This window comes from Benincasa hispida, chromosome 5 (genome assembly GCF_027475165.1).
Source record: "Benincasa hispida cultivar pf3 chromosome 5, pf3_genome.v1.1, whole genome shotgun sequence".
NCBI classification, from domain to species: Eukaryota; Viridiplantae; Streptophyta; class Magnoliopsida; order Cucurbitales; family Cucurbitaceae; genus Benincasa; species Benincasa hispida.
In genome coordinates, this window is record NC_143482.1 from 6843908 (window position 1) to 6915996 (window position 72089).

The 72089-nt window shown below is 34.1% G+C and overlaps 2 protein-coding genes and 1 long non-coding RNA gene across 6 annotated transcripts; 1 reads left to right on the top strand and 2 right to left on the bottom strand.

The window, feature by feature from the left end:
• Positions 1-5433: 5433 nt before the first annotated feature.
• Positions 5434-9641, bottom strand: LOC150035874 (uncharacterized). Its single transcript, XR_016529898.1, has 2 exons — positions 9510-9641; positions 5434-6463 (listed from the first exon to the last, which is right to left on the bottom strand). It is a non-coding gene; the product is annotated as an uncharacterized LOC150035874 (long non-coding RNA).
• A 12855-nt stretch (positions 9642-22496) lies between these two features.
• On the bottom strand, positions 22497-35581 carry LOC120077630 (uncharacterized). Of its 4 annotated transcripts, none has more exons than XM_039031581.2 (9): positions 35028-35581; positions 34738-34887; positions 34042-34194; positions 33556-33714; positions 32734-32847; positions 24698-24796; positions 24385-24603; positions 23566-23896; positions 22497-23403 (listed from the first exon to the last, which is right to left on the bottom strand). In XM_039031581.2, the coding sequence occupies exons 1-9, from the start codon at positions 35524-35526 to the stop codon at positions 23397-23399; spliced, it is 1731 nt and encodes a 576-aa protein (XP_038887509.1). In that variant the 5' UTR covers positions 35527-35581; the 3' UTR covers positions 22497-23396. The 4 variants fall into 4 exon arrangements, with proteins under 4 accessions (XP_038887509.1, XP_038887506.1, XP_038887507.1 ...); XM_039031578.2 differs by having other exon boundaries at positions 23559-23896; XM_039031579.2 differs by having other exon boundaries at positions 22711-23403; positions 23574-23896.
• A 14144-nt stretch (positions 35582-49725) lies between these two features.
• On the top strand, positions 49726-51143 carry LOC150035875 (uncharacterized). The gene is made up of 3 exons (XM_090313492.1): positions 49726-49730; positions 50222-50540; positions 50697-51143. The coding sequence occupies exons 1-3, from the start codon at positions 49726-49728 to the stop codon at positions 51141-51143; spliced, it is 771 nt and encodes a 256-aa protein (XP_090169618.1).
• The last annotated feature ends 20946 nt before the right edge of the window (positions 51144-72089 follow it).

The following is a 72089-nucleotide window of genomic DNA, read 5'->3' on the forward strand; positions in this document are numbered from 1 at the left end:
AGAATCGTGGATGTGTTGATTACCTTTTGCAAAATTAGATCGCCACTAGAGAGTTTCAAAATCAAAGAGAAATTGTTCGAAAGGAGAGAGAGTAAAGAAATTGAGAGTGATTTTTCATTTCTACCCTTTGTTCAAAATCATATTGATTAATTTGAAAAGATGAAGTGTCTTATCAAGTGTCTCCCTCTCAGCCACACTTGGTACCGAATCCTCTCAACATCTTGGATAGAGTTACTTCTTAGGCTTCATATACAATCTGTTAAACAAGTTCAACAAATTGGTATAAGAGCATTTGACTATCAGGAAAGCAGTTCTTGGAGAATCAAGATTCAATTTCCTGTTCATTCATGGCAATAGAAAGGTTTGGTATTGAAAAATTCGATGGAAATGGTGATTTTGGCTTATGAAAAGCCAAAATTAAAACCATACTCAGTCAGCATAAGGCACATAAGGCCCTTTTAAATCCATAAACATTTTTAACAACAATCACATCACAAGAAAGAGAAGACATGGAGCTGGCAGCCTATGGTATGTCAGTTTTATATCTTAGTGACAGTGTATTAAGGTAAATTTTATATCAAGACGTAGCTCACAAAATGCTATTGGAAGATCTATTTGCTACAAAAGACCTTTCAAACAAGATGTACCAAAAGGAGAAGTTCTTCACATTCAAGATGGACTCAACAAAATCACTCATTGACAATCTTGATGAATTCAAGAAGATTGTCCCTGAATTTAAAAATTTAGGAGAGAAACTGGGTGATGACAATGAAGTCTATGTCCTATTAAATTCCCTACTGGAAACCTACAAAGAAGTGAAGAATGCACCTAAATATGGAAGAGAATTCATAACTACTGATACCATCATCGCAACCTTAAGAACTAAGGAAATTAAGCATCAAACAATTAAGAAAGAGTAGTTCACTAGAGAGGGGTTTTTTGTGAGAGGGAATTCTAAACTTAACCACCGGAAAGATGGAAAACAACACCTATGAGAAAAATTAGTCTAAACAAAAGCTAAAATGAAAATATTACAAGAAGAAGGGTCACTTAATCAAGGATTGCTTCATTCTTAAAAGGAAAAATTAAGAAAAAAAGGAAGCTAAGTGGAAACAGCCTGAAGCGTCCATTGTAGAAGGATTCTATGTGTATTCTGATGCTTTAGCCTCAACACAAGATAAAACCAATCATATCAATCCCTTGGAAAACATGACTAGGTCTTGGATTCCGCATGCACCTACCATATGACTCATATTAGACCTTGGTTGAACATCTACAAGGAGATTGATGAAGAAATGGTCTATATGAGAAACAACCAAGCTTGTAAAATTATTGGGATTAGAATAGTGTCATTGAAGCTAAAAGATGGGACTGCGAAATTCCTAAGGAATGTTAGACATATGCCACTTCTCAAGAGAAACTTGATCACTTTGTAAATGCTAGATGCTATTGAGTGTGAATACAAAGAAAATGGAGGAACCTTTGAAGTTATCAAAGACTCTAAGATGGTCTTAGTTGGAGAAAAGATCAATAACCTATTTGTGGTCAAAGGTGTAAAAATGCTAATAGGAGTGTAAACCCTGAACCCTATTTTCCTATTCAAGTATGTTAAGTAAGATTAAATGTAAGTTAATATCATGATGTACGGAAGAAGCTTGAGAATGAGTGAAAAAGGAGGAAAATGTTCTGAGTGTTGAGATTGTAGCTCTCACGTAGTAAGGTATTGATGACACTTAGTAAGGAAAAATTTGGCTAAATGTGCAAGCTAGATATGTCCGTGAGTTAGAAGCCATGCGATGAAGGCCATGATGCATTGAAGGGTGTTTCCTTGTATGCAGCAGCCATGTTTCATAGAGGTTAGACGAGCGCATGATGAGCGTAAGGCAAGGAATAGGCGGCTAAGTGTTGGTCGAAGTATGATATGCATTGAGCAAGGGTTTGCAATGGTTAAGCTCATCTCGAGGTTAGTTGGACATTTGATGAGCGTGAGTCTAAGTGTTGGCGTTAGGCGTTGGCTACGCGATGATGGTAGAGGCAAGGGCGCGCATGATGGAAGGAAGTTGGCCATAAATGACAAGGTGAGTCTATGTGCTAGCCAAGTTTTGCATTGAGGTTAGTTAGGCATGGACGTGCACACATGGATATGGATGTCATAGGCGATGCAGCTTGCGCGTGCGATAGTGTGTGATGGCCAAGCGAAGATGTGTGTGAAGTAGGGCCATGCAATGATCTTGAGACTAGGCGACAGATGCAAGATGCGCTAAGGCAGGCGCTACTTAGTTGGAACATGTGTCCAAGTGAAGCTATGCGCTCGTAAGGGATGAGGGGTCATACGTTTGTAATTAGGTGAAGCTTTTAGCTTAATCACCGATTGAAGTGGCTAGCTATTGAGATTATAAGGTTTAAGTTTGAGTCAATGGGATAGGTGGTAGCTTAAGCTTGATTATGGCCATGCAGCTTCAAGTATAAAAGGATAAGCTCACTTCAAGAACTTGATTTGGGCAATTCTCTCATGTTGAAAGAGTGTTTCCATAGCTATTCGAACCACTAATGAGTGTAATTGATGTCATTGGGCTTCCAGGAAGAAATTATTAAGAATTCGAGTTGAAATCAAAGTTTTCCTTAAAAAGGTCAGGCTCTCAAGTGAATATGGGCCAGAGGTCAATATTGGCAATTTTCGGACAGACCAAAGGGAGTTTAAAGCTCAAATTCTAAGGTAAGCAAAAGACATTTCTAAACAAGTTTGTAGAAGGAAACTTTTTGAAATAATGTCTAGAAAAATAAGTAAATTAAATTTGAAATTAAACATGGATTTTGCATTGGACAAGCAAGCAATGTCATGGGATGAGCAAGCAAGTAGCTTGAACAGCCAGGTAGAGGCACTGATGAACGCACATGCGAAGGGCTAAGTTGCGTGCAAGGGATGTGTTGGGCTAGTTGAGCAAGGTATTGCACGAGTAAAGGCGCTCAGTTGTGTACGAGATGAGGCGTGAGTGTGTGTGTAAGTCATTGAGCGCAAGGTGTTAGGCACAAGGGTCGCATAGAGCATGCGTTGGCACGCGGCTAGACGAGTGCATGCGGCATGCGATGGGTGCATGGTTGGTCTTGTAGCCGCATAGACTAACAACATCACTCAAGGTATTTCTCTAAGTGTTGGACGAATGGTGTATGCATTGAGATGGAAAGATGATGTTCTAAGTTGATATTAATCTTGTTAAAGGAAGTAAGGGTCATGAAGGAGCTAGTGATATTAACCAAAGTTGTTTGTCAACTTCACAGGACAAACGCCCATAGGAGAAGCTTACCAACCACAAGGAGAACGTCCAAGGTTGTGAGTAACAAACTAAGTGTTTCTAAATGTTTAGTGAATGCATGATTTATCTAAAAGACTAGTTTTCATGCTAGCTTTTATGTAAAGTATGTTAAAATGATCGTTTCTAAGCAAACCAGTTTTCATGAGCTTTACTAACACATGCATAGTTTAAATATGTTTATGAAAGTATGTTTTAAGTATTTATATACTTTATGTTATGAGGCATGCGTTAGTAGGTGATGATTATGTAATGAAGAAGTTTAAGCATACATTTATGTTACTTATGCTTTCCAAATATATCTATATTTCAATGAGTAAGTTTAATGATGATTATGATGAACTCGATACCGAAGGACTATGAGAAGGTATTCAGGATAGATGTTAGATGTTAAGTCGATACTAAAGGACTATGAGAAGGTATATGGCCTAAGATGAGGAAACCGATGCTGAAAAACTATGAAAAGGAATCTGATCCTGACACTTAAGGTATGATGGTATTCAGAGATGTACCATGTGCACATAGGTAAAGCAGCGTAGGAAAAGTGTTGTAAGTAAGGCAACGTAGATAAAGTTAGCGTAAGTAGAGTTGACTTTGGTAGTGTAGAGAGTACTCCACACTAACTAAGATAGAGATTGAGGGATTGAGCAAAAGGGTTCTCTCTCAACTAAGGATTATGATGATTTATGTATTCAGTTATGCTATGTTTTAAAAGTTTTAAGTATGAGTTTTCATGGCAGTTTACAGTTTTTTAGCTTGATAATTATGTTTTATTAGTCACTCACTGGGCAAGTAGTTCATTCTTTTCAAATGTTTTCCTTTTCCCCATGTAGCGGCCATCTCTCCAAAAGTTAGCTGCCCTGTTGCTGTGCCACTCAAGGACCCAATTAAAGCTCAAAGTTTGTAAAGAAGTCTTAGGTGGTTACTTATTAATGTTTGTACATATGAGTCGTTCATATTAGGGACTAGGAAAGAGTATTGAGACCTACTGAACTCTGTGACTGTTAATGTGATGTAAATGTGTTCAGTGTTTAACCCTAGTTGTGTTATCTGAGCATGAGTATCTTAAATTGTTATTTATTTATTCCAAGGGTTTGTGAGTAGGTTAAGAATGTAAGTTAGACAGTAAGTGCCTCAAAAGGGTTGGTAATTGTTGTTGTCAAATTCTCTTCTAAATTAAGAGGATAATCTGGGAGGGGATGTGACAAAGAGCCTATGTTGTTACTACAAATAAACTAACAGAAGCTGATATTTGGCATAAGGGGTTGTCTTATATTATTGCAAAGAGATTAGAAGCTCTATTTAACAAGGCATTCTATTGACAGGGTCGAAACTTATGTCGTTAATAAGCTTCGAGTCTGGTCAAAAGAAAATTTATAATACCGAACTACTCCTATTACTACAAAGACGTAGTAACAGTGGTAAGTCCGAGTCGATCTGCAGAGAAGTGTGATTTTTTTCGTTAAGTTAATTTTCTAACTAAAGCGATAAATAGGGGGTTTTGAGGTGGAAGGGATAAATGTGTAAAATTGAAATAAAATCCAATGGATGTATGAAACGGTAATGGATTCATTTAGTTCTCGGATCAAGTAACTATTCATTGTAAACTAAATCATTGTTTTCAGCCAACATATCATATATTTAAATTATGCATGCATAGTTACCCAATCGATGCGAATGAACTAATCTCTATAAGCTCGAAAATCAATTCAATATGAACCAAAAGAGCATCCTAATTTATAATTAAGGCTGAAAAATCGTGTCCTAACTAACCTACATGCTCCTAGATGCAATTGGGTCCTCAACAGCCATAAAGAGCTAGAAACGCATGCATTAAGATTCAGGATTCAATTATGTTGATTAAGTGTCAGGACAACCGTGTTCAAATAATCAATTTATTCTTTAAATCTAGATTAAACGTGCGATGCAAAGATTCATGGACAACCTTAAAACCTAAGCCTGCTTATCTAATCTGTGCTACGAGGGTAAATTCAAAGCATGGATGATTACAAGGATGCACGTGAGCTTGAATTTAACTAATGAAGACATGCGATCATGATAGGAGCGTCAATCCAACGTATAAAAGTAGGTCTAAATTAGACACGATTCAAGAAAAACATAATTTTGAATTAAAGCATAGAATTAGATATAAAACTCATCAAAATACAAAGAACGTTCGATCCAAGAACTAACCGAAAGATTACCTCATCGATTCATAGACAAATTGATGAGATAAGTTCCAAATCAAATTCATAATCCGAAAATAAAAGAAAAACTATCTAAAGATACTAAAAATTGAAGGGAATAGAAGAATAAGGATGTCTGACTTCAGCCTCCATGCATTTAGCTCCCAATTTCGGCATTCACCCCCAAAGTTTAGCATACCTCAACCTAGGGTCGAGAAGAGGAATTTATAATGATCAATGCAGTAGTGTTGCAATGTGATGCAGCAAAAAGGAAGCGTCGGACAAGAAGTCCAACGCTCACTTGCGCGTGTGCTCAGCTCCATGTTCGTCATTCTTCGCAGCGTTGTGCAACACTTTAAAGAAGCGTTGCAACGATGATGCTTCTGCCTTCAAGCATTGGAGTTAAATGTTGAGATGCGTTGGGACGCTAGTGATGATGCAACTCGGAGTGTCGTAATGTTTGGAGTAGCGTTGCAACGCTATGTTCACTGCCAGATACTCGCTACTCGATGCTCAACAGCTCGATACTCGATCCTCATTCACTCGGTAGCATTTTCTTGATTATTCAATAGCCTTTTACTCAATGGTACTCGATGATGCTCGACGGCTAGTCATTCTCAGTGGAACTTGATGGGATGTTGGTCTTTTCAACTCCTTTGAAGTCGGATGTTCAAATTAACTCTAAATTGCTTCAAATTAACCCCGTTTTCATCAAATGATTACTTCTACCTCTTGGTTGCTCGATACTTACAAAATAGGGAAATAAACACATAACATTCACTAACAAGCCCAAATTAAACTAGGAATATTAGCTGATTTTGAAAGGTAACATCTACCTAAAGGGATTATTGAACATTTTGTGAGCATTGTGTGATGGGCAGAGCAACAAGACATCGCTTCACTATGGTGATAGTACCGAGAAAGTGCTATCTTGTTCCGTTTCACCAAGGAGATAGCACCGAGCACCTAGAGGGTAGAACAGATCATTAGTGATGGAATGAAGCTAAAATAGGTCAAAGTAGTGCTTAGATGTATCAAACAAGAAAGATAACATGAAATGAAAATTTTGCCCTTACATTAGAGCGAAATGATACTAGCTAAGTGCCATGATCGATGCTGTGCAAGACGCACACTGACACGATGCTCCAAACCCATTCCACGTGTTTCGTGCAGTGCCCCAATGTTGCACCATAGTGCTGCGGCACTACAACATTTATATATATTGTTCTTTAGCGGATTTTAGGTCAGATTTGGACCCCATATTTGATCCCAATCGAATTTCACTACTTTTCTCCCTATTTTCTTCTATATTTTGAGTAATTTGGATGGTAATCATCAACCTTAAACTTCAATTGTGGCTAAGGTGAGTTGAGTTTGCTAACTTAGAAGTAGGAAAATCCATCTGGGAAGATTCTGAGGTTTTGTTCTTCATCAAACCAATTTATACTTCTTGTTATTTGGGTTTTCATCTTAATTAAACTGATTATTGATCATGTTATCTTGGATTGTCTAACAAACTCTTCTTGATTGTTTGATTAGTAGCTTTAAATTGGAATATAATATGTGACATATAATTATATATTAATCTCTACGAAGCAATATATTAGATTATCTTGTTAAATTGTAAATCGATAACAATTTGCATTGTGTAATCAACCTAGAGAAAACCATATTTAATTTCTATTTAGACTTTTCTTAGTAGAAATTTACCCTAAAGTAATCCCTAAAACTTAATGCTATTAAGCCACTTGGATTAGGATGTATTTCATCTAATTTAATTAGCTAATTAAATAATTAGAACCGTTGGTTAGCTTTTCTAATAATTAGGCTAGGCATACGCAAGAAGTTAAAATTAACATTAATGGGAGTTTCTATGATCAATCGAACAAATGGGTGGATCCTATTTCCTAAGCTAGGCCACTACTTTTATTTAATCGCACTTTTATTTTCTGTAATTAATAATTCTATATTTTATTTTTCTTGCCTAAATTCTCTATACCACACTAAACGACCCTCCTTCAGTTACCGCCTTAGCTAGGAATTTGGCTCGTCGAAATTAATCTTCGCAATTCCTTGAGAATTGGTCTTATCTTGCAACTATTTCTACGTCTTTGTAGTAGTATTTGTATAGATTAATAACTGAAAAACATGAAAACCAAGGAAAACTTAAGTCTAGGACTATCAAAATGTGGCTTTCTATTGAAAAGAAATTCATAATTAGTAAGGATGTTACTTTCAAAGAGAAGAAAATGTTTATGCAAAGAGAAGAAGTGACAAGTGAAACCTCTATGAACCCTACCACTGGAATTGAGGTGGAGAATCCTAAAAAAAACACCTATAGAAGGCATCCTCAAAGTGATTCAAAAAAGGAAATGGTAACAAGGGGAGCAAGTTGAAAATGTGAATGCTCAACCTGATTTGAGTCAATACTCATTAGTTAGGGATAGATAAAGAAGAGTGATTGTTCCTCTGGCTAAGTTCATTGAGACCAGCTCTATAAGCCTAGCTTTTAATTCTATTGTGGTCCCCAATGACCAAGAGCCAATTACATTTGAAGAGGCAATAAGCTGCCTAAAGCAAGAATTTGGATAGAAGCTATGAGTGAGGAAATGGAATCACTAAATATGAATATATACACCTAGCTCCTTTATCTAAAAGATGCAAGCCAATAGCATCCAAATGAATCTACAAGCTAGAAAAGGGTGTATCTAATGATTAGAAACCTAGATATAAAGCTAGACTAGTTGCTAAAGGTTTTACACAGAGATGACATTGATTATACATAAATTTTCTCACCACTGGTTAAATAGACCTCTATCATACTCCTATCATCAATGATGGCTCAAAATAATATTGAATTATGTCAGTTAAATGCTAAAACAACCTTCTACATGAACATCTAAATGAAACCATATATATAGTTCAACCAAAGAGCTTTGAGGTGAAAGGGAGGGAAGATTTCAATTGTTTCCTAAACAAGTTTATCTATGGACTTGAGCAGTCTTCTAGATGTTGGTTTAGAAAGTTCAATAACTACATTGAGAGCATAAGACTCCAAAAGAGTTCCTATGATATATGTGTCTATGTTAACACAACTTTCTATAAGGACAAGGTATATCTACTTCTTTATGTTGATGACATGCTGCAAGCAGGGAATTCTAAAACATATTTGACACATGTCAAAGATTTTCTAAAGAGAGAATTTGACATGATGGATTTTGGTCAGTCAAGAAAGATCCTTGGGATTGAAATCATAAGAAAGAGACATCTACCATAAAAATAAATCAAAGAAGCTACCGTGAGAAAAATATCAAGAGATTTCACCTATCTAATGCTAAACTTGTGACTATACCTTTTGCACAACACTTTAAGTTGTTCTCAGCTAACTCACCTATAGAAATTGACATAGAACACATAAATCAGATTTGAACAGTCCCTTATAGTCAAGTTGTTGGCAGCCTAATGTACCTAATGATCTCTACAATACCAGACCTCTCCTACAGTGCAAGCCTCATAAGTAGATACATGTCTAATCCAGATAAAAGATGTTGGGAGGCCACTAAATGGATAATAAATTATCTATTTTGATCTAAAAATGCTAAGCTAACCTATTAAAGAACGCAAGAAATAAAACTAGAGCTATATGGTTATGTTGACTCTGACTTTATAGGGGGTCTAGAAAAAAAAAAAGGTCTTTATTCGGTTACGTTTTTCTTTATGGACCTAATTTATTTAGTTGGAAAGCTACATTACAATCAATAGTGGCATTATCAACAATAGAGGCAGAGCATATAGCACTATTAGAAGCAATCAAAGAGGGATTGTGGCTTAAGGGCTTGATGAAAGACTTTGGTATAAATCAAACAGTAGTAAAAATCTATTCTAACAACACAATTGTTATTCATCTTTCCAAAAATCCACATACCACTAGAACCAAACACATAGATGTCAAACATCATTTTGTTCGAGACAAAATAGAGAAGAGATGAGTGGAAGTGTTGAAGATACATACCTCTGAACATGCAGTTGACATGCTTACGAAGCCTGTTCCAAAAAGTTCAAGTTCCTCAAATGCTTTGAGTTAATCAGCTTCAATTTACCTGAAAAGAGTTGAAGACAAGACAGATCTGTAAAGAGAGAATTCATCTTTAAACAGTCTTCAGAGTGAATTTTTTCCTTTTCAGATGTAGGTATTTATTTGCTGAACACCGTACATCGTTGCATTCTTCTATTAATAAAAGAAATGGATTATCAATTATTCTCTCTTTCACACGTGATTTGGCTTGAGCCCATCAACTTACTCTCTTTTCACACTTTGCAATACACATGTCACACTAGCAATCTCATCATCCTTGTAGCTTTACTAATTCTTTCTTTTACTCAAGGGATTATGGTGGTTCGGTGCATTTCACCTACATCCACTAACTCTCCTTTTTCTCAGTTTTTACGTAGTAAAATTTTTCAGCATTCTTTCATTTTTCATCACCTTTTTTTTTTTTTTTTTTTAATTTTATTTCTTCTATTTATAAACAACGTAGGAGTTGTGGGTTGGAGAAAATAGATTAATAACTCTAATGGAGGTTTTCAGAAATTCTGGTGAGGTAATTCTTTTTCTATTTAAATTCTGTTTACAGAATATTTGTTTCACCATAACATCTTCTCCTTCTTAGAATTGTGCATGTGTTGATTACCTTCTGCAAAATTAGATCGCCATTAGAAAGATTCAAAATCAAAGAGAAATCGTCTGAAAGGAGAGAGAGTAAAGAAATTGAGAGTGATTTTTCATTTCTTTCTTTTGTTCAACGTTTTGAATTCATCTCGCAACATGTCTCCCTCTCAGCCACACTTGGCACCTACTCCTCTCAACTTCGATCGAATTACTTCTCGGGCTTCATCTACAATCTACTAAATAGGCCCAATAAGATTTTTTTTTTTTTTTAAATGTTGTGTGAGACTTACGATTCTATCACCTAAACTCTTAGAATTTAGAGTGAGCAATTTAGATCTATGATTAAGATTATTTAGGAAAATCATCGAGACATCAATTTTTAAATGTATGTAAACTTCTTCAAATATTATATAAAATTAATTGAATCATTAAACAAAGAGGAAAGTAAAGCATATGTTAATTAATTGAGATAATGAAGAGTTTAAAAAATTGTTGGTAGGGTAGTTAGGAAATGCCTAGCATTTTTGGTTTGTGAAATAATTTAAGTCTAATTCCATAATTATTTGGTTCATTTGTTTTAGTTTTTGAAAATTAAATTTATAATCTCCATTTTTAATTATTGATTTTTTTTTTTATTTTGTTGTCTAATTTTTAGAGGTATCTTCAAAATCTATGTAATTTTGAAAAGAAATTTTAGAACTTATATTTATTTTTTAAATTTATCTAAAACTTCAAATGTTAGATGAAAATTATGGTAGAATTATGAAAAAATTTTAAAAAATCAAATTATTATCCAACACATCTTAAAACAAAAAATTGCATGGGTAAGGCTACTTAGATTTGAAGCTATGATCTAACTTTATGAGTATGTGATAGATTCATGGTGTACTCCTATAAAAGCACTACAAGAGATAAGGGGTTATAATAGCTAAGGAAAAAAAAGCTAAATAGACTTTTTATAGCATTTTTCAAAGGTCTTAACCATCCATATTATTAAAAGTCTAGAACTTTTTATAGTCTTTTTGTTGAGCTATAATGGATGCTATATTAAAATATAAAAATATAGCACGTATACATGACTATGAAAACATTCAATAGCATTAGCCAGTAAAGCTATCTTTAACATATAATAGCTTGCTTTCAATGCTATCTTTACTATATAATAGCAATTTCTTAATGCTTTCTTGGACATATATATAACCATTTTTGTTGGGCTATTATATCATATATATATATATATATATAATCTCAATCTAATGCTATAACAAATTTAACATTGAAATTACGCAACCCATTTACATTACAAGCCTATGTTTTTAGCTAAATAGGCACATGAAATACTTTACAATGTATGCTTAAATACAATGACTCTCTTTCATTAAGCGACTTTTTTTCATTATTGAAATTTAGTAATCAATTTATTTTACAAACTAAAGAAGTTCTTCAATAATACAAAGAATACTTTAGATGTAGTTTGCAACGTTACAACATTCACAAAATACAACATCACCAAATGTTGAGGATTATAACATCATGGAATTAAACTTTCATCTTTGATCTTTTCACATATAAATGTGTCATTTCATCCACCTACATAAAGAGCTTGGAGTTTGTCGAGCAAGATCAACTCAAAGCCAAATTGAGTCAACTGATAGGACCAAACTTGGTGTTCAAGTTGCCGCTTGAAGAGAAACTTTGCATGGTGATCCTAAAATGAAAGCACAAAACATACTTAAAAATAAAAAAATAAAAAAAAAATAAAAAAATAGCCCTACTAGAAAAACAAAAACCACGGGTTGGCTAAGATCATGTATATTACCTAGGAAAAAGCCAATCAAATACCTATTCAACAAGTAAATGTTTGAACTCTTATATATGTAAATGTTCCAGGAAAAAGAATATCTTTTCGATAAGGAAAAATCAAATCAAATCAAAAATTAAAAAGTGTAGAGAAAAGAAAACATGGGATAGATAGAACATGAATTTTAAAGTTATTACAATACACAAAAGTCACACCAAGAACAACTAATAATTTAAAATCCAAACTACCTGTTTTCGAATCCCATCTCTAAACTATACATTCACACCCAAAGAAAGAATTATTCTCGAGTACAAAAACCTTATTTTTACTTTAACTGGACTTGAGGATCTTGAAATAGAAATGGTTAAATTCATACCATTACAAATAGAACTTAAGCTTATAGTTTACTCACATTATGGCGGTTACGAAATTGACAATTAAAGAACACAAAAAAGGAACGTAGAGATAAGGAAGATTGACACATAAATATACGTGGTTCACTAACAGTATGTTAGCTACGTCCACGGGCGAAGGGAGAACAATATTATTTGAGAGAATGTTTTTCAGAAAATTATATCAAAACGGTGCCTCTAAGGTTAGAGAGTTTATATAGCGAGACCCCCGTACTTGGTTGTTCGAAGTGCCAACAAACAGATTCAAGGCATTTCAACAAATCTCCAACTTGACTTGAATTCTCTCCCAAATAACAGATGTACCAAATGCAACATAAATCAATATCGCCAGATGTACCCAAACTTCTCCCTCATGCCTCATAGTGTCCCACAAAGGGGACATCTAACAATTCAGAACATTCAGCAAGTCCAAACAATGTTGGAACTTGCCTTGTGGAACCGATTTGGTGAACATATCAGCGGGGTTATCAGCAGTACCAATTTTCATCATTTTAACTCTCTGCTCACCTCTTAAGAAGTGATATCTTACATATATGTGCTTAGTTCTCTTATGATGAACTTGATCCTTTGCTAGGCATATTGCACTCAAACTATCACAATATACAATAGCTTTGTCATGATGCAAACCAAGATCACCAACTAACCCTTTCAACCATATTCTCTCTTTAGCAGCTTCTGTCAAGGCCATGTACTCTGCTTCAATAGTAGACAAAGTAACTGTAGGCTATAAGGTTGCCTTCCAACTAACAATAGAACCACCCAGAGTGAACACATAGTCAGTCATAGACCTCCTACTATCAACATCTCCAGCATAGTCAGAATCAGAATAACCGGTCACCAAACACTCTGTGCAATTCCCATAAACAAGACCAACATCAGATGTACCTCTAAGGTAACGAAAAATCCTTTTAACGGCTTTCCAATGCTCCTTCCCAGGTTGACCCATGAACCTGCTGATAACACTAACAGCATGGGCAAGATTAGGCCTAGTACAGACCATAGCATACATCAAACTTCCCACTGCACTAGCATAAGGAACTCGAGACATGTACTCCTTCTCAGCTTCAGATTGTGGTGAAAGCACAGATGAAAAACGAGCATTTACAACACTAAGAGTATTTATAGGCTTAGCTGATGACATACCGAACCTGGACAATATTTTCTGAATATATCCTTTCTGCGATAAGAAGAGCTTATTCTTATCTCTGTCCCTATAAATCTCCATATCCAGAATTTTCTGAGCAACACCCAAATCCCTCATATCAAACTCAGCACTAAGAAGATTCTTCAATATCAGAATATCAGACTTGGACTTTGTAGCTATGAGCATATCATCTATATATAAAAGTAGATAAATCATCAAACCATCATCAGCTTTGTTGTGATATACACAACAATCATACGGACTCCTGTTATAGCCAAGTCCAATCATATAGCTGTTAAATCGTTTGTACCGCTGCCTTAGAGATTGCTTTAACCCATACAAAGATTTCTTCAACTTGCAAACATAATCTTCTTTACCTGGACACTGGAACCCATCTGATTGGGTCATATAAATCTCTTCCTCCAACTCTCCATGTAAGAAAGTTGTCTTGACATCTAGTTGTTCAAGTTCTAAATTCTAATGTGCTACTATAGCTAGCAACACCCTGATAGAAGTATGTCTGACTACTGATGAGAAGATCTCATTATAATCAACTCCTTCCCTTTGTGTGAACCCTCTAGCAATAACTCGAGCTTTATATTAATGCCCTCTGAAGGTGATATTCCCTCATTTTTCTTGAAGACCCATTTACATGTGACAATTTTTCTCTCCTTAGGTCGTTTAACTAATTCTCAAGTCTTATTTTTGTCAAGAGATTCCATCTCATCCCCCATAGCAGTAAGCCATTTAGTAGACTCACCATATGACACAGCTTCTCTATAGGTGGATGGCTCATTAGGATCCACCTCTTCAGCAACCTGCAACGCAAATATAACCATATCTTCGAAACCATACCTCACAAGAGGTCTAATACCAACTCTTCTAGCTCTATCACGAGCTATGCTCGGTTGATCTACTCGTGATCTAGAATTCTCAGGCAAATCAACTTCTGACGTTCTAGGCACATTAATTTCTGGTTGCACATTAGTTTCTGTAGTAACGTGTTAATCTTTTCCACCTTGATGTTGTAATTCATTCACAACTGAAGTGAATTACATCTCCACCTGCTTATCAACACTACTACTTTCTCCCACATCAGTAAACGTCACAAAAGGCTTTACAGTTGAGTTAAGCTTGGAATTTTCATCAAATATCACAATCCTACTAAGTATGACTCTATTCATAAAAGGTGACCAGACTCTATATCCGTTAATCCATCCCCAAAACCCACAAATATACCATTTTTAGCTCTCAGTTCTAATTTACCCTCATTAACATGATAGTAGACAGTACAACAAAAAACTTCTAATAAAGAATAATCTGTAGGCTTACCAGACCATAAGGTGTTTTACAATCAATAGCTGTGTGAGGTCCATGATTGATAAGATAACATGATGTATTTACTGCTTCTATCCAAAACCTTCTAGCCAAACCTGCATTAGAGAGCATGCATCTTGCTCTCTCCAATAACATCTGATTCATACGTTCTGCAACCCCATTTTGCTATGGAGTATTCCTAACAGTGTGGTGGCGAACAATCCCCTCAGCTTTACAGAACTCATTAAATTCGGATCCACAAAATTCTAGACTATTATCAGTTCGCAGCCTTTTAATCTTCTTCCCAGTTTGATTTTCAATCAATATCTTCCACTGCTTGAAATTCTTGAAGGCTTCACTTTTATGTTTCATCATAAAAACCCAAGTCATTCTTGAGTAATCATCAATTATAGACAAAAAATACCTACTGCCTCTAATAGATTCAACTTTGGAAGGTCCCCAACAGTTGGAATGAATATAATCAAGTGTCCCTTTTGTACGATGAACACCTCTTGGAAACTTGCTGCGATGAAGCTTCCCAAATACATAATGTTCACAAAATTCAAAATTTTACACCTTGTGCCCACAAAGAAGATCTCTTTTTGAACGAATTTGCATCTCTTTTTCATTCATATGACCAAGTCTCATAGGCCATAAATTAGTCATATCATCCTTGTGAACGACCGACGTTGCAACAATAACATAACCTGTTATTGTGGAACCTAAAAGAAAATACAGTGTTCCACACTTTATGCTTTTCAGAACTACCTCAGAACCCTTATAGACATACATTTCTCCGCCTTTACCTTAAAAATTGTAACCCTTGTTATGGAGTGCACTAAAGGATATCAAACTCTTCTTCATTTGTGGGCCTAACCTCTCTTAAAGTGTAGAAGGCACCATTATGTTTTCGTATTTTGACTGAGCCGATTCCAACTATATTGCACACAGCACCATTAGCCATGCTAACATTCCCTCTATCTATTTGCCAATAGGTTGAGAACCACTCTCTATTTGGGCACATATGATAAGATGCCCCAGAATCAAGAACCCACACATCATTAGAATGTGAATGTTCATTCACAACTAAAGTTAGATCTCCTTCAGAATCGATCTCGACTTCTTCAGAATCAATCTCAACTTGTGCAACAAAGGCGGATGCTTCCCTTTTGTCACTATTTTCCTTCTTTTCCTAATTCCTTTTTATCTTAGGACATTTGGATTTCTAATGCCCATTTTCTTTATAGTAGTTACAAATATAATCTGACCTAGAACCCTTTGACTTCGAAGACATTTTATTCTGGTTCGACTTCTGCTTACGAGACTTCCTAGTCCCTTGCTCCCTGTAGAAGCTAACCCAGATGCCTGACTTTCTGTAACTGAACTTCTTGCAATCTAACGGTCCTCTCTCATAAGCAACGTGGACTTTGTATCTTTTAAGGTCAGGGTTTCTTTCCCTCCAATATGCGAGTTAACGAAGGTCTCATACGACGGGGGCAAAGATGTCAATAGAATCAAGGCAGCATCCTCATCATCAACCTTAACCTCTAGTTACGCAGATCTAATAAAAATTTATTTAATTGATCAAGATGATCTCGAAGAGACGTACCTTCCTACATACGTAGATGATATAGACATTTCTTCAGAAACAACTTCTTGGTTAGAGATTTCGTCATGTAAAGACTTTCCAACTTCAACCAAATACCAGCGAGACCCCCGTATTTGGTTGTTCGAAGCGCCAACAAACAGATTCAAGGCATTTCAATAGTGGCAATGAATATCTTTAGCTTATTTCTTCCCATATTGTATTGAGGGACACAAACTTTCTGCTGCAACAACCATGACATTTGAACAAGAAGAGTGAAACAGTTGGAAAATTAATTTATCTGTGAGAAAATACATCATAACAAAACATAATATAAGAACAAAGTAGTCCTTATGGTTTTAACAAACCAAAAATATAAGTAAATCTGTATCTATCTACTTAAAGGATTCATGAAAGTAAAATCAACTCAATGAAACCAAGTTTACAATCCCCACAAGCTCAGCTAATATATCTAACAAGTAAAGCAAGTAAAACAAAAGCAACCAATCACAGAAAGATATTCATGAGAAAGTTAGAAGATCCAAAATATCAAACAAAAGCCAAAAACAATATTCCAACAAAGAAAAAAACAAAACCAAACAAAAAGAAAGAAATTAAGGGGAAAAAAATAAAACAACTATCAACGACTATTCACTTTGTTATTATGATTATAAGATGGAGTCATTCGTTGTGCCAATAACCAAACCATATCTAGAACAAATAGTTTGAGGAATAATCTACAGAAATAGAAAATGAGATAATGTTCTAATTTCTAACCTGTTGCCTAAACTTGGAATAAAATCTACATATTCTAAGCTCTCATTAGTAAGTTAGTAACAAACATTAAAAGAAGATACTAGACAAATAAATTTAAGGAACTAATAATGTACCTAACACTTCGTATGTCGAACTAGTTACATTGTGAACCTAAGCGTTTAAATTTTAGAACCATAAAATAAACTTGTAGACATTAAAAGAAATCAATTAGCTCCTTCTTTCAAAATTAAGACCCATTTATTTGCTACAATCTTGAATTATCAAAAGCTACTTAAATCAAGGAGAAATAGAAAATAATAATCAAATCAAGAATCTAAATTTCACAACGACACAAGCTAGCATGTAATCAGTCATATTTTTTTAATAGAGCTCACATAATCTTCCATTCAAATAAGAGATGTGTATGTAAGGTTCAATCTTTATTTCTATGTGGGTTGGTTTTCTAGTTTTTGTTTAAATATTAAAAAAAATATATACCTTTAAAGTTGTTTGGCTTGAAGAGGATTGAACCCTTGCCTTCTTCACTACCCAACCAGCTACATTGCACCCCCTCCCCCCAAAAAAAATCAATTGAGAATTTATAATTTTTGAATTAAAAGTTGCGGCCAAACATATCTGGTTAGTCAGTCGGTATCATCTTCCAAAGTTAAAGATTTTCTTTCAAAAAACCAGATCTTCAAGGACCATAAGAATTAAAGTATTCAGATAATCAGAACTAACAAACTGTTATATCCCCTCCTAGATTATCCTTTTAATCGGGAATGTGAAGACAGTAGTTATCAACTCTTTGTGGCACTTACTGAATAACTGACATACTTAACCTGCTTAGAAAACCCTGGAAATACATACTCATTATTCATTAAACTTAGAAAAATTTTAAAAACAACCTCAGAACACCAAGGTTCAACACATAACAGTAATACATCATATTACTAATTATAAAGTTCAGTGGATCCTAACATCCTTCGCTAGTCCCTAGCATGAACAACATATATGTACAAACATAGACAAAATAAACACTTAGTACATCATTGTAGTCTTTATGCTAGTCTTGAGTCCTTGATGTTAGTTTAAGAAAAAATACAATGCAAGAAAATAGGATCATAAAGCATTCTAATTCATTAATTTTGGCTTTGAATTAAGCATGTTCATGAGATGTTATGAGGGTTTCACACATACCTTTAAAGATTTATTTCAAACTTGAAATTCAACTGCAATTCTCCCTTCTTCTAGCTGTGAACACCACTAGAGCTTCTATACTATCCTCTAGGAGTCTTAGATTGAGTTGTGAGACTCAAAACAAGCTGAATTGAAGAGAAGAATGAAGAAGACACAATGGTTTTCAACTTTGGTGAAGAACACTTATTTAACCTTCAATCTCAGCAAATTCCACTGACGTGCATGCCTTTTTCTCCAGATGATTGAGTGTGTTTATATCACTAATGCATATTTGAGGATTTCATGCCATGACGACACCACATACTTTGTGGATTTTGGTGGATTTGTGAATAAGGAGCATGACTAAGATGTTTGGTTCAAAGTGGAAAAACTCACTTTTGCATTTTTTCTAATTCTTACTTTTCTTTTAAATTTGAAAATCATTTTCAAAATTAAAATTAAATTTTAGTTTTTAATTCTATAATTAAAACTAAAATTTTATTAATTTTACAAAAATTAATTTAATATTAAATTTTCTAATAAAATTAATAATTAATTAAACAATTTAATTAATTCCAATTAATTTAATATCAAATATTAAATTAATTTAACACCAATTCCACCACTATGAATCCCTATTCATTAATATTTAAATATTTGTGCAGGAGGTTTTCAGCATGCAACAAAAGCAACAAGGATCAATAAACATTCTTATTCATTAATTTTTGCTATAAATAAAGCATGCTCATACAATAATAAGAAGGTTTCAAGTAATACCTTTGTAGAACCTCCTTAATCTCGAATTCAACTGCAAATCTTCTCCTAATCTCGTTGTGAACAACCTCAAGATCTTCCCTACTATTCTCTTGAAGCTTTAGATTGAGTTGCGGGACTCAAAATAAGCTTGAATGAAGGGAATTTGGAGAAAAAGCTCACTGCTGCACCCTCTTGAAGAACAACTTCTTGAACTCAAAAATTTCAGCAAAAACTCAACTGATGCATGCACGATTTTCACTTCAGTCTTCTCTATTTATTGTAGAACTATCATGCAATGGAGAAGCCTGCATGAGGTGCAGCTCATGCTTGGAGAATTGAAGCAAGAATCAAGTGGGATTAGTGTGAGCTCTTTTGGTTGAAGGTAATAGAGTTTTCCAATCTTCAGTTTTTGTCAATTTGTGTTTTATAAATTGATTTCTAAAATCAATTTTAGTTTTCAAAATTAAAACTTTATTAATTTTACAAAATAAATTTCACAAATTAATTTTTTAATAAAATTATTAATAATTTATTAATAAATTTAAATAATTTTAGTTAATTTAATATCAAATATTAAATTAATTTTACACAAATTCCACCTTCATGAATCCTATTCATTAATTTAATATTTAAATCATATTTAAATATTAATTAATTCTCCAATTCCATTTAATTTCAAAATTAAATGCATATAACATATAATTACTAATTCCCTTAATCCTAATTTGAATGTTTCAAATTAACTTATCGCGCTACTCTATGGTTAATCCATTTACGAGCTTGTAAGGGGACCTTGTGGACCTACAGATCATGAGCTCCAATAATCCGAGATTAATTGGCTAAACTTTTTACACCAAATTAACCCCTATTCGTTAACTAATGGGTCACTTCACTAAAGCCCATAGTTGCACTTCCCTCAGTAGATATATTATGTCCACTCGATATAACCATGATTAGTAAGTTAACCCTTCATAGTAAAATTAAAAATTAAATAATTTTAAAAATCAATATTCAACCATTGAATGAACGCCTAATGCAAAGAAAGTACAGTCGGGATTTATGGAACTCTCCACGAATTAGTTGGCCGTCGAGAGTTTCAATAACTCCCGACGAGTGGAAGAATCCGTCGGGAGTTATGGAACTCCCCACACACTAGTTAGCCGTTAGGAGTTCCACTAACTCCCGACGGATGACATAGTCCGTCAGAGTTAGTGGAACTCCTGACAACGTACATCATCCATTGGGAGTTCGTGCATAACTCCTGATGAGCCTTTTCTGGCGTCAAGAGTTCTTCTCCGGATAGATTTTTCCTGACTAAACTCCCGACAATCATTATGTCGTTGAGAGAGGACGTCCCACGTTTTTTTCACCATTTATCGGCGATTTCAAGCGTCGGAAGAAGTGTGATTTCTTGTAGTGAATACAAAGTCAAAGCATGTAGATGTAAAGTTTCTGGTTGTTAAAGAAAGCATTCAGAATGGTCAAATTTCGATATAACATATAGGAACAAACTCTATGGTGGTAGATCCATTGACAAAAAGGTTTACCACCTAAAGTTTTTCATGAGCATGTTGTTCGCATGGGTGTCAGTCACTATTATGATTCCATGGTTTAGTAGAAGTTTGTTATTAAGGATGTTCTTTGACCTTAATTTGTTTATTTTCTATATAGAACAAAGTTGATGGTTTAAGTTTTATTATCTAAACTTGTTTATCATGCATGCGGTTTTGCAAACGCGGTTTAGCATAAAGTTTTAAGAATGATCCCACTAAGGAATTTGGACTAGTTGGAAACAGACATGATCTAGATCACTTTGCATGTAGTTTCCATGTTATCCATCCATACTTGATCTATGTCATTGAATGTATTGGAATTGGTGATGAAGGAAGGTTTAGTTACGAGGGTAGTGACAAAAGCCACCTTGATTTTGTGCTAATACAGGAGATGGACCATATTGAACTAAAGTAGAATTCTATTGTTAAAATAACCTCTTTATGCGCGCTTAAGGTTTATATGATTTAATTTTATCAGGCACACAGACATAGCCCGGAGATTGTTAGATATATTTAAATAATAATATATTTATTTAAAGTATGACCTATGTATGTGGATTATAATTTATCACATATGGTTATTTTATTAGATTGGGCCATATTATGTAATATAATTAATTAAGATCCTAGATTCCTAATTGAGTATGAACTTATTGGATAGGAGCTCATTCTTAGTTAATTAGGGTTTAATGAGAACCCTAATTGAACTAGTATATAAAGAGACCTTAGGCTATGGTACCCAATATACCAAAACAATAAGCAATCAATCTTTCTTGAATCTCATCTAGTGAAAGATCCCACTTAGGGAAGGTCATTATCAATTCGTCAATGGAATCTAGTACATATATATTCTTGAAAATTTGGCATGAATGATCCTAGGGTTTATCTATTCAATATAGATATAAAGTAATTATGCTAAAAATAGAAAGTGAAGTACTTTCAATAACATAGGTTGTGGCACCATTTCAAAAATGCTATGAAAAGTTTACAATAGCGTCTTTTAATATTATCAAAGATGATATTTGTTGTAGTGGAGGTGTTTCGATATCCCTGGTGTATGTGTTATATGCACTGGTGGAGTTATGTCAAGGTGAGCTTTTATTCTTTGATTATCATTTTAGTTCCGTTATTTGGGTAACATGCTTTTATTGGGGGATGTTCTGGTAGGATCCCTCATTCGGATACATATCTCATTTGGATTTGTAATATACGTGTAGGTAATCGATTGAGACGTAAGATTGGTAGAGTTGTTTGGTGTGCTATTATTTATTCTATATGGCACGGGTGTAATCTTTGTGTCTATGAAGCTGTTGTGCTTCCCCCATCCCCAGTTGTTTAGTCAAGCTGTTCATTTTTTAGATTTTTCTTTTCTGTTTAAAATTGCTTGGGACTTCTATTGAAGAGAACTCAAACGGGCTCTTCTCCTTGGGATCTTTTTCTTTAAGATGTGGGTGATTGTTTTTCCTTTTATATGTTTAGTTGAGTTTTGTCATTGCTCTTTTGTTAACTCTCTTTTGCGTATGTATTTTAATTGTTCATTGATCTCAAGCTACGTGGTTCTCTTCTCTTTATTAGAATTCCATACTTTTACAAAAAAGAAAAATTTTGAGCCTATTAAAGGAGAGACAGATGAAACAAGGGTCACAAACCAAAAATTCTCATTTAAATGGTTAATTTCGGTATAAAAATCTCAATTATTGAAAGGAGAAAATGTTCAATCCTCTAACAAAAAAAGAAAAAAGAAAAAAAACTGACATCAAATTATCTAATTATACACACATAAGAGTTCAAAGGTTGCAATATAACACATTATTCAAACAATCTAGTGATTGAACAATAAAACTTTAAATTCAAATATTATCATCAATAATCACAAATGATCCAAACATAACATGTTTGTATATGTGCCAAAATAGCATAGTGGTTGGGTTGATAAGCGAGAGGTCTGCCACCCAAATATATATACATGTTATTTAAAAAAAGAAAACAAAAACAAAAAGAAGTAAATGGGAGCGGAAGCAAGGCAGGCTCGAGGATTAAGGACCCTGTCCTATATTAGGTAATAGATTTTTGTTTGAGCAATGTTTAAGTATTTTTCTCGACCTAATTTAGGGTAGAGTCATCAATTAATATGACATCATTGCTCCTTTTAGGTATCTTACTGAGAATGACAAAGAGTAGATCACAGATAAGGGGAAGTTGCACCTTAACAAAGAATAATGCGACGGGGAGAGAAGTTGCAATGTAGATGAAAAATGCAATACTTTGAAGGTGACGACTAAGCAGAAAATAGTGGCCAGCACAAAACGAAACCAACATCGCAACGATGGAGAAGAAAAGTGAGAAAAGGCCCACGAACAATCTATTAGGCAACTTCAAGCCGAAGTCTACTTCGTCAAATCTCGAGCTCAAAATTGCTAGAAACATGATCAATGAAATTGTGGAGGAGCAGAGAGCAATGAGGGAAGCCAGGGAGAAGATAAGAAATCCAGTCTCCTTTATAAATGGCGGTGTGCCATGGTCCCCGTTGCCACCAGGGACGGTGGCAGCCGAAGCATAGGCTACAGTCACAACCAGAGCAGCGAGTACAGAGCATGACTCGGAGGTGTTGGTCAGCCACTCCAAACCCTCTTTTCCTAGCTCGTTGTGGGTGGCGCAAAAGATGTCTCTTGCAAGTATTCCCTTGTTGTTGTATCGGGGGAAGAAATGGGTTTCCACTGAATCCCTCACATACTGCTCATCAATATGCCATGACATTAACACTGATGGCTAAGAGAGTATTTAGCAAAATAATACATCTTTGATCAAGAGACAAAATAAAAACACAACGAGAATAAAATTATTGTAACAGGTTAATTAATTAAAAAAGGACGATATTGGTTAATTACCATATACCACTTAACTTCCAATTGCATTTGCAAGGCAGCTCCTTTGATGCGCCAAGAATTACGAGTTTTGAGGCGAGCCGCAAGATGCAAGGCGCTGTCACCGTTCCTATCCACGGCTCGAAACAAGGGTTCAAGATGATTTTTTTTTTTAAGTAAAAACTTGTAAACATCCGGTTGTCGATACTCTGCAGCCAAAAGAACCACATTCTTCTGGTCTCGATTACTATCACGAATCGCCAGTGGAAATTTTTCGTATATTTTGCTCACCATCTCAACCACCCCGTTCTTTGCTGCTAATAACATTGCCGAATCCTTTCTAAAAGCATTCACTTTATCTCCTGTTCTCATCATTTTTCATTTCAAATTACTCAAGTTAATTATATATAACCTTAAAATTAACGTATTTGTCGATTTTATTCTATTTTACTTATTTTAGGAAATTTATCTTTTGTTGCTTTCGTCCTTATCTACATATTAATCCTACTCATACCTGATACAACTCTTAAATTGAATAAGAAATACTTGCACGTAACACTTGTTTTTTTCTCAAATTTATCGCAGGGTAGTACTACCAAATAAAAAAGTGAGTGCATCCTATGAAATGGTTAAAAAACACGCTCAAAATTGCTTCGTAAAATACACCTTTATTAAAATTGATTAAAAATATTTTTCAAGAAGGGACAAAAGTGATTTTGTAAAATCACTCTCAAATATATCGTAAATAAAATACAAAAAGTACTTTTTACCGAAAAAAATAAATAAATGTAAATCTCAGTCAAATTACTATCAAATGAAAAACAAAATAATTAGGAAATTGGTATGTCACCTTCGTCATAATTAGGTTGTGCAGCTATGTCCATTTTATTGAAGGCGACTGCATCTGCTTCAATGAAAAGATACGGAGTCGTTTCGTCAGACTGCGTTTCTTCAGACTGCGTTTCTTCATATTTATCGAGTGGAACGAATTCTAGAAGTTTCTCCATTACTTGAACTGACCATTTGTGTTTCTGTTTCATCTCTAGTAGCTTTCTAATTTGACCAGATTCTTCATTTTTAACAACCCAAAAAAGAAAAACACACACATATTAGTTAATCATTCCTATATCAAACTGAATTTTATTTTCTAATTAATTAATTACCGCATCCCAAAATGATCCACAAGGCTGAGAGAATAATCTGAAAAAAATCGATACAAGTATTGTAATTTTGCGGGAAATTGGAACTCGGGGGCTTCTTGTCTGCAATCAAGAAGAATAGATATGATAAGGTTTATTACGAAATCAAGAATATTAGTTAGTATGACTAAAGCTTGTTATTATGCTGTACTGTAAAGTTAATACTTGCTTTTCTCAGGTCAATAAAGTAAGTGAGTTTTATTTACTTATTATCTCAATATGGTATCACTTGATATTTCTCTCTCTGAGAGCATTTTGGTACATTTTTTGTACGCTTTCTTTGTTCATCAATGGCGGAAAATATTCTGATTGTTCCGACTGCGCCTAGTGATCCGGTTTCATCTTCATCGACTACTCAACCTCTATAACAATCTCTTGTAGAACACTACATCAATCCTTATTTTCTTCACCATTCTGATGGCACAAGTTTGATACGCGTCTCTGATCTCTTGACTTAATCAAACTACATTTCTTGGAGTTGTGCAATGATTTTTGGACTTACTGTAAAGAATAAACTTAGCTTCGTTGAGGATACACTATTGAAACCTACCGGTGAATTGCAAAGTTTTTAGATCATTCGCGATGGCGTTGTAGCCACCTGGATCTTGAATTCTCTTTCGAAAGAGATCTCTATTGTGTTAATTTTTCCGATTTGGCTAGAGAGATTTGGATTGATCTTCAACAACTTTATGATAGAAAGAATTGACCTAAGATTTATTAGCTTTGCCAAGAAATTTCAAATTTGATGCAAGATCAGCATTCTATTACAACCTATTTTATGAAACTGAAAACTCTATTGAACGAACTTGCATTGTATATGTTGGGATTGTGGAGACAATAAAGAAGCACACAATGATGGAATATATATATAAATATAATTTTGACCAAAGTCAAAATTTGATACTATGCATAATGAGGAACAAGTTGAGGGTCAGTTCCATGCAATGTTTAAAATAAGAAACTTGTTGGAGAAGATGATGGATATCCAACTAAAAATTAGGTGAGTATGGAAAAAGGAGGAGTGCCAAGAAAATATAAATTTCCTCCTTGTTGTTTTTGTAAAAATACTAACCATACAAAAAAGAATTGGTGGTTATTGCAATAAGGACGGTCATATGGAGAAGTTTTGTTATAGTAAACAAAACCAAATCCAAAATTCTCGACAACTAGCAAATTGCGTAGATGACAATGAATGAATATTTTTTTTTTTTTGTTTAAGGCATCTCATTTTGATGACAAAGTGTCAATCTCGTGGTTTATTGACAACAGATGCACTTCGCATATGGCAAAGATATAAATCTTTTTAGCCAGATTGATAGATTTATATAATCTAAGGTGGTTCATGAACATGGCGAGACAATACGAGCTGAAGGCAAAGGTATTGTTGTCATGCATACAAAGCAAGGTGAACATAAAATATCCAATGGTTTATATGTTTCAATGTTATCGCAAAACTTGCTTAGTATTGCTCAATTGTTGCATAATCAATTTTATGTGATTTTCAAAGACCAATTTTGTGTATTTATGACCCTCAAGGAGCAGAGAGTGCAAGAGTCAAAATGGTCGAAAATACATTTGTTTTAAGTGGTGACTCACTGCGTCATCATACTTTTAATGCTAAAGTAGAAGAAAGCAAAAGGTGGTATCTATGCTTTGGACACAAAGTTAATGAAGCTTTGAAAATTTTGTCTTCTTCTAACATGGATGATAATATTTTCAAATTTATCTCTATTTATCAGATTCTCAATAGTTTTCAAGAAGGGGTGATGCACGGTCTACCTTATCTAAAAGAAAAACTTGATTTGGTGGCTAGTGTCTTCAATTTGGTATAAGATGGAAGAATAAGACACATCAAAGTTTATTTATTGAAAGAAGCATAGAAAAAAGGAGAAAGAAAGTGAAATCATGGAACAATTTCCACACAAAAAGTTGGGGGTGACAAAGAAAAACCTCAAGGAGGAGTATTGAGATTTGAGGTTTTTCTTCATTAAATTTCAATTTTTAAGTTTTTTTTTTAATTTTATTGTTATATTTAAATTTTAGTTTAATATCTATGTTATAAGATTTAAGTTGTTTGTTATGTTTAAGTTTTTAATGTTTTGTGATTTTTTCTTTTTAATATTGTTTTAAATTACAAGTTAGTAGTATTTATTAGGTTCATATCCTTGTCCTATGTAAGGATGAGCTACCATGTATTAAGAATATCACAACTTTGTGTACCACATTTTGAGTATCACAATTTTGTGTATCACTAATTTTTTTTCCTATTTCAATAAAAAGTTTGAATTTCCCTCTCATTTTCATTTCTTCTTCTCTTTATTTAACAAACATTGAGATATTCATTTCCTTCCGCAATATTTATTTTTTCCATCAATTCTATTTTCTCAACGGTAGCATCACAGTTTCAACACTTATTCAAGGTTGGATTTTCTCCTAATGGTTAAGATCAGCATCAATTGAAACAAATTCCCAAAGGCTAAGTACCTTGAAATAGGATTGTATTTTAACAACAGTTAGTTTTCACCATTAAAATAGGAAAGACATTTTTCAAATACAAAAAATGAAAAGAAAAAAAAATCACCCTAGTGGATGATTTTTACCGATATACATGGATTCTTTTTTATGAAAGTCAAGTCTATGCTACAACCATAGTTCCTCAGTTTTTCAGCTTATAGAAACACATTTTGGGGAAACCATTAAACAATTTATATCAAACAACGCTCCAGAGCTTGTTTTTACTAGTTTCTTTTTATCTAAATGAGTCCTTCATCAATATTCTTATGTTAATCGTCCTAAACATAATTCAGTCGTTGAGCATAAGTATCAACATCTCTTGAATATAGCGAGAGCTTTGATGTTTCAGTCAGGAATTAACTATTGTCTTTTGAGAGAGTGCATTTTAACCACTTGTGTTTTTATTAACCATACCCCTTGCTCTGTTTTACAATGTCAAACCCCTTTTTTCCGTCTCTATGGAAAGAATGTAGATTACAGTTTGCTAAAAAAATTTGGGTGCTTGTGTTTTGCCTCTTCATTGTCCGTCATCGATCAAAGTTTCATCCTCTAGTTATTTCATCAGTTTTTGTTGGATATCCACAAGGCATAAATGGGTACCGGTTGTTTGACATGGAAAACAATAGGTTTTTTCTTGTCTCAAGAGATGTGATCTTTCAGGAAGAAATATTTCCTTTTCATCAAGATCACCAATAATACCAAAATCATGGACCCTTTTCCAGACCTTGTCATGCCAATGCCTTTCAGTTTTGGTACTTCAAATGATTCTTCGCCTTTGACAATCATGTTTTACTTCAAATTATCCTATGAAAGATTGTCTCCAAAGTTCAGAAACTTTGTGCTTAATGTGTCTGTTGTTCAAGAACCTCAAGTTTGTCATCAGTGGCGTGATGCAATGAAAGTTGAGTTACAAGCCATGAAGGATACTCATACTTGGTCTATTGTTTCTCTTCCCTAAGGACATTTTTCTATAGGATGTAAATGGATGTACAATATCAAACACAAAGCTGATGGTACATAGTATAGAACATTATAAAATACGTTTTGTGGTAAATTTTCTCTAACAGGAAGGCGTTGATTACATTGAAATTTTTTCCCCATTTGTCAAGATGGTCATGGTCAAAGTTCTATTAACTCTTGTTGTTTCGAAATAATGACCTCTAATTCAACTTGATGTAAATAACGTATTTCTTCATGGAGATTTAGTTAAGGAAGTTTATATAGATCTATGTCACATCTCCATCTCAAGGGGAGTACTTAGTACGTAAGCTACACAAATCCATATATGACCTAAAACAAGCGTCTCAACAATGGTTTGATAAGTTCTCTAATGCCTTACTTCTTCTTGGTTTCAAACGGAACTTCTTTCATTGTTCTTCTTTACGTGGACAACATCATCATTTCAGGATTTTGTTTAGATGACATTGATAAACTGAAAACCCATATGAATAATGTTTTCAAACTTAAGGATCATGGTACTTTACGTTATTATCTTGGCTTGGAATTAGCTAGATTTTCTAAAGGATTTTTCTCATCACAAAGGCATTATATTCTGCAACTTTTAAAAGACACTTGATTCCTAGCTTGCAAGCCTTTTGTGTTACCCATGGATCCAAATGTGAAACTTTCGTCCAAAGATGTAGTGTTATTAGAATAACCTTCCATTTATAGAATCTCTATTGGTCGGTTGTTGTATTTGACAGTTTCAAGACTTGACATACTTTTGTGGTTCATAAACTGAGTCAATTTGTTCCTCATCCAAGGCAATCTCACTTAGCTGTTGTTGATCGTCTTCTTCGGTATCTGAAAGGATGTTCGAAGCAAGGTGTTTTTCTTTAGGCCTCTTTGTCTTTTCAAATTTGAATGTTCTTTGATGCAGATTGGACATCATGTCTTGATTCTATGAAATTCACTTCAGGATTTTGCATTTTCATGGGTGAATCTCTTCTCTCGTAGAAAGCCAAGAAATAAACAACAGTCTCACGTTCTTTCGTAGAGATTGAAACCGAGCCCTTGTTGCCACAACAAGTGAAATTATATGACTGATGCAGGTGCTTCGTGATTTACATTTTACAGATTGATGTTTCATCCTCTGCTACAATATTATGTGATAATATTGCTCCATTTCACATTGTTTCTAACCCCACTTTTCATAAGAGGACCAAGCATATTAAATTAGATTGTCATTTTATACAAGAAAAAGTCGTTTGTGGAGAAGTGAAGCTTCTTCCCATACGGTCTCAACTTCAACTAGTTGATCTTTTTACAAAAGCTTTGCCAAGTTCTAATTTTACTACTCTATTATTTAAGATGGTTGTCATCAATATTCTAAGTCCATCTCTTGAGGGAGAGTATTAGAACATAGTTTTTATTATATCAATTAGTATAACTAGAGCTTTTTATCATGTTTTATTGTAAAATTATTGTAAGACCCACTTTTAAACCTTCTAGCATTTGATCATTCTTGACTTATTGGTTATTTAATTGTGTAAAATTTTGTTAGATGAGAAGTTTAAAATAAAATAGAAATAAAAGAAAAATTAGGTATTGAAATTAGGAAAATTTTCACAAATAGAAAAAATTTCAGACTATTTATAGAAATAACAAAAAAAAATACTTATAGACATTGATAGACTTCTATCCGCGTTTATCCGTGATAAACTTCTATTAGTTTCTATCACTGATAGACTTCTATCAACCTCTATCGGCCTTTATAAAAAATATTAAAATTTTGTTTTCTTGTGTAAATAGTTTTCCTTATTTTTCTATTTTTGAAAATCTTCTTTGAAATTATATATGTGGAGAGAATTGCTTTCGTTGAAATTGAAGAAATGTTTTTTTTTAAAAAAAAAAAAAAAAGAAAGAGTGAAGAAAAATATATTAATAATAGGAAAATTATTTCAAATGGTAAAACTATTGAAAATATTTACATGATATAGTAAAATTTTAGAATTATCAATGATGTTGATAGACACTGATAGACTTCTATCCGTTATCAATGTCACTTATATTAGCATCTATTATGATAGTTCTAAAATTTTGTTATATTTTGTAAATATTTTGGTTCATTTTTTAATATTTAAAAACAACCCTTAATAATAAAGGGGAAGGTCTAGAAGGTGAAAAAAAAAGTTCTAAAGAAAGGAAAGGAGAATGGAAGAAAGAAAATGAAAAAGAGAAAGGGAGTTTACAGAAGATGAAAAAAGGAAGAGCCCACTTCGTCCGAAGCTCATTAGCAGGGGTGTTCAAAAAACTAATGAATCAAAAAATCCATCCACTCAAGCCAACTCATATAGTTTAAGTTCGATTATCAACTCATTTGGATTAGATTAAATTCAAAAAATGAAAAATTTATTGGTTGATTTGGTTCATGGGTTCACTTAAGAATTCAAACCAACTCAAACCAATCCGAACTTATTATTAACTTTAGAATGTATATATATATTATTTATGATACAACTATATATATACATATGTTTATTTAGTTTTATTTACTAATTTTGGATAATTTTTTCTCCAACCATTTCTAAAAATAGCTTTTTAGCATTTTGTAAATAAAATTTTCATTATATATTGATATTAAGTTTTTAATCTTAATTAATTCAATATATAAAAATAATTACATCAAAATTTTACATATTAATACATTTTACTTCGTTTTGGATTGCATTAACTCAATTCAATAAACTAAGATTCAAGGTCATTTTCATGTAACTTGAATAGTATGTTGTTTAATTTGTAGTATATGGATAAGGTTAGGTGTCCTTATCTTGTAAACACTACAGATACGACTAACTTTGTAAATGTTACAAATGTTTTAAGTATTACAAATGATGTGATTGAAATCGTTCATGTAGAGACATGTAAGTGGGAATGTCTAGAGTTTGTATAAAACCAGACCGTGAAATGATTAATCTTTCTTTATAACACCGTTGAGTGAAAAGATTAACATTTCATAGGATGACAATAAGTAACTCGACCTCAAGTCTGAGTGAGTTATGAATTTCTGTCTTGAGGACAGTCATTTGATTTGTATATGGGTGAGGGTGGCCCCTGTCGCAAGTTCAATAAGCCTACCATTTTGAGGATTTGTCTAACCAGAGAACTAAGAACATAACTACATAAGATAGAGTTCACTCCTTCTCGATTTTAGGGTAAATAGATGAATTGCTCCCTTAAGTGCTGACACCGAATCTTCAACAAGGGGTCCTTCCCTCTTATTGGTCCGAGAAGGTTTTTGTTTATGATAGGATCATAAACAAGTTGTTCATTAAAGAATTAGTGGAACTTATGAATAAGAGTAATTATAGGGGTAAAATGGTAATTTGACCCTATTGTAACTACGAGCAATTCGTGAATGGTCGACTTACTAGTAATGGTTATATCCATGAACAAATAAATAATCTACAATGCGAAGAGTGCAAGGAGTGATTCATAGTTAATGGATGTTGGTTAAATCAATTAATTAATATAATATATTTGGATACATTATTATATAACATTAATTTTGAATGAGATTCAAATTAAATCATATAATATAAGAGAGATAAATATTTGAATGAGATTCAAATATTAACTATATGAATAAGATTTATATAAAAATTGTAGTTTAAAATTAATAGGAAAAATATTTGTATTAAAACTATAGATTATATGAGAGATTTTTATTTGAATATGATTCAAATAAAAGTTTATTTAAATATATATAAATTTAATTATTTATTTAAATAATTAATTTGTCTTAATTAAATTAATTTTAACAAATTAATTTTAAATTAAATAAGATTTAGTTTATTAATTAAGTTTTGAATTTTGAAAAATATGTTAAGTACAATAATTGTGGATGAGAAGTTATTGTAACTCTTCCCCTCTCTCTTTCACTTAAAATGCAAAAGTGTTTCTGCATTTTAGTAGAGGAGGTTTTTTTTTTTCTTCTTCTTTTAGGTACGAAGATTTTCCATTCTCTCAAAATTAATCACTCTTAAGAACACTGAGAAAATAATGTTCTCTGAAAAAGAACAATTTTCCCTTCCTTTATTCCAAGAAGATTTTGGATACCACAATTTAGATCCTTGCCTAAGAATAGCAAGGTGGCCAAATGGTGGTGTTCATTGTTCTTTTCATGAAATTCCGTGCAAACTAAATGGTGGTTTCCAAACCATTGGAAGGGTTGTTGTTCATAGAAGTTGGTGTAGAAGGAAAACGATTTGAAGACAATCTTCAAAGGGGACTTTCTTTTCTCTCTATGTTTACGGATTTATAAGTATGCTTATTTAATTTTCTTCTCTATTTTTCTGGATATCCTAAATTAAAATCAATGGAACCAGTGTTTATAGCTTCGGCACGAGATTTGATTCCTTTAGTTTTTCTAAATGGAATACAATAGATGGTGTAAATCAATACAATTACAAAAATTTTAGATTTAAATGAATACAACGCATAAATGTAGGGGTTTTACCTTGAATTATTAAAAGAATGTTTCGTACCTGATTGATAACCACGAGTTCTTTTGAGAGGTTGAGTATTGAAGGGAGGGTCTGATTGATGGATTTCAATAATTTCAGTTTTGTCGTCCACATCATTCGAGGAGGTTGCTATCACTAGACATGTAATAAAACCGTGAATAACAATGTCAAATCGTCATTAATTATTTCTTTTCTATAGATAATTACAATGGATAACACTTGGTTAATAGTTAAGTATATAGCAACATTTTTAAAGAGTCATATATAGTAAAATCTATTCATGATAGATTCTATCGCTGATACACTCTCAATACTTTGAGTTTGATAGCTATATGTTATATCAATTTAAATCTCTAACATTTATAACTATATCAATTTAAACCCTATTTTCTTAATTTTATTTGACAAATATTATGTAAAACTTATAATTTAAGTCAATTAACCTCCTAATTTTTCATAAATCGATCAATTTAGACCATTCATTAAGATTACCTTTAAAAATCATCTTTGCATTAATTCTCAAATATGTGTAGACCTTTTCAAAATGGATAATTAGAGTAAATAATGCATAGACCTTTTTCAAAGGAACTTTTCTCTAGAGTTTAAATTGATTCATTTATTAAAGTTTAGGGTTTGGTGGATATAATTATGAGTTTCACACGAGATTTTTTCAAATAGAACATAATGGGAGATGTAAATTGATATCTTTACAAAAGTTTGGGATTTAAATAAATATAAATATTAGTTTAAGATTTAAATTAATACAATTCCTAAAGTTTAGAGGTATAAATTGATATTTTTCTTAGAAGTTTGACCATGAATGATTAAAAGAATGTTTAGTACCCGATTGATGACCACGAGGTCTTTTGAGAGGTTGAGTATCCAAGGGAGGGTCTGATTCATGGGTTTCGATGACACCTTTTTCGAGATCTGGGCCCATAGCATCATTATAGTTGCACGAGTTCATTTCTTTCTTCTTCCACGTGTGTTTCAAATTGGTGACTGAAGTTATTCAAGGTGGTTACTATCATTGGATATGTAATAGAAAGTGAAGAAAATTTTGAAAGGGAGATTAATTATTTCTTTTATTTGTGTGATTGTAATGGATAACATTTTATTAATAATTAAGTGTATAGTAATATTTTTAAATAATTGTATACATAGTAAAATATGTTCGTGATAGATTATATTGTTGATTGACTTTCCATCAATATTATATTTACAATTATTTTGAACCTGGTTGTTATATTTGCAATTTACTCCGATTATAAACAATAAATAATCTACATGTAATTAGTGGGAGAGAATTATTTGGTAGGGTTTACGAACTTATTAAAAATAAGTCCCACAAATTTGTCATGAAAGCAATGCAAGTGGCGTAGTTTTTTGGAAAATGAGAAGCAGTGCTCAGTTGTTCGGTGACAATTTTTGGTTTGTAAAGACTTGCGGTTGATTCAGCCTTTAGTTCATACACCTGAATAACTTTTCAAAAAAAAAAAAAAAAAAAAAACACTCTAAGTTAGAATTAAAAAGAAAATAAAAGAAAAAGAAAAAGGAATGGAATAATTCTCCTCTTTATATATGCCAAGATAAATGAGTATGATAATCGATCGATCATGAAAGGTATGCATCAAGGAGGACACAAAAAAATGTTAGATATAAATCTAAGAGCATGTTACACTCTTGTTGTGGTAGACCTAATTTAACTTTGTGTGATATAGCGAATACTTGTGGTAAAACTTTTTAAATAAAATATCACTATATTTTGTTTTTATTTCTTTTTGAAAAATTATCGTAAAGCTAGATGAATTTTGATATTTTACAAGTTACAAAATATTTTAGAGACCCGTTTTAAAAAGTATGACAGAGCTCATTCCATTTGGGAGGGGCTTGATGGCAATGATATTAAATATGAAAAATATTATAGGTGTTGTAACTCATTCAATTTAATTTTCTCACATGGTTAAATATGAGAATTTAAATGATAAATAGAGGAGGTATGAAAAATTTAGGAGTATTACTCACAATGATATAGGATGCGTTGCCATAGGCGCATGTAGGTTCCACTTTTGAAGGCAGATGGCTTAGTTGCAAGAACATGGAGAGGGGTGTAGCCTTCTTTATCTACCCAGGTAGCAGCCTCATTGATCATGCTAATTAATTGAAATGCCACATCTGTCATCTCAGATATGTAACCCAAACTCAATAAATTTCTATTGAATTATTGGTTCCTTATATATCGATGTATATCTTAGAAATATTTACATATTTCCATTTGTTGATTCCAACAAAAAAGAGGGAAAAAAAGAACTAACCAAATTGCTCCGTTCTTAGAACATGATGAAGAATGGTGTCTCCATTATTCCTCCTGCAGTTGGCCGCAGCTCGATCGGGGTCCATACTACAAAAATCATAAAGGCAATAAAATGGCTTCTTGTGGCCATGCAGCGCCGCCAAGAACAGCGGCGTTTCACCGTCTTTATTCCTCTCATCCACTAACTCCTTATTGACCGAACCAATAACCTGGCACATTCTAACGCATCCTATTGCAGCTGCGACGTGGAGGGGAGTATTTTTTCTCTCGTTTTTAAGCTTAAGAATTTCTTCTTTTTGGGATCTACAAATCAGCCTCACCAGCCTATCAACCACATCAAAATTATTGTCGTACACAGCCAGATGCAAGATTGTGTCCATTGCTTCTGTCAGCCACAAATACAGAGCTTCTATTTCTTCTTCACATTTTGCTATCACTCTCTCCCAATTCCTTCTCTTCACATTTCGGTACAAATAATCTTGTAATTCTCCTTTCATCATTTTCTTCTGCTTCGGTTCGATTTCAATTGCTGATTGGGGTCTTAATTACCTATAACCCCATTACTTGGTTTCTATTTATACATATGTTACCTTCATGTCTCCTACACACTTCCCATGCTTTTGCTTATCTTATTATTCTTTTCTTCTCATATCTCACTTTACTCCATCAAACAATTGCAAATATAACACAATTATCTATTACTAATATGACAGTGCTAAATTTAAATTTGGCTGTGTTTACAAATTCTTTTGTATTGACCATTATAGGTTGTCCTAGTAGTAAACAGTAATATGACCTTCACAAATGTTAGAATCTCACATTGGAAAAACCAAGAGACCTCACACCCCTTATAAGATAAATGAGCTATTCCTCCTATTGTTAATTAACTTTGAGATGGAACATCATATTATCAAATATGGTATCAGGGTACTCAATCCAATATAAAGAAATGGTGATCCGATCAAGAATGGATTCGAAAATATATATAACTTTTTTTACATTGTGCTATATTTGTTAATATTTTGAGATTGATTGCTATAATGGTAATTCGAAGTACTCTCACCCATTTAGATCTATATCTAAAAGGAAAAGCAAAATGAAATTTAGAATCGTGCTTTTCCGCCAATGCAAGAATTCTCTTCTTCAACCACAAGAATTTGTTAAGGCCAATACTTGGCCTTTTAGACGAACGCAAAATAATTCAAACAAAAAATCCATTGATCCAAGTTTAGATGATAAACATGTAAAAGAGGGCTTTTACTCATAAGGAGGATTAAGTACTCAATTAATTAACTTTTTTTTTTTTTTCTTAAAAGAAAAAAAGATTGGTAAAACTATTGGCACTTTCGAAACTATGTAAAAAATGCAACATATTTAAGTGCACAAACAAGTCTTTTGGTGGAGAGAGGCAACACATGTGACATTTTTTATTTTCTGTGTTGGCTCTAGTCCAACATAAAATGTGTGTTGCCCTTTTTTACTAGAGACATAATTTAATTAAAAAATAGCTCTATTAATTTTTACAAATAATTTTAAAAGTGCCCACCATTTTTGGACTTTTTATATTATTATTGTTGTTTTGAAAACTTATTAGGAAAATAGGGTAGTTTTGAAACTAATTAGAGAAATGTTGTTATTTTGTGAGATCGAGGCTAGAAGTCGAGGGCTGAGGATTCGATGAATATGGAGGTCGACGGTTGAGAACTCGATAAGCAAAGAAAAAGTAGGAGCCTATGTATATATTAAGGGTTGTCAAAGGTTGAAGTTTCGACATACATAAGTCGAAACTTCAATCCTCGACAAGGAAGATAAGTCGAAGGTTGAAGTTTCGACTTATGTATGTCGAAACTTCAATCCTCGACATGCACATTGTCAAGTCACATCCTGCTGCCAAGTTTGTTGCCCCTGCTGTGTTGATCGGATTCCCTACATGCATGATGCCCTCTACAGCCTTAGCATGCATGCTCACTGCCGCTCAACCACCCTCTTTAATTTCCAACCCGTGGGTCGAGTGTTCAACACTCGATCTACATCCTCTTAAACCCTCTTCTCTCCTTCATGTTGCTCACTGCCTCCTTCATTTTTGCAGCCTCATTTCTTTTGTTCACTGCCCCCGCACTGCCTTCAAAAATCAGCCTTCGAAATCATCTTCCCCTCCTCCCATTTGCTTTCCGTTTTCATTTCTCTTCTTCTTAATATCCGTCTCCTCCCATTTTTTAACTCATGCTTTCCATTTCCATTTCTCTTCTTGTACTTCGTTTAATTCAAATTATTCTCACACAACCCTTGACTGCAAATATATTGGTTCGTTACTCTACTAAATTTTTATTTTTTAAGAATAATTATACATTTTATTTTTGTTCTTATATTATTATTTTTTATAGATTCTATTATTTTTTTTATTTTTTTGTAGTTGTTGTCAGATAACAAATAACAGGAAAAAAGGGTGAACGTTTTCACTTTGAAGGAAAAAAGAGAACTACCATCGAATCTGTGAGTTGAACTTATGATATTTGAAAAGTTTAGTTTATTTTTATGATATTTGATTTCTTTAGTATTAACTTTGATGTTTATGGTGTAAAATGTTTAGTTTATTGTTATGTTTAAGAAGTTGATATTTATAGTTTAATACAAAATTATTGTGGTAGTTGACAAGTTTAGTATTGTTTCAAAAGTTTAATATAGTTTGAAAAATTTAGTTTATTCATATGATATTTGATTTCTTTAGTATTAACTTTGATGTTTATAGTGTTAAAATGTTTAGTTTATTGTTATGTTTAAGAAGTTGATATATATAGTTTAATACAAAATTATTGTGATAGTTAACAAGTTTAGTATAATTTGAAAAGTTTAGTTCATTCATACGATATTTGATTTCTTTAGTATTAACTTTGATGTTTATAGTGTTAAAATGTTTAGTTTGTTGTTATGTTTAAAAAGTTGATATTTATAGTTTAATACAAAATTATTGTGATAGTTATTATGATTTTTTTAATATATTTCTTATGATATTTGATTTTATAGTATTAACTTTGAAAATATAGTTTAAAATAGTTTGAAAAAGTTTAATTTAATTTTATTTTTTATTTTGTATTAAATTTGAAAAAATAGTTTTAAAAAGTTTACCTCATTTTAATTTGAAAAGTTTAATTTGTTGTGATGTTTAAAAATAGTTATAAAAAGTTTAATTTATTGTTATGTTTAAAAATAGTTATAAAAAGTTTAATTTATTATTATGTTTAAAAAGTTGATGTTCATAAAACTTAAAAAGTTTATGTTTATAAACTAAAAACTTTAATATTTTTAGTTTAATACAAAATCATTGTTATTTTTTAATATACTTCTTATAAAAAGTAAAATTATTGTGATTTTTTAAAAAAGTTTAATATTTTTTAATATACTTCTTATAAAAAGTATAATACAAAAAATTGATGTTTGTCTTTTTTTTTTTTTTTTTAGAAAATGGCAGGCAAATGCTTGGGATTTTTGTTGTTTACAAATGGTAATATGATTGATGGTATTGATAGGGGTGGATCCTGATACATCATTTAATCAGTTTGAAGATCCAACTCAATATATCGATCCTAATCCGGAGTCAGTTGCATTGTCATGTGATAATGAAGATGTGACGGCTAACAACCTGTACAGAGACTTCAGAACTGAAACGGATGATGAATTTGAAGAGTTAGATTTCGATGGTCGTGAACATGAGATGCTTTCAGATACATTCAATGATTTGGATATGAATGTACTGGATAGCATTCGAGAACATGACCCAATTGTAAAATGTCACGCACCATATGAGGTTGTTGAATCTACACCGACGATTTGGACAATTTGGTGTAAGAAGTGGGAGGAAGGTTGCAAGTGGAGACTTCGTGCAACAAAGAAAAAATCGCATGGCTTGTTCGAGATCATTAAGTATGATGAGCAGCATACATGTTTTTATTCAAAACTATGGCGGACGATGAGACAATTCTGTATGCTGCTCATCGTACTTAGTGATCTCGAACAAGCCATGTGATTTTTTCTTTATTGCACAAAGTCTCCACTTGCAACCTTCCTCCCACTTCTTACAACGAATTGTCCAAATCGTCGGTGTTGATTCAACAACTGTGACATTTTATTGCAAAACATTTTACTGCCTGTTGTAGCATTTCTTTATCTTGACAAATCATCCCTTTATACAATTGAGTATTATCAATGTCCACATGGGGCTACAACTGGGTCATGTTCTCGAATGCTATCCAATACATTCATATCCAAATTATTGAATGTATCTAAAAGTAACTCATGTTCATGACCATCGAAATCCAACTCTTCAAATTCATCATATGTGTCAGTTCTGAAGTCTCTATACAAGTTGTTAGCCACCATATCTTCATTATCACATTGCGATGCAACTGACTCTGGATCAGGATCAATACATTCAGTTGGATCTTCAAACTAGCTAAATGATGTATTCAAGTTTATATCCACCCCTATCCTATTTATATTTACATACAAATGCACTAAATTCGGCAGTGACATTGTGATTGAGAACATCAAGTTCATAGCTTGCACACGAAATAGGGAATGACATAAACCTTATTGATCCTCATGGTTCTAGGTTAGGATGTCTATATATTATTTATATCTGATTTGTTCCTATATCTACACTAAGTGACATCCCAACCATTTCAATGAATTGTTCAAATACAATTCAACTGTTCACATTTATGCTAAAACTCCATGGTTGGTTATAGTCAACTCCATCAATACCATCAATCACCATTTGTAAACAACAATAATCTCAATCATTTACCCGCCATTTTCTAAAAAAAAAAGACAAACAATACATTACTAATTGTTCTACTAATTATCAAACTTAAACAAAAACAAACCACAATAAAAATCACAATAAGAAATATATATAGGAAATATAAGAACTTTGTGGGTAAAAAAATATTAAACTTTTTTAAAAAAATCATAATAATTTTGTATTACACTTTTTATAAGAAGTATATTAAAAAATCACAATAATTTTGTATTAAACTAGAAATATTAAACTTTTTAATTTATAAACATCAACTTTTTAAGTTTTATGGGCATCAATTTTTTTAATATAACAATAAATTAAACTTTTTATAACTATTTTTAAACATAACAACAAATTAAACTTTCAAATATCATAAGAAATTTATACAAAAAAATCACAATAATTTTGTATTAAACTAAAAATATTAAAGTTTTTAAGCTATAAACATCAACTTTTTAAACATTATAATGAGGTAAACTTTTTAAAACTATTTTTTCAAATTTAATACAAAATAAAAAATTAAATTAAATTAAACTTTTTCAAACTATTTTAAACTATATTTTCAAAGTTAATACAAGAAAAATCAAATATCATAAAAAATATATTTCAAAAAATTATAATAATTTTGTATTAAACTAAAAATATGAAATTTTTTAAGCTATAAACATCAACTTTTTAAACATTAAAATGAGGTAAACTTTTTAAAACTATTTTTTCAAATTTAATACAAAATAAAAAATTAAATTAAATTAAACTTTTTCAAACTATTTTAAACTATATTTTCAAAGTTAATACAAGAAAAATCAAATATCATAAGAAATATATTTCAAAAAATTATAATAATTTTGTATTAAACTAAAAATAAGAAATTTTTTAAGCTATAAACATCAACTTTTTAAACATTATAATGAGGTAAACTTTTTAAAACTATTTTTTCAAATTTAATACAAAATAAAAAATTAAATTAAATTAAACTTTTTCAAACTATTTTAAACTATATTTTCAAAGTTAATACTAGAAAAATCAAATATCATAAGAAATATATTTCAAAAAATCATAATAATTTTGTATTAAACTAAAAATATGAAAGTTTTTAAGCTATAAACATCAACTTTTTAAACATTACAATGAGGTAAACTTTTTAAAACTATTTTTTCAAAATTAATACAAAATAAAAAATTAAATTAAATTAAACTTTTTCAAACTATTTTAAACTATATTTTCAAAGTTAATACTAGAAAAATCAAATATCATAAGAAATATATTTCAAAAAATCATAATAATTTTGTATTAAACTAAAAATATTAAAGGTACAAACTTCACAATTTAATGGACGAATGTTATAATACGAAACATAACAATAAACTATACTTAAATACAAACAAAAATAAACAAAATATAAATAAGATTAACATGTTGGTATAACATCCCAACCATAAGATTAACACTAATAATAACTACTAAGATTAACACTAATAGAGAAAGAACTACTAACATCAATATGTAAATATTATTGAATTCAACATGATAGGTCTACTAAATATAATAAAACTAGCAATAAATAAATAGTAAACTCACAAATTTAACTTACCTTTTATGTTATTTATTTCCCAAATAGCAACAAAAACTATATATATATATATAATAGTATGAGAATAGGAACAAAAGGTATAGTTCTATAAAAAAACTGAAATTTTGTATAGTAAAAGGTACAAACCTCATAATTTAATGGACAAATGTGGGAGAAGAAGAAGATTTGCTGAAGGTAGTGAGAATGAGAGAACGAAGGCAGTGAGGAGAAAATGAAAGGCTGATCTTAAAAGTTGAAAGGCAGTAAGAAGAATGAGAGAACGAAAGAAGTGTGAGAAAATGAGAAAGCAGTGTGAGAAAATGAGAAGAGACGGTGGGGTTATAAGCTAAATGGTCGAGTTTTCAAGTTTTGAAAACTCGACCCACGGGTTGGGAAAGCAGTGTGGGATGGGACGACACGTTGACACGCTATAGAGATTAAGATTCGATTAAAGGAGGTCGACGATTCAAATCACTCTAACGCGTGCTGCAGAGATTCAGATTCTTAGCTAAGCGATCGTGTAGGAGTTGTGGACGATCGTGTATTGAGGAAAAAGAGCTCTCTCGAGAGGCCATCGCAGCGTGCCACTCATCTTGTACTTCCACTATGCGATCGTGTAGCATTTGGTATACTATCGTATAGTAAAAGGTGTATAGGTTTTGAGAAGGCCATCGTCTATTTGTAATAGGTAAGCGATCGTGTAGTGAGGAAAGCGAGCTCTCGAGAGGCCATCGCAGTGTGCCGCTCATCGTGTACTTCCACTATGCAATCGTGCAGTAAAGCTTAGCGATCGTGTAGCATTTGGTATACGATCGTATAGTAAAAGGTAGGCGATCGTGTAGGAGTTTGTGGGTGATCGTATAGTAGGGAAAGAGAGCTCTCGAGAGGCCATCGCAGCGTGCCGCTCATCGTGTACTTCCACTATGCGATCGTGTAATAAAGCTTAGCGATCGTGTAGCATTTGGTATACGTTTGTATAGTAAAAGGTATGCGATTGTATAGGTTTTGAGAAGGCCATCGTCTATTTGTAATAGGTATGCGATCGTGTAGGAGTTTGTGGGCAATCGTATAGTGAAGAAAGCGAGCTCTCGAGAGGCCATCGCAGCGTGCCACTCATCGTGTACTTCCACTATGCGATCGTGTAGTAAAGCTTGCGATCGTGTAGCATTTGTTATACGATCGTATAGTAAAAGTGTCACACCCCCTCCTAAGCCTGAAACCCCAAGATCGGGAAGGGAGCGTGAGGGTAACTAATAGCATTCTAAGACAATACTCATGTTCAATATTTCCCCCCATATTTATTACAAATTTTAATAAGTTTACAATATTCCCCCTATCTATCTATACATATAATTAAATTTTCTTTCTATTCATAGTCTGAGCCGTGCCCGAGAGTTTACCGAATCCTTAGCTGGTGGTGGTGGGTGATGGACTCCTCTTCGAACGATCCGCTTTGTTACCTGGGGGGAGGGGGGGATATAAGAAAACATGAGCTAATAAGCCTAGTGAGAGGTATATTTTCTTATAAACGTAACCTTGGCTTATCAAAAATAAATTTTTAGGGAAAACAACATGCAATCAAGAACACATTAATACCATTTCAAATTCATTCCCTCAGCCAAGCCGCTGAAATCATTTCCTGTTAACAGCCAACTACTGTCAACATAACAACACAACAACAATTTTATGGAGACTTTCCCTATACCCCATTTTCCCGTCAATGTGCACATCGACCATTTCTTTCCCGCAAGTTATGCTTAGGTAACTTGACCATATTTTTCCACCGACCGAAGCCGACCATATTTCCCCGCCAAGTACCCTTTTCAAGCATACTAACCATATCTCAGGTATAATTCTAGTTTCCATCACAATATAACATGCAATATCACGACAATCACAACAGAAATCATGCATCCCTACTCATGCACATTTGACATTACCCTCTACATATACGTATCATACATATATGTATACATGCATAAATCAAAAAATATATAGTAACCACTCACCGTCAGCAAATCCTCATAATGCAATTTACTTGTAAATATCTTCCCTACTCAGACCAAATTAGAATTTGAGCAGCACCTCCTTCAAATTTCCTTCCTTCCAGACCAACGGCAGCCTATTCACTAAAAATTCACTCTCTCTATAGGATTTTTACTACTAGAATTTGTTTTGGAATGAGTTTAACTTTCAGCCAGGGCCTCCTATTTATAGTTGTTCCCAGCTCCTTTCTGTACGACAACTCACCATACAAATAGCTTTTCCTTAAGCTACCCACGGTAACTTGGGCTAACCGAGGTTTGAGTTGTCTAATTCTGAGTTTGCCAACCAAAATACCTTAATTTGCATGTAATCTTACCTGTAAACTACTTTCTTGAGTCTTCCTGCATGAAATCTCCCTTTGCCACATCAACCGCTTAATTTTCGAATTAATTATCCAAATTATTAATGAACTTGTCTAGCCCCTTTAAAATGCATCCGTCTGTTCAATCTCGCTCTCTCCGACTTTCTCGCTGGTTCTGCTCTCGTGGCTCTTGCTCTCCCCACTTTCTCGTTGGCGTCACTCTCGCGGCTCTCGCTTTCTCCCACTTTCTCGTTGGCGTCACTCTCGCGGCTCTCGCTTTCTCCCACTTTCTCGCTGGCAGATCTCGCTCTCTCCTACTTTCTCGCTCAACTCTCGCTCTTCTCCAATCTCGCTCTCTCCCATTTTCTCGCTCAAACCAATCTCGCTCTCTCTCATTCTCTCGCTCAAACCAATCTCTCTCTCTCCCGTTCTCTCGCTCAAACCAATATCGCTCTCTCCGATTCTCTCGCTCAAATAAATATCGCTCTCTCCCATTCTCTCGCTCAAGTCAATCTCGCTCTCTCCCATTCTCTCGCTGCCTCCACTCTCGTTGGTGTCGCTCTCTTCAATCTCACTAGTGTCGCTCTTTCCCATTTTCTCTTCACTCTCGCTTAGCATCACGTGTAAGACAATTGTTTGGTCCAACGTTTCCATCATCCATGCCCTTCGCAACACGCAGACAATACTTAAACTATTGCGTTATTCCATACTTAATTCATTTATCTTGGTTTTCCCGCATCTAAATTCCTCATAATTTTATTATATTTTTTGTTTTTATATCCTATTTCCTCATGCCTTCCAAATTAGGGTTAGGGTATTACAAAAAGGTAGGCGATCGTATAGGTTTTGAGAAGGCCATCGTCTAATTGTAATAGCTAAGTGATCGTGTAGGAGTTTGTGGGTGATCGTGTAGTAGGGAAAGAGAGCTCCTGAGAGGCCATCGCAGCGTGCCGCTCATCGTGTACTTCCACTATGCGATTGTGTAGTAAAGTTTAGCGATCGAGTAACATTTGGTATACGATCGTGTAGTAAAAGGTATGCGATCGTATAGGTTTCTAGAAGGCGATCGTCTATTTGTAATAGCTAAGCGATCATGTAGGAGTTTATGGGTGATCGTGTAGTAGGGAAAGAGAGCTCTCGAGAGGCCATCGCAGCATGCCATTCATCGTATACTTCCACTACGTGATCGTATAGTAAAGCTTAGCAATCATGTAGCATTTGGTATACGATCGTATAGTAAAAGGTAGGTGATCATATAGGTTTTGAGAAGGCGATCGTTTAATTGTATTAGCTAAGCGATCATGTAGAAGTTTGTGAGCGATCGTGTAGTGAGGAAAGAGAGCTCTCGAGAGACTATCGTAGCGTGCCGCTTTTCGTGTACTTCCACTAGGCAAGCGTGTAGTATAGCTCAGTGATCGTGTAGTAAAGCTTAGCGATCGTGTAACACTTGGTACACGATTGTATAGTAAAAGGTAAGCGATCATATAAGTTTTGAGAAGGTCATCGTCTATTTGTAATAGCTAAGCGATCGTGTAGGAGTTTGTGGGCGATCGTGTAGTGAGGAAAGAGAGCTCTCGAGAGGCCATCGCAGCATGTCACTCATCATGTACTTCCATTAGGCGAGCATGTAGTAGCTCAGCGATCGTGTAGTAAAGCTTAGCGATCGTGTAACACTTGGTACACGATCGTATAATAAAAGGTAGGCGATCGTATAGGTTTTGAGAAAGCGATCGTCTAATTGTAATAGCTAAGCGATCGTGTAGAAGTTTGTGGGCGATCCTATAGTGAGGAAAAAGAGCTCTCGAGAGTGAGAGTTCGAAAGACGCTGTCGCGGAGAGGCCATCATAGTGTGCCGCTCATCGTCTACTTCCACTAAGCGATCGTGTAGTAAAGCTCAGCAATCATGTAGCATTTGGTATACGATCGTATAGTAAAAGGTATGCAATCGTACAGGTTCTGAGAAGCTGATCGTGTAATAGTAATAGTTAAGCAATCGTGTAAGATTTTGTGGCCGATCGTAGAGGATTTAGTAAGCGATCATTTAGTCATACTAAGCGATCGTGGAGAGACTGTAAATGATCGTTTAGCTTCTAATAAAGAAGTTGTTCATCATTCACTTGTTCTTTCTGGAAGTTTGCACCTATTGTCACGTTAATAAAGAATTACAAAACGATCGCATAGTAATTTTACTAAACGATTGTGTGCGATTGTATATATAATTATTAAATGATTCTTTAATTTCCTTTAGGTCGAGGGTTTGTTCTATAATTTTCCAGCTCGTCTTTCAAATTTTCTCATCTTCCCTTACAGGTCTTCTTTAGTTTTTGACAGGTCAAGGGTTGAACCCTTGTCCTCTTCTCAATTTCCTTTAGGTCGAGGGTTGAACCCTCGTCCTCTTCTCAGATCGAGGGTCAAACTCTCGATCTCTTCTTTAATTTTCGACAGGTCGAGGGTTGAACCCTCAACAAAATATTTTAAACAAAATCCCTGCCTCGAAATCTCCAAAACAACCATAGATTTCTAAATAGTTTCAAAACTACTATATTTTCGTACATTGTTTTCCTAATCACAATATTATAAAAAAAAAAAAAAACTCCATTTTTGGTTCGTGAATTAATTTGGGTCTAATTTGATAATTATTTAGGTTTCGTTTGGTAATCATTTATTTATTTATTTATTTATTTAAAATTAAGCCTACAGACACTACTTTCCCCTCTAAATTTCTTCCTTTGTTATCTAGTTCATAACTATGATTTAAAAAATTAAACCAAAATTTGAAAACTAAAAAAGGTAGCTTTAAAAAAGTTTTTTCCTTTTTTTAAAGTTTGTCTAAGAACTCAATCATTGTACTTAGAAAAGATGCAAATCATTGTAATCAATAAAGAGAAAATAAGCTTAACTTTCATATATATATAAAGATCATCAAACAGGGACTTAGTCATTTGTTTTTAGTTTTTGAAGATTAAACTTGCAAACTCCGCTTCTGTTTATAATTTTTTTTTTATTATTACCTACTTTTTGAAAATGTTGGCAAAATCTACGTAGTTTTGAAAACTGAAAAATGGATGAATCTAAAAATAGCTCCCTCATGTTGCTCACAATGTCACAAACAAGAATAACAACAAGATAAATAATAATGTAAGAGAGGTACAAGAAAGATAACACATAACGATGGTTAACCAATTCGATGTAATCATATCTATGTCTAGGAAGCAGTATGCCTAAGTGATAAGAGTTTCACTGGATTAATTGAGCAATTACATAAAGGAACACATATATGATAGATACACTATCTTGATTCACTAATAGCTAACATTTAGTGAATGGTTTAAGCTCCCCCTAAACATGATGTTCCGTCTCAATGCAATTTTCCTTGTTCAGGCTCCCCCTAAACTCCACCTCCCAATATCAGACTTTTTCTTCTTCTTCTCATTTCTAGATCAATAAATTGTCAACAACAGTCTCTCTCTAAAGATACAAATCATGGAAAGATCGTTTACAACACTCAAAAAAAAAAAAAAAAAAAAAAAAAAAAAAAACTACAGAGTTTCTTTTTCTCTAATTCTGAAAACCCTTTCCCAAACCCACACGTTACTTGGCAGCTTGAAATAAACAGTAGGTAGGAATAATAAATTAGTTCCAATAAGGCAAGAATACTAATAGGACAAAAAATATGCCATCTTCTTGTCCTTAATTCGAGATCATTAGACTATTTAATGAGTTTAATTGATGTTTTTATAGTTCTCAAGTGTACAAGAGGTTGAATGAAATGTTCGGTACGAAAATACGATAAAACGACCAAGTTAGGAGTTAAGTTGCACAAAAAGGGAAAGAAGGCCGAAGAATCACCATATTACGCTCAACCAGAGCATTGCAATGCTCAAAAGGAGCATCGCACAATGCTCGGGGATAGAAGCTTCATATTTTTAGTGGAAATAGGGCAGTGTTGCAACGCTACAAAAACCAGACGAAAACGCGCGCGTTGGCTTGCATAGCATTGCGACGCCCTTGCGCGTGTTGCAACGCTGCGATGCCTGCTTTATATTTTGTTTTCTGTCAGAAACATACGTTATCACGCTATTTTTCATTTTTGGGATCGTTTTTCCTCTCCTCCCAACCGAATACTGTAATCTCTTGCCATTTTTAGCATATTAGAATTGGATTATTGATTTTAAATGATGATTTATGGCTAAGAGGTAAGTACTTAGCTTAGATTTTGTAGTTTATATTTCCATTCCTTCTTCATTCTTGAGACTTAGGCTGTAATATTTCTAAGATTGTTTTGAATTTTAGAGATTTCATCTTGAATTTATTCTTTAATCTACCTTGCATGGGATAATCTGACAAATTGGTTGTGTTAGTATGATTGATTGCTTTGATTAGCCCTAATTTGTCATTGTTAAGTAGTTAATCTCCTAGAAGTAAGGTTTAAATAAATTTGTGAAGTCAAATTGGGATTCCATTGATAAGCATTACTTTCTAATATAGATAAATCTCACTCGAATAGTTGAGACGATGGAAATCAATTATTCGGCTTTGCTTTGCCCTTAAACTTAATGCTTGTTATTTTATTGAATAGTGGAGGATTCTTGCTCATTCTATAAATTAACTTGATCTTAAGGACTACCAGTTAGGATTATAATCTATTAGGCTAAGTTCTAATTGGAAAATCTCACACTAATCTTATGATTGTCCATGATAGAATTAAAAGGGAATGGAATAAACTAGGCCAACCCAAGCTAAGTGTTTTGTTTCGATTGATAACTTTCATACAAAAATTCACTCAATTCACTCTGTGCATTTAATTTACTCCGCACCATTTTAATTTTCATGCAATTTACGTTAATCATCTTCACAACCCCCCTCCTCCCTCCCCCCACCCTCGGTCACATCCTATAAGTTTTGAGGTTAAGAAATCTAAATCGACTATCTATGGATTGACCCCAGACTTTTCACTTGCACTACTAGTTAGTATAAGTTATTTGTTTGGAGAATTATAAAAAACATTTGATTGGTGGTCTTTTGGGAGTGACATCATAAGATTTAGACCATATCAAATTTGGCACCGTTGTCTGGGAGACAACAGATTTCTTAATTTTTTAGGCTTATAGTTCCTTTCTTGCTAATCCATTTTCTCTTTTTGATGTATGACCAACACTCTCGAGGGCTTTAAGTTATTCTATTTTGCAGAAATTTACCAGGAAGAGCGAAGAATCAGAAGAGTAAGGAGACAACGAGTTGAACTTGAAAGAAATACCTGTGTTGAAAACACGTCAAAAGAAGAGTCTGAAAAAGAAGGTGTTATTGAAAACACATCACCAATCATGGCTGAACGGGAAAAGACACTTAGGGAGTTGCAGCACCTGATTCTACTTAACAACCCCTTTGCACTGCCTATCCAAAAACAACAGGTAGTTTTGAATTGAATTTTGGATTAATTCATTTATTCCCTTCCTTTTCTGGTCTACCAGGAAAAGATTCGCACAAGCACCTGAAAGAGTTCTATGTTGTGTGCGATGGCATAAGGCTGAATGGGATAACTCAAGAACTAATCAACATGAGGGCATTTTCCTTCTCGTTGAAGGACGACCAGAAGTGGCTCTACATCCTACCACCAGGGAGCATTACATCCTAGGAAGAGTTACAAAGGCAGTTTTTGGAGAAGTTTTCCTTTGCATCTCGAGATACTAGCATTAGAAAGAAGATCTACAATATAATGCAATTTAAAGAGGAAATGCTTCACGAATACATGGAGTATTACAAGAAGACATATGCAAAATCCCCTCAAAATCAAATTTCAGACCGGGTGCTGATTCAGTATTTCTATGAGGGGCTAATGCAGACTGATAAGACAACATTGATGCAGCTGCAGGAGAAGCCTTAGTCAACAAAAACCCCCACTGAGGTGATGAAACTGATAGCAACCATGGTTTCCAACTCTCAACAGTTTGGAACAATAGCCTTTGTTAGTGTGAGATCAGCTAATGAGGTAAGTGAACTCCATAAAGAAATATTTGATCTTGTTTTTATTGTGAAATAGTTAGAAAACACGAAGAAGGGGCAACCTACTGTTGTTTGACAAGTGTGTCATGGAACGGGACACACAACTGATGTTTTCCCAAGTATTCCACAAGGGACGATATCTGATATAAATGTTGTTTGAGGGTATAATTTCAATGTGCAAAACAGACGATGAGAGCCCTACAGTCAGACTTACAATCCTAGGTGGCGGGATCACCTAAACATCAAATGGGGCGGACAGAACGAGAAAGCTTAAGCTAGTCATGGAGCTTATTCTAGCTCAGGTATGTCCATGGAAGACATTATGAAAAGTCGAACTGACTAATCTCTTAAATTTCAGTAGGACACAAAGAATGTCCTTGACACTTTGGGGACTCAAGTCTCTAAGCTAGCCACCTCAGTGTGCAAGTTGGAGAGACAGTCTGGAAAGCTCCCATCTTAACTAGAATTGAATTCTAGGGAGAATGTGAATGCCGTAAAACTCCGGAGCGGCAAAGAGTTGGAGCCACCTGTTGAAACAATGAAGTTAGAGATAAAAGAGAGAGAAAGCACTTCTTCAGATTCTACAATCAAACCAGAACCAGATAAGAAAAATGGAGGATCAGTATCCTCTAACCCTCTTCCTCCATTAAATGCTTATCTGCCTAAAGCACGTTTTCCTTCCAAGCTTGTGAGGCTAAAAAAGCTCATGGGAGACAAGGATAAGGAGCTATTGAAGACGTTCAGGAAGGTGGAAATTAACATTCCTTTCCTTGATGTTGTAAAAAAAAATTCCAAAGTATGTCAAGTTTCTTAAGGAAATGTGCATGAGAAAGAGACGAGCAAAAGGGAAAAAGAGGATGGTGGTAAGTCAATCAGGATCTACGATCCTTCAAAAGAATTTTCCTGAAAAACAAAAAGGATCCATATATGTTTTCTCTTCCTTGTGTGATAGAGAAGAAAAAAAATAGAGAGAGCGATGTTAGATCTTGGTACATCCATTAATGTAATGCCATATTCCATTTACCAAGAACCAAAATTAAAAGACCTAACTGAGATTGAAGTAGTAATACAATTAGCTGATAGGTTATTTATTCATCCATTAGGAATCATAGAAGATATCCTTGTGCAAGTTAATGACCTTCTTTTCTCTGTTAATTTTTACATTCTCAAAATGGAAGTACCTACGTCCATTTCATCTGCATCGATCTTGCTTGGTCGACCTTTCATGAAAACAACCAAAACCAAGATTGATGTAGATGAAGGTACTTTGTCTGTTGAATTCGATGGTGAAGTAGTTAAATTTAATATTTTTTATGCTATGAAGTCTCCCACCAATGGGCATGTGCAGTCTTTTTGCCAGATTGACGTGTTTGATTATCTTGAACAGAAAGTAGTCTAAGACATCTATAATGATGATGAGAAAAATGAAAGAAATGGGAATAAAGAGATGTTTACTCCTCTTCCTCAAGAGTATGATTAACCTAGGGTGACTATGACACCCGTAGTTTTCCTCTGAGATAAAGTGCCCTAGAGGAATGAGTAAGCTTAGACACTTTTGAAGGGAAGTCGGCCCGTAGTTGGATATCTTTCACATAATCCATGTGGGCAAGCCAAAATGAAAGTTGTCTTCCTTGATAAAGTTTCCCCTCCATTGGAAAAAAAAAGATTAAAAAGGAGAAGAGAAAAGACAATATGTAATAAGAGTGATGTGTAGATCGATGTTGACCACTCCATTTTATGACAATGCCACTGCGTAGGAAACGTAATTCCAAATCTTTCGAGTCGGAGTAGGGGGAAAACAAACTGAGGGTTCATAAGACTGTTCCAAGTCTGCCTCATGTTTAAAATAGATAGCTTTGTGCCTATGCATGCATGACAAAACTTGAAACGAATTGGCCCAACCCTTGATGCACCGCGAAGTGTTCGTAATGCATATGAGGTGTGGATGAAGGCTAACTTATTAGCCCGACTTCACATTTTGGTTAGCATACCTGATGCTTTGGCCAAAAGAGTTGAGAACATGGTCATTGCACGAGAGATCATGGACTCGTTGCAAGAATTGTTTGAACGTCAGTTCTTACTTTTCGAGCACAAAGGGATGGATGATAAAGACACCAGTCGTGTCGGTTCCCAAGTTAACCTCTAGGAAGAGAAAGCAAGTGTTGCTGACTCTGTTAAAGTTCATAGATAAGAAGTGTTCTCTGAATGGAACTTGAAGCTTATTTAGATTCTGATACTGATCCCACTACTCCCCAAAAGAGGAGGAAGTCTAAAGACAGTAAATATGACTTATTGGTCTTGAAGACGTTTTTTTTTATAGAGAATGATGATTCTGCCTGGATCCTTGATTCGGGTGCTACTAATCACGTCAGTTCCTCTTACCAAGGATTTAGTTCCTGGCAAACGTTGCCACAGGGAGAGTTGACTCTTCGAGTTGGTACTGGTGAGGTTGTTTCCTATTGCTGTAAGCAGGCTGGAGTTATTTTTGGACAAGAAACGTTATATGTTACAGGATAATATTTTTGTAGTTCCTCATATCAAGAGGAACTTAATCTCGGTTTTTTGTCTTATTGAACAAGGCTAAACCGTCTCCTTTTCTGAGAGTAAAATGTTTATTTTCAAGAATGGTATGAAGTTGATTTTGGTTCAATGGAAAATAACTTATATGTACTAAGGCCGTAAGTCATAAAAGCCTTGCTTAATACTGAAATGTTTAGTACGGCGACAATAGCTAAAAGACCAAAGGTTTCTCTTAAGGAAAACGGCCATATTTGGCATCTAAGGTTAGGTCACATCAACCTTAATAGGATTGAGCAGTTGATGAAATGTGGACTTCTAAAGTATTTAGAAGAAAACTCCTTGTCGGTGTGTGAATCATGCCTTGAAGGTAAGATGACCAAACGACCTTTTACTAGAAAAGATTACAGAGCCGAGGAAACCTTGGAGCTTATACATTCTGACCTCTATGGTCCGATGAATGTCAGGGTTGAATATTTCATCTCTTTCATAGATGATTATTTAAGGTACGGGTATCTCTACCTAATGCAACGTAAGTCTGAATCTCTTGACAAGTTCAAGGAGTATAAGGCTAAAGTTGAAAATTTTTTAGGTAAGAAGATAAAAACACTATGATCTGATTGTGGTGGAGAGTATATGGACCTCTAATTCAAGAACTATATGATAAAACATGGAACTACGTCCAAACTCTCGGCCCCAGGTACACCTCAGCAAAATGGTGTATCAGAAAGAAGAAACAGAACCTTGTTGGACATGGTTCGGTCTATGATGAGTTATGTTCATCTTCTAGACTCATTTTGGGGTTTTATTATGGAGACTGCATGTTACATTTTGAACAACGTTCCCTCGAAAAGTGTTCCTGACACACCTTTTAAGTTGTGGAAAGGCTGTAAAAGTAGTTTACACCACTTGAGGATTTGGGGGTGTCTCGCCCATGTGCTTCTGCCTAACCCGAAGAAGATGGAACCACATTCGAAAGTTTGCCTCTTTGTAGGCTACCCCAGGGAAATGAAGGGTGGATACTTCTATGATCCAAGTGAGAATAAAGTGTTTGTTTCTACAAACACTATCTTCTTGGAAGAAGACCACATCAGGGATCATAAGCCACGGAGTAGGCTTGTTTTACATGAGATTTCTAGTGAGACTACTGAGAGTTCAATAAGAGTTGTTGAATAGACTGACAGATCAACAAGAGTTGTTAAAGTCAATTCATCTAGTCAAGAGTTGATACTGCCTCAACGTAATGGGAGGGTTATGAACCCACCAGAATGCTACATGGGTTTGATTGAAGCCTAGAACATCATTTTGATGATGGAGTCGAGAATCCATTGTCTTATAAGCAAGCAATGGATGATGTTGACAAAGATGAGTGAATTAAAGCGATGAACCATGAGATAGAGTCTATGTACTTCAATAACATTTGGGAACTTGTGGATCAACCTTATGGGGTAAAACCTATTGGGTGTAAGTGGATGTACAAGAAAAAACGAAGGTGGATTGAAAGGTGCAAACCTTTGAGGCTAGACTCGTGCCAAATGGTTATATCCAGGTTGAGAGTGTAGACTATGAGGAAACTTTCTCACCTGTTGTCATGCTCAAGTCTATCAGGATACTCCTGTCAATAGCCACATTTTATGATTATGAGATATGGAAAATGGACGTCAAGACTGCCTTTCTTAATGGTAATCTTGAGAAGACCATCTACATGGCTCAACCAGAGGGGTTCATTGTCTCAGATCAAGAGCAAAGACTTTGCAAGCTTAATAGGTCCATTTATGGGTTGAAACAAGCGTCTAGATCGTGGAACATTAGATTTGACAGTGTGGTCAACTCATTTGGCTTTGATCAGAACATTGATGAGCCTTGTGTTTACAAGAAAATCATCCACAGCTCAATAACTTTCTTGGTACTGTATGTGGATGATATCCTAATCATTGAGAATGATGTAGGCTTTCTGACTTACATTAAAACATGGCTAGCCGCCCAATTTCAAATGAAAGATTTAGGAGAGCCGCAGTATGTTCTAGGGATCCAGATCATTCAGGATCGTAAGAACAAGAGGTTGGCCTTGTCTTGGGCATCATACATTGATCAAATGTTGATCAGGTACAGGATGCAAGATTCCAAGAGGGGTTTATTACCCTTCAGGCATGGAATCCTTTTTTCTAAGGATCACTGTCCTAAGACACCTTAAGAGGTTGAGAAGATGAGATAGATTCCCCATGCTTCAGCTGTTGGAAGCTTAATGTATGCAATGTTATGTACCAGACCTGATATTTGCTATGTAGTAGGAATTGTCAGTCGTTATCAGTCCAATCTAGGATTACATCACTACACGGCAGTCAAAACGATTCTTAAGTATCTTCGGAGAATGAGGGACTACATGCTCGTGTATGGAGATAAGGATCTAATCCTTACAAGATACACAAACTCTGACTTTCAGACTGATAGAGATTCTCGGAAATTGACATCAGGGTCAGTGTTCACTCTGAATGGAGGGGCTGTAGTGTGGCGAAGCATCAAGCAAGGATGCATTGCAGACTCCACTATGGAAGCCGAATATGTAGTCGCTTGTAAAGTAGCTAAAGAGGTTATTTGGCTAAGGAAATTCCTTATAGATTTGGAAGTTGTTCCAAATATGACTTTGTCGATCACTCTTTATTATGATAACAACATGGCTGTTACAAATTCGAAGGAACCTCAGAGTCATCGTAGAGGCAAGCATATAGAACGGAAATATCACTTGATTAGGGAGTTGTGCATTGCGGTGATGTGATAGTCACAAATATCGCGACGGAGCACCACGTTGCTAATCCGTTTACAAAGGCTCTCACGGCTAAAGTGTTTGAGGGTCATCTGGAGAGTCTAGGTCTACGGGATATATGGCATCTTGTCTAGGACAAATGGGAGATGATACTGGGTTATAGAGTATGCCGTAGTTTATTTTATATTGTACTTGTATTTTTCATGTATTGTACATTAGTCTCTCGAGGCATTAGGATAAGTGGGAGATTATTGGGATTGATGTCCTAATTCTCCCGAAGTCTCGTAGTTTGTAAATTTGTACACATTGTTATGAATAAAATAAGAGTTATTTTATTTTGCATTTACTCATATCCAATAAATAGAGATCCATGGTTATTGTATATAAACTTAAACATGTATATGAGATATACAAATGGATCCTGCCTTAAGTAATAACCTAAAAAGGTTTATAGTATAAGAATTAAGGATACAAAGAGTTTGTATAAGATGCGAGTGGAGGTGTCCTCTACAAAGAGTTTGTATAAGAGTGGACCACGAGATGATTTGTCTCTTTAAATAACGCCATTGATACTTGAGACTTACATCTCACCTAAACGACCATAGGTGACATGACTTTAATCCTAAGCGTTTTGAGAACTTCTGCCTTTAAGGGCGGTCCTTTGATTAGTATGGGTGAGAGTGACCAGATATGGACTTATGAACTATCTGTGAAGGGTTATCGCATGTTGATTGTTGATATAGACATAAAATATATCTGTAGTGAGGAGAGTGCAGTTGTCAGTCTTTAGTGAAGTGCTCGATAGTTAATGGATGGTAGATCCCGTGACTAAATAGTTTAGCCAGTTATTCACATACTGTTGGAGCTTCAAGCTACAGGTCCATAAGGTCCCCTTATAGCTCAATGGATTCAAGTTGAGAATCAGTTCTTGGGGTTGATTTGAAATGTTCAAATTGACAAGAGGAAATTCAATTATATATGATATAATTGGTGCGATGTATGAAATTGATCAAGTGGAGGATTAATGTAAATATGATTTGCATTAAGTACCATAAAATAGAAAAAGAACTATGGTTTGTATGTTTCATGAGATGAAATATTAAAACTATAGGTTATAAATATAATATGGTAAGTTGGTTATCATATTTATTTATAATATTATTAATTATTTGATAATTATCTCTTTTTTTCTAATAACCAATTGAGTGGGATGTTATTGGCGGTTTTATGGTAACCGTGAGATAAAAGGATTAAATATATCTACAATGCAAAAAGTGCAACTATCGATCTATAGTGGAGTGATCGATAGTTAATGAATATTGATTAATTGGATTAAAGAAGTTTAATCAATTAATTTGATATCATCGAAGTTTCTAATCTTTAGGTCCATAAGGTCCCATTGTTAGCTCACTAAAAGATAGTAATGATGAATTATTTAAATTATTCAAATTAAATAAGGGAATTTTATATTAATGAGATTAATATATAATGGTTAATTATAGATATGATCTATAATCCAAATTATGTAAGAGAGATATATTTGAATAAGATTCAAATATTAGATTTATATGAATTGGATTCATAAAAAGATGTATATATGTAAATATGTGATATTTAATTGTTAATTAACTTTATACTAAATATGATTTAATATAGTCATTTAATTGATAAATTAATGGTTAATTAATTGATTAAGAAATAATGGAGATTGAAGGTCAGTATAAATATATGATATTTATTATTATTAATTAAATCAATATTAAATAGAATTTAATATATGGTTATTTAATTAATATGTCAATTAATTAAATAAGAGTTATTTAATTAATTAGCACTATGGGTATAAAGGGAAATTCTTGGAGAATGTGTTAACCCTTCTCCATATAAATATATCCTTATAGCCCATTTAGAGCAAAAGGGGGTTTTTCTTACATAAAAGACCTAGCCTCCAAGCCTCTACCTTCTCTCTAACTTCTCTCTAAAAATTTTCTACCATCCTCCTGAAAAATTCTTGTAGACCACTCTTCCAAGTTCTTTGGAATCTTAGAGAATAGCAAGGTAACTTCGTTAGTGGTGTTCTTCTTCATTCGAGAAGTTAAAGATCGTTGATAATAATGGAAGAGGAAAGCTAGAAGAATCAACAACGGTGAGTTTTGATTTCTTCTCTTTTTTCTCTTTTCTAGCATGCTTATAGCTTTGTTTGAATGTTTATCCTACAAATGCATGTTTTATTTTACTTTTTTTTTTGTTTCCATAAAAACGAATTTCTAAATGCATGGCATTCACATGCTTCCACGGGAATTCGATTCCTTTAATTGGTATCAGAGCCAATGTTTTCTTGCATTTGGATTTGCTGTTTTTTGAAATAAAAATCAATTCATTAGGTGGGTTATTTTTTTTGCATTTTGCTTGAAAATGTATGAGGTTTTCTTGAAAGATAAGTTCATTTATTAACACTATAGATTGTAAAATTTTATGTTGATTTGATCAATGTAAGGGCCTATTGTTTGTGCATTTTATTTTCGTATACGAGTCTATACTTTTTTTGTCATTCAGGATCAGAAACAAAGCTGTCCAGTGCCCAGATTTTCAAAGAAAGACAGAGTATTTGCTTCTGTCGTGCGGCAAGATGGCTTGCGATGAGATGACATGCAATAATGGCTTGCAACAGGACGCATTCCATGCAATGAGGTGATGGTCTTGCAAAGCTGGGGAACTTGAAGATAAGTGATGCGTTTTGTTAATGCGATGAAATAATGGTGTAGAATGCGATGGTGGAATATGTGTTGTGCATGCAAGTTTTCTCAGTAAGATCCAAGTATAAATCCTACTGAGTTGCCTAGTAAGCCTAGGGTCGAATACAGGGACTAAGGAAACTGTATGCGATGGTAATTTTAGATCTCTTTGCGGTGACAAATAAAACAATGTGTTGGTTGGCATGTTGTTTGAAGTATAAAGTTTATGTGGCAGAGTTGAGAAAAGAGTTAATAATACAAAAAATGCGATGAGTATGTGGGGGAACGGGTTGAGAAGGGTTTTAGCTAACACTTCCTAAGATTGCGTTCGTGTTATGCAATCATGCTACATATATACAACAGCAAGTCAACTCTCAATGCAAATGCTATGGCTTCTAGTTTTAGAACGCATGTGATGTATGCGATGGTGTCTATAGGACCTACATTTAAGCCTCTATTCTTGTCTATGCGATGATGAATGACACACACATACACAAGGCGACCGCATACTACCATAACCTATCTCTAAGGTGCATGCGATGCATGTTGGCAAATAGAGCTTATCTCTAAGTCTCAATCTCTTGCTTATGCAGATCTAATCTTACTCTCTTGAGTCTAGATTCTAACCTAACTCTCTCAAGTCTTAGGTTCTTTCTTTAGACTCTCTCTCGAGTAACTCTAAAGGGTGATGGACGCAACATAAGACAAGATGATTGTATGCAATGAATATCTTAGGTCATGTTAGCTAAGTACTTCTCAATCCATTCAAAAGTTTAGTTATTCATGCGTATTGTAAAGAAAGTGAACAGATGTAGAAATGAAAGTTCCATTCTATATATGAAATCGAAATATAGAATGACAACGTGAAATAGAGATAAAGAGCTTGGTAGCAATTTCTTGCTTCCCAATTTCTTTCTTCTCTACTCTGCTCAAAAGATATTCTTGCTCTCGCAAGAGTGGCCCTCTCTCTGTTTTCCACGCTCCCTGGCACTCTCTCGAGCTGACTAAGATGATCTTCCGACGTCTTTTCCTTTCTCTCGCTTCCGCCTTCTAAGTGTAAGGAAACTAAGAACAAAGGCTAACTATCTTCTATATGGCTCAGCTGGAATGAAAAACCGAACTCGGAGAACTCCTTCAACGAAGGTGGCCTTCGATATTTATAGAGCTTCAGGGTGAAGAGCTTTTTCTCTCAAATGATTGCACTGATGGGATGTCATTAATTCTGTGTCTGATGCGCTGAATAATTGTCATTGAAAAGTTGAGTGTACTTGCTACAATGTCGTTAACAGCTTGTCAACTTAATTCAGAATCGACCATCATCAGCTTTCTGTCCCATAGTGATTTATTAAGCTTTCACTTTGATGCTCTGGCTCTATGCACCCACCTTCCTGAGCATATTTTCACGAATGCAAATGATCGCATAGCCTTGCGGTCGTAATCTCTTAATGCGCTCGAGCGTTAATTTCTTTGGATCGCAATTCTGCCCTGCGCCAACGCATTTTCTACACAAAATACATAAGTTAACTCTTTTTTAATGCGATGGACAAATGCGATAGAAATGTTATAAACTCAATACTTTTGGACGCAATTTTATATATTTTTACCATCGCAATCCTTCATTGTTTTATAACTTTGCGCTGTAATAACGTGCATTTATGCCCGTTATTAAAATGAATTTTGCTAAAATATTAAATTTATAAATAATTACCCATAAGAGACCTTTATCTAAGGAACGTTTTGTCTAGGCTAAGGTTTTTAAGCTAACAGACACAAACACCTCTACCTCGGAACAGATCTGGAAGGTAAATTGGGCAAATATTTTATAAGCATGCAATAAGTGATTAATTTTATTAAAAAAGTTTAATGAACAAAAACATATATTGTTAAACTATTCAATATAAGCGTTATATTGAGCAAATTTAACAAGGACTTAGTTAAAATAATTTAGCCTTACTTTTTCTTAGTTAATAAACCCAAAAGGTAGAACACTTAGTGAAAAGAAAAAGATATATATGATATGTCATTTTTCCACCCACGTTCTCCTAAAGAGTTCACAAGGTGAGATTCATGCTCGGCCTCGTGGTGCCCTAGGCACACCCTCCCTTAGGAAGGTATTTGCATTGGTCAATATCAAGGTGAATGGAGAAGTGTTTATAGTAAGTGTGAGAAGAATGTGTGACAATATATCTTGCAATCTCCTTCGTTAATTTGTAATGTTTCTTTCATGCTCAACCTCGTGGTGCCCTAGGCGCACCCTTCCTTATGAAGGTATTTGCATGGGAGAAGGGCATTACAAACTCCAGAAATGGATAAGACAACTATAATCAATTGCACCAATTATGTTCTTTTCTAAGGTAAACTGGTTAGAGTGGGGCTATAGGGTGGAAAATGAAGAGTTACACTTACGATAAAGCATTAAGGCAGTTAATGATTTATTGACCAAATGAATGGTAATTAAATATTATATGAATAAGAAGTTATTTTGGGATAATATGTTACTAAGAGTGTCTCACTTCAGTGATAAGGAATAACTATACACCCTGAGGTGACATTTATTTCAAATCACTGAATGTATCGTCGCAAAATTTAGTGATGTTAGGGTTCATTAAATTTTTCTAAACTGATCAGATTAAAATGAAAATTGAATTTTTGCACAAGTGCCTACTATAAATAATTTGTTTTTGTATCAGCATGTCTAGCTCAATCTTTACTTTGCCTAGCGTTAAAAAATTAACTACCGAAAATTACACAACTTGGAAAAATACGATGAATATGGTTTTGGTAGTGAATGACCTCAAATTTCTTCTCACAGAGGAATGTCCTCCAGCCCCTAGGCACAACGCATCATGAAGTGTTCGTGATGCTTATGAGAAGTGGACCAAGACTAATGATAAGGCAAAGATCTATATTTTAGCAGGCTTATTTGAAGTCCTGGCCAAAAAGCATGACACCATGATCACTGCATGCTAGATCATGGAATCATTGCTTGACATGTTTGGAAAACCTTCCTCACAAGCCATGCATGATGCTCTTAAGTTTATCTTCAGTGCATGGATGGCTAAAGGATTGTCTGTTAGGGAACATGTCCTTAGAATCATTTCAATACCGTTAAGATGAATGGAAGTCTAAAAAATGAGCTCAATCAGGTAAGCTTTATCATGCCATCGCTGCCAGACAGCTTTCTACAATTCCGTAGCAATTGTGTTATGAACAAAATTAACTACAACCTCACCACCCTCCTTAACGAGCTACAGATTTTTTAGTCTTTAATGAAAGCCAAAAGAAATAATGGGGAGGCAAATGTTTCCTTTTCCAACAAGAGAAAGTTCATCAGAGTTTCAACTTCTGGAACTAAATTTGTGCCTCCCTCTTCATTTGGTGTGAAGAGATGGAAAAAGAAGAAGGTTGGAAAGGGGAATAAAGCACCACTGTTGCTGCTGTCCAAAAGGGCAAGAATGTCAAAGTTGCAAAAGGAACCTGTTATCATTGCAACCAAGATAGGGATTGGAAAAGGAATTGCCCAAAATATTTGGCCGAGAGAAAGAAGGAAAAAGAAGGTAAATATCATTTACTGGTTCCAGAAATGTGTTTGATGGAAAATGATAACCATACATGGATACTTGATTTAAAAGCTACTAACCACGTTTGTACTTCTTTGCAGGAAACTAGTTCCTGGAAACTGCTGGCAGCAGGAGAGATGACTCTACGGGTTGGAATAGGATAGGTTGTTTCGATGGTTGTAGTCGGGATTTTGAAGTTATTTTTTTAATCAAAGTTTATATTGTTAGACAATGTTTACTATGTTTTTAATTTTAAAAGGAACTTGATTTCAGTTTCATGTTTGTTAAAACACTCTTTTAATGTATCTTTTATTCATGATAAAGTGTCTGTCTTGAAAAATGTTATTGATATTTGTTCTGCAACAAACGAAAGAAACTTATATGTACTAAGGTCGTTAGTATCTAAAATGCTTTACAATATTGAAATGTTTAACACTTGCAACCACTAAAACTAAGAAGAGAAAAAATTTTCTTAAAGATAATACTCGTCTTTGGCATCTAACACTAGGTCACATTAATCTCAATATGATTGAGAGGTTGGTTAAGAATGGACTTCTAAATGAGTTAGAAGCAAATTCTTTGCCTGTATGTGAATCTTGTCTAGAGGAAAAAATGAAAAAACAATCTATTGTTGGAAAAGGTTATAGAGCCAAACAATCCTTGGGGCTTATATATCTAGACATTTGTAGTCCGATGAGTGCAAAAGCTATAGAAGGGTTTGAATATTTTTGTCACTTTTACGGATGATTATTCAAGATATAGTCATGTTTATCTAATGCAACATAAGTCTGACACACTTGAAAAGTTCAAAGAGTATAAGGTTAAAGTTGAAAATTTGTTAGGTAAAAATATTAAAACACTTCGATCAGATCGAGGTGGAGAGTACATGGATATTGAATTCTAGAACTATATGATAGAACATGGAATCACATCTTAACTCTCAGCACCTGGTACACCTAAACAAAATTGTGTATCATAAAGGAGAAATAGAACCCTATTGGACATGGTTCGCTCTATGATGAGCTATGCTTCTCTACCTATCTCGTTCTGGGGTTATGTAATGGAAACTACAGCTTACCTTTTAAACCAGCTTCTATCAAAGAGTGTTACTGGAATACCTTTTGAATTATGGGGAGGTCGTAAAAGTAGTTTATAACATCTTAGGATTTAGGGATGTCTAGCACATGTGCTTGTGGTAAATCCAAAGAAACTGGAACCACATTCAAGATTATGCCTATTTGTTGGTTATTCTAAAGAAATGAGAGGTGATCTATTTTTCAATCCAAAAGAAAACAAAGTACTTGTATGGACAAAAGCTACTTTCTTAGGAAAAAAACCACATTAAATAACATAGGCCAAGGAGCCAAATAGTATTAAAAGAAATTTCCAGAGAAACTATTGAAACTTCAACAAGAATTGTTGAAGAGGTGAGCACTTCAACATGGGTTGTTGATGTTGCTTCATCTAGTCAAACATATCCTTCTCAAGTGTTAAGAAAGTCTCAACATAGTGGGAGGACTATAACCCAATTTATTCTCTATTTGGGTTTAATAGAAACTCAAACCTTCATATTAAATGATAATGTTGAGGATCCATTTTCTTACAAAAAGGCAATGGTTGATGTTGACAGAGATGAATGGATCAAGGCCATGGATCAAGAAATGGAGTCTATGCACTCCAATTCTGTCTGGGAACTTGTAGATCAACCTGATGAAGTTAAACCCATAGGTTGCAAATGGATCTACAAGAGGAAATTGGTTGTAGATGGAAAGGTGCAAACTTTTAAGGCTAGACTAGTAGCAAACAGTTATATCTAGGTTAAAGGAGTGAACTATAAAGAAACTTTCTCACTTATTGCTATGATTAAGTCTACCCTGATTCTCTTATCTATTGCCACATATTATGACTATGAGATATGACAAATGGATGTCAAGACTACCTTTTTGAATGGTAATCTTGACGAAACCATCTACATCACCCAACCAGAGGGATTCAATGAACAAGGTCAAGAGCAAAAGGTTTGTAAGCTTAATCGGTCATTTATGGATTGAAACAAACATCTCGATCTTGGAATATAAAGTTTAATGTTGCAGTCAAATCTTATAGCTTTGATCAAAATGTTGATGAACTTGTGTTTACAAGAAGATCATCAACAGTTCAGTAGCTTTCCTTGTATAGTATGTGGATGATATCCTACTCATTGAAAATGATGTAGGTTACCTGATTACTATTAAAAAATTGCTAATTGCTTAATTCAAAATGAAAGATTGGGTGAAGCACAATTTGTTCTAAGGATCCAAATTATAAGGGATCAAAATAACAAATCACTAACCTTGTCTCAAGCATCGTATATTGACAAAGTGTTTGTCAGATATTCGATGCAAAATTCCAAGAAGGGTTTGTTACCTTTCAAGGATGGAATTATCTTGTCTAAGGAATAGTGTCCTCATACACCTCAAAAGATTAAGAAGATGAGACAGATTCCCTATGCATCTGCAGTGGGTAGCCTTATGTATACCATGTTATGTACTAGACTCGACATCTACTACGCAGTGGGAGTAGTCAGTAGATATCAATCCAATCCATGATTTGATCGCTAGATGGTTAAAGTTATTTTTAAGTATCTTAGAAGAATGAAAAACTATATGCTCGTGTATGGTGCTAAGGATTCGATCCTTATAGGATACACTAACTCTGATTTTCAAACTGACAAGGATTCAAGGAAATTCACTGATAACTGGCAAAAATGCCAGTTATTATAAGCCTTTTATTTAGAATTATAAGGGCTAACAAGTAGAAAATGCAGTGATAATACTTAGAATTTGTGAAAAAGTGAGTTTTTTGTCGATCAGCACCTAAATCCTCACTAACCCCAATATTATGCGTTATTTCGTGCCAAAGTGTCTATTTTTGTAGCTATCGCAGGAATCAAATGCATGCGCTGGAAATAAGCAATCGCAAAATCAAACGCATGCACTGAAGCCAGGCGACCGCAAAGACAATCGCATTTGGTGAAAGACGAGCTATCGCATAAACGAACGCATGCGATGATCGCATGGAAGTTGCTCATCAGCCGCATGCGTCCATTGCATGGAAGTTGTGGTCATCAGCTGCATGCGTCCATCGTATAGAAGTTGCGGTCGTTAAGCGAATGCGGTCATCGCATAGATGTTGCGGCTACAAAGTTATAACCATAATAGAAGGGCGATCGCAAGATAGGTGGAATGCATTGATACTTCAGTTGAATCAAGCTCGAACGCATACTTTGGGAGTATCAACAAGATAAGATAATGTGACATTGCGCATACCGCGACAAAGGTAGCAGTGAGACATAATGCAATCATGATTGCCGTCGGCTTTTAAACTCTATAAATAGCCCTTGGACCTTCACTTTAAAGCATCCGAACTTTTGCCTTAAGGCAGAGGTTTGCAATCACAGATGAGAGCATGAGCGAGATTTTCTATGAGGATTCGTCATCTCCCCAAACCAGTCCGAGTGACGATCAGAGCTTTTGCCGCAGATAGAGCTCAAGATAGACATCTCCACCATCTATCCATGGTACCACCAGCAGCCTTGACGCAGACCCTTTCATTTCTTCTCTGATCTCTGTATTGTATTACATTTTAGCTTAAGATATTAAGACATTTTGTAATCAATGTATATCCTGATTCCTTCAATGCCATCTTCTTCATCATCTTTATCTTTATCATCGTTTACCTTCATCGTTTATTTATCAAAGGCAATCGCATATTCAATCGTGTAGCCTAGAGATAGGACGCATGTAGCAACCCACCGAAAGGTGTGCGTTGTGCGAGTATAGTGTGTTAATCCTCTTTGCTTGGTGAAAGGCTGTAGCAACGCTTGTCGATGGGTTGTTGAAATGCTTGTCTATAAGTTAATTAGCCACATCTGACTGCCTGAGAAGGTAAGAAATGGAACGCACTAAAGCAAAGTATGCATTGTTCCTAGAGATAGGCACGATCTTAAGCTCGATGCAACCATGCACTATAGAGATATAGTCATGCGGCTGACCATCAAGAGGTGTGCGATGCGTTAGTGTGACGATCTAGGATTACTCGAGCGATTTAAGATAATAAACTTTAATATGTGTTAACAGTTGTTGTGTATCTACTAATTCTCATCGCAAGTCTTCTATTGCTCAATTTGTTTAGTTAGCAGTAGGAGTAGTGTGTAATCTATTAAACTTCTTCTTTTTATTTTTATTCATCGCCTCAAACGTATTACTTCATAATCATTATTGAGTGACAATTCCTTGTGTTCGACCTCAGATCACCCGAGAAACTTGCGTTCGCCTTATAATTGGCGTGTGTGTAAGAAAACTTATGACGGGAACGCATGGTCATCGCATACATTCGTTAACTTATAGTATCATTCCAACGCATGACCTCCGACGCATGGGCATAAATGCATAGCTTAAGTCATGTAGCACACAAATATTGCGTTCAACTAATTTTCACCAACATCCACATCACGGTCAATGTTCACTTTAAATGAAGAAGTTATAGTATGGCACAACATTAAGTAAGATTGTATTACGGATTCCACCATGGAGGTTGAGTATGTAGTTGCCTATGAAGCTGTTAAAGAAGTCGTTTGGCTTAGAAAATTTCTCACGGATTTGGAAGTTGTTCCAAATATGTTCTAGCCCATCACACTTTATTGTGATAATAGTGGAATTGTGGCAAACTCCAAGGAACCTCGTAGCCACAAACGTAAAAAGCATATAGAGCGTAAGTATCATCTTATTAGAGAGATTATGCAACAAGGAGATGTGATTGTCACAAATATTGCCTCGGAGCACAATATTGCTAATCCACTTACAAAAGCTCTCACGGCTAAAGGTTTTTAAGGTCACCTAGAGGGTCTGGATCTACGAGATATGAGTCATCTTAGCTAGGGCAAGTGGGATATTTTATTGAGTATATTGTATGCCCTAGCTTATTGTATTGTATAATGATACTTTACCTTATATTGTATATTGATACTTTACTTTTCCATTCGTCTTTTATTGTATTTTGATACATTCCACTAACTTTGGACAAGTAGAAGATTGTTGGGATTGATGTTCTAAATGTAGTGTATCTTGTGGTTTGTAGTATTGTTAACACAAATTATTTATCTAATAAAATCAAAGGTATTTTATTTGACATTTAGACAGCATTAATTCAGTCCAATAAACTAAGATCTAAGGTTATATGATGTCACTTGAATAGTATGTGGTTGGCATACAAGTAGTTCATATTGAAGTAATAACCTAAAAGGTATGCAGTAAATGGATGAAGGTTGGGTAACTTATCCTGGTAACACTGCGGATACAACTCACTTTGTAATTGTTACATGAGATGTAAGTGTTACAAATTGAAGGAAACTCAACATGAGGAGAATCCTTGAGCGAAAGTAGATCAACCAAATTCTATTAATTATTGAATATAATGTTTACAGTGAACAACAAAAGATATGCATTTAACATTAAATTACAGCATGCTATTACAAAGTAAATAGGTTTCAAGAAACCTCACCTTTGAAAAACCTTTCTTCAAGTAATCCTCTGTACTAGCCACGAACAAAAACTCTTCTTCGTGGATCTCCTTCTTCACACACGGACACTACCAAACGAAAACACCATGTATTCTCTTTTGGGATTAAAGGAATCAATCGGGAGTTGTGGGCTTTGCTTGAATCCTTGGAAAAGGGAAGGAGAAGGAGATGATGAGAAGGAAGTTTTCTTCAGAGAACCTTTCTCTTTCAGATAAAACTTCTGTGTGTAAATTCCCTTGTAAAAAAAATCTTGGAAGAAGATGATCTCTCAACTTCTTTTATCACAAGTTAGTTATTGAGAGAATAATGGGAGGGAGTTATAACTCTTTCCCTTTTATTAATTTCAAATAAATTAATAAAAAAATAGAGTATATAACTACTTTATTATATATACACAATATGTTATATCAAATATATCATATATCCTATAGTTTTATATTGCATCAAATATAACATAAACTATAGATTTTATTCTCTCTTAACTATACATGGCATTTAATATAAATCATATTTATTTAAATCCATTTATATGAATCTCATTCATATAAATGATATTTGGACCATTCTAAATATTTTATTTCTCTCAATATAAATCATATTTATATTTAATTACATGAATCTCATTCATATAATTGGTATTTGAATCATATTCAAATTTTCTCATATATAATTAATTTCCTCAATTAATTTGAACACTTCAAATTAACCTAAAGATTAAATCCTCGTTGAGCTATAGTGAGGACCATATGGACATATAGATTGAAGCTCCAACGGTACTCGGATAATTAATAAAACTCTTTAATTAAATTACCCAACATCTGTTAACTTTCGGTCACTCCACTAAAGACCGACAGTTGCATTCTTCGTAGTACAGATAAATTTATGTGTCCATTAGATATAAACAATCAACAGTGCGATCACCTTTCAGAAATTGCTCGTAAGTCCAGCTGGGCCAAAATACCGTTTTGCTCCCATAGTTACATCTAACTCCTTAAGTACCATTGATTCCTCTAATGAACAATAAGTCATAGTTCCACTATGAAGAAGTCCTCTCGGTCCAAGAGAGGGTGTGGATACTATGTTTAAGACCCGGAATCAGCCCTTAAGGAAGTAATTTATCTACTTGCCCCTGCATCGGGGAAGGAGTGAATTCCGTCTTGTGTAGCTGAGTTCCCAACTACCCCAGTCCGATGAATCTCCAAAATGGTAGGCTTATTGAGTTTGTAATGTGGCCACTCTCACCCATACAAATCAACAAACCGCCTTCATGAGCAGGAGTTTACAACTCACTCAGGATTCATATCATGTCACCTATGGTCATCCTAGTGAAATGTAAGTCTTTGTTATTAACGGCGTTATATAAAGAGACTAATCATTTTGTGGTCCAGTCTTATACAAGCTCTTTGTGTAGAATACCCCTACTCGTATGTCTCTACGTAAATGATCAGGATCAGATTATTTGTAGCACTTTACAACACTTGTAACACCTACAAAGCATGTCATATCCGTAGTGTCACAAGGATAAGGTACCCAATCTTATCCATTTACTACAGACCGTTTAGCTTATTATTTAAACAAGATTCACTTGTATGTCTCTACATACTTGTTTAAATTACATAAAATAACCTCGAATCTTAGTTTATTGGATTGAGTATATGCTTACAAAATAACACTTATTTTATTAACAATAATATGTTTATATAGAGTTTACAAAGTACGAGATTACAAGGACATTTAGGACACCATTCCCAACACAAACAATATGAACCATATTATTCATGTAAAGACATGTGAGTGGGGGTATCCTGTATAAAGGAGTTTATACATAGACTAGACCACAAAATAATTAGTTTCTCTTTATAACACCGTTACTTGAAGAAACTAATATTTCACTAGAATGACCATAAGAGACTTGACCTTAATCCTGAGTAAATTATAAACTTCTGTTTATGACAACAGTTCTTTGATTTGTATGGGTGAGAATGGTCATGATAGCCAACTCAATATTCCTACCATTTTAGGGATTAGTTTAATTAGGGAGCTGGGAACACAGCTACACAAGATGGAATTCACTTTTTCCCAATCCTTGGGAAAGTAGATAAATTACTCTCTTAATAGCTGGTTCTGGGTCTTGAATAATGAGACCCTAACCTCTCATTAGCCCCAGGGGTTTAGTTTGTAGTTGGACTATAAATAGTTTGTTCGTTAGAGGAACCAGTAGTACTTAATGAGTTAGATGTAACTGTAGGGGTAAAACGGTATTTTGACTCAGGTGTAGTTATGAGCATTTGTGAAGGGTCATCGCTTTTTGATTTGTGATATCCATGGACACAAAAATATATCTACAGTGCGAAGAGTTCAGCTATCGATCTTTATTGGAGTGATCGGTAGTTAATGAATATAGATTAAATAGATTAAAGGAGTTTATTAATTATAGCATTAGGGCTTCTAATCTTTAAGTCTATAAGGTCCCTTGTTAACTCACTAAAGGATAGTAATGACAAATGATTTAAATTTTTCAAATCAAATGAGAGAATTGTATATTAATGAGATTAATATATAATGGTTAATTATAGATATGATCTATAATCTGAATCATGTAAGAGAGATGTATTTGAATAAAATTCAAATATTAGATTTCTATGAATTGGATTCATAAAGAGATATACACATATAAATATGTGATATTTATATGTTAATTTACTCCATATTAAATATGATTTAATAATAGTCATTTAATTTATTCACTAATGGTTAATTAATTGATTAAGAAATAATGGAGATTGGAGGTTAGTATAAATATATGATATTTATGATAATTAATTAAATGCATATTAAATAAGATTTAATATATGGTTATTTAATTAATGTGTCGATTAATTATATAATGGTTATTTAATTAATTAGCACTAAGGATATAAACGAAAATTCTTGGAGAATGGGTTAATCCTTCTCCATATAAATATATCCTTATATCTCATTTAGGCCAAAAGGGCCAAACCTAGCCTCCAAGCTTCTACCTTCTCTCTAACTTCTCTCTAGAAATTCTCTACCATTTTCATCCTCAAAAGTTCTTAGAGACCACTCTATGAAGTTATTTGGAATCCTATTGAATAGCAAGGTAACTTTGTTGGTGGTGTCCTTCTTCATTGAAGAAGTTTGAGATCGTTGATAACGGTGGAAGAGGAAAGCTAGAAGAATCAACAAAGGCGAGTTTTGGTTTCTTCTCTTTCTCTTCTTTTCTAGCATGCTTATAGTTTTGTTTGAATGTTTATCTTACAAATGCATGTTTTATTTTACTGCCTTTTGTTTCCATAAAAACGAATGTCTAATGCAAGACGTTCACACGCTTCCATGGGAATTCAATTCCTTCAACTAGATCGTTTAATTATTGAATTCAATCTTTATTTATTCTTCTTAAAATTTATTTTTTTCGTGCAATCGAACCGACCAATCTTAAAACCCTCTTCGGTTACCTAGAATTGTTAGCAACTTAATTGAGAAATTTGACGGTTCCTTGAGTTCAGCCTATGCTACCATGACTACAAAGCTAGGTAGAAATGATTAAATTATTTGGTCTGGAATTAGGTGATAAATCTGTCTAACAAATTATCGTTGTTGTCGGGGAACCAAGTAATTTCTCCATTAAAAGTATTAGAATTCCTTAAATTTATTATCCAATGCTACGACAACCAAGTACGAGGGTCTCACTAACCTAATGGCATCGTTTTGTATTTAGAAAACATTCTCTCTAATAATATTGTTCTCCTTCTGTCTCTTGGATGTAGCTAACACACCATTAGTAAACCACTTATATCTATGTGTTGTTCTTTCTTTACATTTCTTTTGTATTCTTTAATTTCCAATTTCATAACAAAAAGGTTTACATTTCTTTTATCATCCTTTGGTTTTTCTTTATGTGTATGACCCAATCCTCTCAGGATCAAAGTTTGTTGTATTTTGTAGATCTAGGTAGGAAGGAAAGGCAACTCAAAAGAGAAGTTAAAGAGAAAAGGGATAGAGAAGGACAAATCCATGCAGAAGGCACAGAAGAACTGGAGCATTCAGAAGAAAGGTATTCTGCAGAAAAAGAAGAAGAAGAGTAAGAAATGATGGCAATTGTTGAAGAACGTACACTAACGAACTTTCGACCTCTGACCTGACCCAACAACCCCTTTTCATTACTTACCCTGAGACCATAGGTACTTTTGAGCTTAAAATTTGGTCTTATTCACTTACTACCTGCTTTTTTGGATGTGCAGGTGAAGATCCACACAAGCATCGGAAGGAATTTCATATAGTGCGTGAAGGCAAACGACCCCATGGTGTTACTGAGGAGCAGCTTAACTTGCGGGCCTTTCCATTCTCTCTCAAGGATGACGCGAATGATTGGCTATATTATCTGGCAGCAGGGAGCGTCACCACCTGAATAGACATGAATGAGAAATTCTTGGAGAAACTTTTCCCCACATCTCGTGTCACCAGAATCAGAAAAGAAATATACAACATCTTGCAGCGCCTAGGGAAGTCTTTGTACGATTATTGGGAGAGATTCACGCATCTGATAGGTCTTGAAAAGAACTATATTTTACACATTAACTCCTTCATTTTATACTATTAATTTTCTTCATATCTCAATTTTATAGGTAAAATAGTCCCAAGAGCACTTTCGACTCATTAGAAGAAATTTGGAGATAAAAGGAGCAAAAAATGAGCCAAAAATCACCTACTTAGAAGAAGTCGAAAAAATTACCATTTCACCATCCAAAACAACGCAACATTGCAACACTAAAATTTGTGAAGTCCCAATGTTGCCTCGACGCTAGAAGACAGGGAGCACCAATGTGCTACAAAACAGGGCAACATAGCAACGCTCCGAACATTGACGAAAAAATGAAAATCAATACGCGCGCCTTTGCACAAGTGAGCATCAGACCAACGTCAGTTAAAAAGTCGCAACGCTATAACCTTCAACCAATAAAAAAACTCAGTTTTTCTAGAATATTGGGGGAGAGAGATACGATTTAGACGAAATTAAGAGCTTTTCTCTGTATTTTTTTTAGAGAGATTTCCGTAATTTCCTTCAATCTTTGTATAAATTATGAAAGAAACAATGGATTTTTTTTAAGATTTTGCCACTTCATGAGTAGATAAGTTATTTTCTTCGGGATTATGTTTGATTAATCAATTCTTGAGGCTTTTCTTTAAT

Bases quoted from the DNA above. Each gene is read 5' to 3' on its own strand.
- LOC120077630 (XM_039031578.2), bottom strand. From the start codon at position 35,526: ATGATGAAAGGAGAATTACAAGATTATTTGTACCGAAATGTGAAGAGA. The intron at 32,848-33,555 runs GTACTAAACATT...TTACATGTCTAG, and splicing joins ACCTCGTGGTCATCAATCGG to TGATAGCAACCTCCTCGAAT. The intron at 24,797-32,733 runs GTACGAAACATT...TCTTGATTGCAG, and splicing joins AACTCGTGGTTATCAATCAG to ACAAGAAGCCCCCGAGTTCC.
- LOC150035875 (XM_090313492.1), top strand. The intron at 50,541-50,696 runs GTATGTCAAGTT...CTTGTGTGATAG, and splicing joins TTGTAAAAAAAAATTCCAAA to AGAAGAAAAAAAATAGAGAG.